Source organism: Amblyomma mixtum, chromosome 3 (genome assembly GCF_055824585.1).
Source record: "Amblyomma mixtum isolate Tamu chromosome 3, ASM5582458v1, whole genome shotgun sequence".
In the NCBI taxonomy this organism is placed as follows: domain Eukaryota; kingdom Metazoa; phylum Arthropoda; class Arachnida; order Ixodida; family Ixodidae; genus Amblyomma; species Amblyomma mixtum.
This window is the reverse complement of record NC_143014.1, coordinates 351282701-351354789: the sequence shown is the minus strand read 5'-3', so window position 1 is coordinate 351354789 and position 72089 is coordinate 351282701. Positions and strand designations below refer to the sequence as shown.

The window sequence follows — 72089 nt, the reverse complement described above, 5'->3', positions numbered from 1 at the left end:
TTGAATATTGCTAGTACCGTCATTGACCTGAATAGACATCCCTGTAATTTTGTTTTTCTCCCCAAATTTGAATATTGCTAGTACCGTCATTGACCTGAATAGACATCCCTGTAATTTTGTTTTTCTTTTCATACGTTTTGTTTCCCTACTGCTGTTTTATGGTTGTAAGCCAAAATATTTACCCACTAGCGTTTGTACTCTAGGCATGTATCTGCAGTGCAGGACGGCTGTGTTGCGACGATGGTCGTTTTCAATTTGACTCTTTGAATTGTGTACTGTTTATACTTCTGGCTGTGTGACTTTAGTTACATATGCATCTGTTTCCACCCTGTAACGGCCTGACGGCTGACAGTATCAATAAATAGATAAATAAATAAGTAACGAGGCCAGGTGGCGTGAGGCCTTATGCCGAGATCGCTGAATTCGACGAGACCAAACATGGCCGAGTAGCCTAAGGCGTCTCTAAACGGAGCTTCTATGTTTCTCCGGCACTGGTACGAATCTAACTCGGAGTATGCATACTCTTTTAGTTGTCTTTTTACGGCGTTAGCAGTATAGCTTCCTTTCCCAAAAATGACCGAGCTGTGTGTGTGTGTGTGTGCGTGCGTGCGTGCGTGCGCGCGCGCGCGTGTGTGTGTGTGCGTGTGTGCGTGCGCGTGCGTGTTTGCGGGCGGTGCCGCAGCCTCCACCCTTAATGCAAACTCCGGTGGGCGTACATGCGGGCACTCATTGGTAAAAATGAATCTTCAACAACCTTCACCCGGCCCCCATCAGCCACCTGCACCCGATGTAGCCGAGGCGGATTCTTTTCAATGCTCAACGTATGCCGTTGCCCATGCGTTCGACAAAAAAACGCCAACAAGCGTAAGCCTATCGTCTCAGGCACCAAGAACCGGAAGTATGAAAGCGCGAAGCTGATGTAAGCCACCATACAGGGAATTCAAGATCCAGCAGTCCGAGAACAGCGTGATGAAGGGGCCCGCCAGGGACTGGCATCATTTTTTTTACAAGCAGAACAATTCAGAGAATTGGCGTAAAGAAATCATTTCATATCAGTTACATTTCATTGCAGTAGCATCTTTCTGTGCGTAATCACTATCACATGGCAGCAAACGCATGCATTTTGGCATTGCCCCTTTCTATAATCGGTATGAAAGTTTTTCTTGTATCTCCGCCGCTTTCAGGAACTCGCCTTTCCTTGTTTCGGTGCTTTTGGGATTGCGCGCGGGGACCGGGACCGGATGGACTGACGACTGCGAGAGCGACGTGACTGCGTCAAATAGATAAGCTCTTGTTTTAATATTTTGAAAGTAAGGTGTGTTTAGATTTAGGGTAATTAGGTGAAATGCAGGCTAGACAGCAGAATTTAGGGTAGTGACCTAACGGCCGCGTTTATTTGCCGGCAGCAAAGATTTTCAGCGCTCGTACACTGTAAAAAAATTTGCTCAAGTTTACGTAGAAACCTGGAGGCAATGCGTTGCCGAGCACTTTCCGCAATTCATAAACTGACACTTTTAGAAACACGGAAAGTCCTTAAGAAGGACTCAGTGCTCTTAATCCCGGATATTACGTAGTTTAGTACGTACACCAACCGTAAAAAATGGTTTACGTCTTCCTACGTTTAACCACTTTCGGACACTTCTCTGTGTACTCGTACGTAAGCCAACCGTATAAAAATTGCTTACGTATTCTTACGTTTAAGCTCTCTTGGACCCTTTTCTGTGTACTCAAGTGATGCGGCTTGTCGCCAATGGCTTGAACAAAATTTTAAAGCCAGACGACCATACTGGCAAGCCCTCTGAAGTCATACTGTCACTGCTGATGCATGGTGCGGCCAGAAAGATGGCGTGGAGTGTTAAGTTGAATATAAGCTGTCAACCGCATCCAGATTCTTAATTTGTGCGACTGATCAACGTGTCTTGACTCACGTTCAATCATGTACAATAGCAGTCCATGTGCAGAAGAAATGAAGTACTATTACACACAAGCTCTTCCTTTATGCATGTTGTGCATTGCGTACATACAAAGCATGTGGCTTAGAATGAGAGAAGAGTGTTTGGGTGAGTAAAGGCACATACGTTTTATTTTCATGAGAAATTGCATACATTGTACTTCTGCATATTGCTGTCAGAGTCATCTGAAAAGCATAAGAAAGACCTCAGTTAGCAAACACAATCAAACTATTCACTATTGACCAACTGGCTTTTGTAGGGTCTTGAAAAAATATTTAATGAGAACCAAACCATGTTTGGGTGAGTAAAGGCACATACGTTTTATTTTCATGACAAATTGCATACATTGTACTTCTGCATATTGTTGTCAGATTCATCTGAAAGGCATAGGAAAGACCTCACTTAGCAAACACAATCAAACTATTCACTATTGACCAACTGGCTTTTGTAGGGTCTTGCACAAATATTTAATGAGAACCAAACCATTACGTTTCATTGACCAAATTCATTTTTTCTTTACAGGAAAGAAAGTAAAATCCACAGGACCAGGAAAAAACACACAATGCACTTACCTGGACAACACTGTGTGCATGAATGCCCTGAGCTGCCGAAAAGGTAGCTCAGGATGGGTGCCAAAAACAATTCAATGCAGATACCTTCTTGCTTCTCGATAGTACTCACTGCAAATCTTAGTGAGCAACATCTGGTATGGCATGGTGTTGCATCTGGTATGGTATGGCAACATCTTAGTATGGCCGACAACTTGCCCACAAGCAATGTGCAAGTGCACTTTCCCAAATCTTATGCTCGCTCACAGCTTCAATTATCTCAGCACGGGCAAGATAATGTACAGATCTCTGATTTCGAATGAAAATGCAGTCATAGATACCGGTCACTGCCCATTGAGGTATTCCAGTAAGTCTGCAGTACGCCTTACAAGGAGCGTATCCTCATGCTTTCAGAATGGGCTCTTTGCAGGAATCTAACCAAATGCCGTTGCCATGTGGACTTTATCGAAATGACCCAAAAAGTTGAAGTGTCCTCATGTGCCTGGTGCAAAAAAGGGCTAAAACATGAGTCTGCTTCTTCATCAACTGTGAAATGTTCTTTATTCCTGCTGCTTCGCACAGCCTCACAGTCTCTTTTTGTCTTTTTGCAAAACCGTTCTATATCAGCAAAACATCTCCCTCACAAACATTTCCGCACCCATGAAGAAGCAGCAATACCCACGTCGTAGGTATTTTTTCACAAAATACATAAGGAAGGCTCGCCTTTCTGGGCCATTATTTCGAAAAGGTCCACTTGGCAACAAGCTTTGGGACATTTTCTGCAAAGAGCACTATAAGTTCTGAAGCCTGAGAATTCATTCCTCAAGAGATGCCTGTTGACATGACAGGATACCTCAATGATCTGTTACTGGGGCCTGTGAGTGCACTGGCACTAAAATCAAGGATGTGTACCTTTCCTCACCACGTGCTGCAACAATGTATGTTGTGAGCAAAAGCATTAAGGTATCGAAGGACTGTGCATCCAGCTTGCTTGCGGAGGGAAGCGCAAGAGTCTGGCCATGCTCAGCTGTAACCTTTGCTGCTTGTTCATTGAGTTCTGCAGTGAGTACTAGGGACAGAAAGAAGGCACCTGCATCAGCTAGTCTTTGACACCTATCCTGCGTGACCTTCTTCTCGTGCAACATAGCAGGCAACTCGATAAGGTCCTTCATGCACATGATGTCATTCGAGTCAGTATGTTGCATCAGCTATTTCTTCCTGGTCGTGTGGTTTGTGCTATTTTCTAGAAATTCTTTAAGAAATTACTCCCTCATCCTCCACTTCCTGAAGACAAAGTGCTAGACAGGGCTGTTCCACACGTTGTGCAGCAACCTGGCTTTTTTCTCATACGTCAGAGGCACTCAGCTATCAGGCAATGCTTACTGTATTCAGCAGTGGAGTGTACAGCCGCCCTGATTTTTAATAATATAGCGCGAGCGTCGACCGAACTGCTGGTCAGCGCCTTATAACGGCGATAAGCGTGCAACAAGGCGAGAGTTCGCGCACGCGCACGAAGGCAGAGCGTCGTCTGCTGCGCTGTTCCGAGCATGAGGACACACGCCCTGCCACAATATCAGTTTGCAAGATCCCGCCTAGCCGTAGAGCGCATGCGCATGATTAATATGTGCGACTGCATGACACGTGATTTCTTTCTCTCTCTCTTTTTTTGCCTATTACGGGAGTCCAGCCTGGCGATGCAAAGTTATAAGATAAAATAAAAGAAAAGAAATATAGCAGCACATTGAAACCATTGCCTGGATTGCGATCAACTGGGTTCCAACAACTCTTTAATCAGCCTTGCAGTGTCTCGACGGTTTAAAAAGGCATCGGTTGGAACCCAGTTTATCGCGATCCAGGCAACGGTTTCAATGTGCTGCTGTATTTCTTTGCTTTTATTTTTTCTAATCATAACTTTGCATCGCCAGGCTGGCCTCTCGTAATAGTCAAAACAAGAGAGAGAGAAAGAAATCACGTCTCATGCAGTCTCACATATTAATCATGCGCATGCGCTCTACGGCTTGGCGGGATGTTGCAAACTGATATTGTGGCGGGGCGTGTGTCCTCGTGCTCGGAACAGCGTAGCAGACGACGCTGTGCGTTCGTGCGCGTGCGCGAACTCTTGCCTTGTTGCACGCTTATCGTCGTTATAAGGCGCTGGCCAGCAGTTCGGTCGACGCTCGCGCTATATTATTAAAAATCAGGGTGGCTGTACATGCGAGATATCATTATGTTCAAGTTCTCGCAGTGGCATCTCATGCAAGAATATCGAAATTCTCCTCAATTTGTGCTGATATTTTCAAGGATACGCACTCTTATTAGGTGAAAAACAAAAGCTGGTCACATACGAAACAGCAGAAGCAGAGCACCAAGGTACTCACCAATTGCTTGAAGAGCTGTCTGCCAGTTCTCGTGCCATCCCAAATATGGGTACTTTTGAGTGCACTCCTGTCAATGTCTTCATCACGTCAAGCCACTCCAGCATTTCGGTCGAAAGATTTCCCTCTAAAAAAAAGGAGTTTGTTTTGTTAGACTGGTCATATTTAATTTTTGCACTAGGTACTGCATGTCATTTTACTGCCCTAGACTAAACAATACCAATGATGAATCACCTTTTGAATTTTGTCATATATGATCACAAAATTTGGTAATGTGATACACTCTTCTAAGTTCTGATCAAAATAAAGCTTACATAGTTAAGTATCATTTCTAGAAATGTGGTATCAAGGAAGGAGGTTAACCAGATAACCTGCATGAATGTTTTTTAGATGGATGCAAGAGTCGGCACTCTAGTATTCAAAATGTAAAGGGTCATCCACTCTTACTCCGAACACATGGCCGCTCTTTTCAGAGGGCCACTGCAAGTGAAGCAGCTGCTCATCGCAGCAGTGTGGCGCTGGAGAAGGAGCTGAATGTGGTGTTTCGCCTCATCTGGCAATTCGCTTCGATGGCCTTCCAATGTGCCTTTCAAAGAGCACAGCCATGCGCTCGCGTGTTCGCACTAAGAGTGAACGACCCTGTACAATATGGCAGGTTTCATCTTCTAACATGTAACTTCATGCTCCAATCACGATCTAATTATGCAAAAAAATTTACAACTTTCCATTCTGCATAAAGGAAAAATTCCTATGGGCTCTGTTCACCAGCCTCTGCAAGTACACGCGAACTGTGCACGTGTTACATTCAGTTTTGATAGCTTTGCTCTCTGTATGACGTCTTGTAGTATAAAACAAAAAAAAATGAAATTAATTTTTCATATTGCCTGAGCTACTGAGGAGGTACAGAATATAAATGCAAAATGCCTTTTGTCCCTGCATAAAATTGTTAATACAGATACAGCTGTGCTTAACTGAAAGAACTATTGTGCAGAAATGGGCTATTTGGTATTCGCTGAAGCCAGAAAATGTGTGTAAAATATGGAAAGTCCTAGTTCTTTCTCGTTCTTGTGTTCATTTTTTGCTACTCGTTTGAACAAACCAAGGCTGAAAAAGCATTAAAAGAGGGACATGCAAAATAGTATAAGTGCAGCAACTCATACGCCTTTATAATGTGGCCATATATCATTATGACATGTTATAGCCAGAGTACCATATCTATTTACCATGACGGAGCACTGAAAAAAGGTGAAAGAAGTACTAAACTAAGGTTTGCTAATCCCCTAAGCACGTCGCAGAATACATGAGGCTGGGTGTGATGTCTCACCTCTGTAGAAATCCAAGTCATGACATTTGCTTCGCCCATGATGAAGGCTCAGCACATAATAAGGCGAAAGGAGGTTTGTAATTTCCAAGAAAAGGTCATGGATCCATAAATACTGCTTCCTGCTCATAAGACAGTGCGGCACTCATTGGACATTCTACCTGCAACGCAAAAAGCAAAGTTTGTTTGAGTGGACGAAACTAGAAAAAAAGCATAAAATATCTATGGCCAAATGTCTGAACTAAAAGAAATTGAGGGTATTGTAATAGTGAATATGTTAATATATCGCATGCAAGATATGCATGATATTCAACTCAGCTACCATTGGCTTAGCTACTATCTTGCACATTATTATCACAAAAATACTGATATAGTACTATCAGCATTAGTAGTAGCAGTGAAGATTTCATGGAAATAAAGGAAGGGACATAGTGTTGGCTGTCATTTTCACAGCAGGCACCTGACCAATAGCCAGTGCAAAGGAAACGGGAGAAATGGCCGAAGAGAGGACCAGGAGGAAGGAAGATAGCATAGGATGACATAGGATACAATAGGACGGCAAGGCTTGCATAAAGCAAAATTAAGACATTAGTAAAGATGTACAACACCAACGACATCACTGTACAGAGTGGAAGACTTTCATTCACCATATTTAGCTCACAATGTGCTCTCATATATCCTTGTAGTAAAATTGGTAATTATTAATACCATAACTCAAGGAGCGAAACCAATACAGGGGTGAAGGGCAGTGAATTAGCCATGGGCGTGATGCTTGTGCCTTCCAAGCAGGAGACAGATTGATGATTCAGTTCAATATCAGGTCTCAGATACTAATAGTTCAATATTAGCAGCTGCACATTGTTTCATGCACCCTTCTAAACGCACCTTCTAGTGTACAGTCAGGCTGGAATGAAATATGAGCCACGCGGATCAACAAAACAAATTATTTTCCCTGAGCGCTTTCAACTGCAATATACAGCTAGTCTAATTTATGTTTCAGGGTAAAGAATCTACCGATGTACTAATTTACAAGCCTTTTCTAAATGAATATCTCGCTGTAAAGTAGAAAAGTATGACATATGTGTGTTTGCATATCAGTCCGCCCTGACTGTACATGCAGAACATGTCTGTAATGAGTATTATTATCAGTGATGGCTGTTACTTCGAACACTAAGCAGATAAGTGAAACCTCCAAGCCCTCCTTGAAGGCAAGAGTCTATGCAGACAAGATGCTAAACACGCTTTGAAGTATGCAGATTTGATATTCAGCACGGCAAATACTGCTACATTAATAGCGAGCACTTCAGGTCAATACACGTTGCCTTTGAAACTTCTTGCCTAAAATTTGCTCGCGAAAATGCAAAACACATGCAAAAGTGCAATCTATAGGCACAACAATTCTTGCTGTGCAAGCAAGAAGACAAAAAATGAAGGCAATGCTGTGATACTCTTTCAGTCATTCAAGAGTAAAAATGATAATGCATGCTAGCTGATGTTGCTACTTTACCAATGAAAAATAGCGGCTACTGCTCACTTACAACAAACGCTTTCTCTGAGCAAACAATAAAATAAGCAATGCCAGTCATGCAGCCTCTCGTCATTCCTTTTACGAAGACAGCTTTAATGCTGGAATGCAAGCCTCCCCGCCAGTGCAGCGACACAAATACACGGAGGTTCGAATGCCAACGATATAAGAGTTAATTTACCACGTCGTGATTATAACGTAAACGATTCACACGCGCTCTGCACCAGGCCGCCAGTACTGCCTTGATGCGGTACATGATAGGTTGCACCGAGTGTGCGACACTACCAAAAAACACGAGCAAGCAGTGTATCCAAGTGAGCGCAAAGCAGATGTAGCCAAGCACATGCAGCAGCCGATGAGCAACCTAGATTATGAAAACGGGCGCACTAAGGCGCGCGTGAAACGGAAAGGAGCGCGAAAGGCGCGCACGCCAAAGGTCCCTCCTGAAAACAATACAGCACGGCGATAATCGAGGCGACGATGGCTGAAGCAGGCAGAAGCTTGAGCTGGCACGCTAAGATGCGCGCGGAGCACAGCACGGACAAAATCCGACGACGCAGAAGAGTGCGCTGAGAACATGTCGAGAAGAGAGAAGAAGAAGAACCGCGGCAGAGGCATGGCGAGGGAGGCGAGCGCTTCGAGAGACGTACCGTCATGGCCGACGTTGTGTCGGGCAGCCGCACACCCGGCAGGAAGAAGGGCCACTCGGGCCACTAAGGAGCTGCGGTGAAACGTTGTCGGCGTAAGACGCGCGCAAAAACAGTTGAGGGTTACTCTGGTTGCGCGTGGAACGAAGTCTGGAACGACGGAAGTGGCACAATGGTTGGCGTACGTCGGCGTGGACCACAACGCCCGAAAACAACCACCGTGCACCGCCAGCCAAACATATACAGTGCTTCGCTTAGCTTGGCTTGTTCAACGAACACGAGAGTCGACAATAGAGGAAGTCGCATGGTACGGTCAACCTTGGAATGCAGGGGAAGGTTTCCTAGAAAGAAAGGAAAAAAAACAGACCGCGGACATTCACGCCGAGGTTGAGAGGAGGATGCCCCCTCCCGAACGGCACGTATGGCGTGCTCTCTGGATGGAAAGGTTCCTTTTCACAATGGGCCCATTCCTCCCTTCTCAACAGCCTCTACCCCTGCGAAAAAGAAAGCTTTACCCAAGGAGAAGCAGAAAGGAACTGGACGCCCACCCTCCAAGTAGTTACATGCTACTTACTGCGAGACGCCTCAAAGAGCAGTTGTAGTGAGCAATTCTCTGCGTACTGCTTTCTTGTTTTCCAATTCGCTAATTAAATCAGTTTGTTAAAGTTTAGACATATTTATAATTGACCTAAAGCGAACGAAACATCTTTGCTTTACGAACAAAACAGGTCGTTTTTCGAAGGTTGCTGGAAGCGGCTGCAAAATAAAGTTGTTTCTCTCTCTCCGGAAGCTGCTGCGCTCTGCTCGGTAATCTACGCGACGCATAGGGCATTCCGTAGTAAGCACTAAATGAACGCGAGATTCTTGTGGGCTAGTGAGAACGCTTTTGCATACCTGGGACCTGGAATGTCGTTTACGCAGGAACACCGATCTGTGCACGCTTGAGACAGCACCTGTCTTCGCAGCGAAAGGTGAAATTCGACTCCGGAACTACAAATCGTTTGATGCAGAGCAGTGAAATTACACTTACCTTCCACACATCGGTCTTCCGTGCGTCAAAGCGTACTTGCGCCACTGCGTCTACAAGAACGCAAATTGTCGTTGAAAAGAGAAGCAAAGTGGAGCCGCCACCACAGCAGCGCACTCAGTGGCGTAGGGGTATAAAGGTGACCCCAAGGCACCGACCGAGTTCAAAGCAAGTATCTCTAAAATTTTGCGGGAGGAGGGGGGAGTGAGATGATGGGTGTATGAGCACCAGCACAACTTGCTTGGCTGCGCACATGCCGCTGGCCTTCCCCCTTTCGTTCCCAGAGATCGCAAGTGTAGCAGACATGCAATTTTTTTGCTGCACCAATTTTGCAAAGAAAGGGTGCTACGTAAGCCCATTTTCACATCTGCTGTCAGACCGTAACGCTTGGCACCCCCTGGAAATGCGGCACCGTGCAAAAAAAAGGCTGTCAGTTAACAAAAATGTTTCAAGTTATAATTATAGATTTCAGAGGCAATATTGCATTTGCAAAATAGAATTGAAATTGAATTGAATGTGTTGTAACCCAAACACCACTTTTCAAAAGTCTTAGTAGGTGCTACGGCCTGGAGTATTTCGGCTCAGTGGGCAGCCCTGAACCGAAGCGAATATTAAAAAAGCGCGCCAGTGACTTCTCTCCGCTCATTTGCAGCGTTTGACAAATGCTATAAAAAGAATTTATCAGCGATGTCATTAACGTTTGACCAAAACAAAAACGTAACGCTGCTGTGATGGTTCCCGTATTAGCTGGGACGGCTCAGGGGCCCACCGAAACAGTGAGACAGATAATGCCCCCTTTCCAATAACAAATTATTATTGATCATGCAGGTATGAAAGTAAGCAGCGGCGTCAAATCATGACAACCTTTGCTCTGTTTCTATGGTCGTTAATTAAGTTATTAATGCGTTTGGCGGTAACACAATGCCGAAGGAGTCAACCGCTGTGTGGTGTTATGCTTTGCTGCCTAACAGAATGTTCAAGTTTTCTTCCCTGCAACGTCTACGGGTGAATAATGACGATTCCCCCGTTATTGAACTGAAGTACGGTCTCCTCCTCCGTGTTTTCTAAAAATGCAAATGGCCCTTTTTTCACGTAGTAAGTTTCCGTAAAGTCACGGACTTTTTTTGCAGTGTATGTGAGTTAACTATTGTAGAATGGTAGTTATTCTTTTTCTAGGTGATCCGCATTTGCGGTGGGCAGAATTTTATTTGTGCACGCGTTTGTAAGTGTTTTTTTTGTTTTGAGCCTGTAGGTAACCTAGCATTTTGTAGTAGCAATAATCGAGTGCTGATAGATGGTCAAGGCTCTGCAGGTTAAATGCAAGGAGTGTGAGGCGTCGGTGAATTTGAAAGAAACGAGCTTCGAAACGGTGGAGGAAGCCGAAGGTGCAGATTTTATGTTCAAATGTTGCGTATTAGGTGCACGCCTGGACAGTGCTGACCAAGCGAACACAAAACTAGTGTTACGTATTTATGCCCTAGAAAGAGAGCTCCAAGAGGGCAGAGAAGCTCAAACTTCAAGAACAGCTTGGTCAGTTGGAGGCAAAAATGACTGATACCACCATGAGAAGCCAATTGGCGGACATTCCAGCGCCAGCCACTTGGATGGGGCCTGCACTGGCATGAAGAACGATAAGAAAGTCGGTCATGGAGGTTCAGACCGGAACAGCTACGCAGAGGCGGCAGCTAGGAAGTCTAGAGGCGGTAGAGAGAAGGGGACAAGTTAAACCCAAGGAATGAGGTCACAGTCACTGATAAGAGGCAGCAAGATCCCGAAGTTAGGAGGGAGGGGCAGAGTACACTGTGCTTATCGCTGGTGACTCAAACATGAGGCGCTGCAAAAGAGCTATACTAGAGCGTGTGAAGGGGGATAGGCAGGTAGCAGTCGGGGTATTCCCAGGAAGGGCAATGGACGAGGTACTGAGAGAGAAAAAAGTGAACTTTCCGAGAATGTTGCAAGGCGTAACTTGGTAGTGGTAGCGGCGGGGCTAAATGATGTCCTGAATGGTGAAGCTGTACAAGTAGTGAAAATATTAGCTGAGGGAGTTGACGGTATAAGGGCGATAGCACAGCAAGCGCAGATCGTGGTGTGCACAGTGCCGGAGGTACAAGGAAGGAATGGAATGGTTGCTGACAACGTTGTGAATCTTAATCGAGAGATAAGGACGTTAAGCCTCGAGAAAGGCTTTGAGGTGGTAGACATAAACAGGGAAGTGCACAGAGCAGGCTTGGGCAGAGGCTTTACACGAGATAGCATACAATTTAGTGGAAGGGTAGGAGCAGAGCTTGGCTAGCACCTGGCAGGCCGGGCAGTGGCTTTATTAGGGGATCCACGGCGGCTGACGGCGTAGTATTAGGTAGAAGCGAATTAGAAAGTGCAAAAGTGGAGGCTGAGCCCAACAAAATGACCACTAGGAGGTCCAGGAAGAAAACTACTGAAAAGAAATTTAACACTAGTTTCAGTGACATAAACAAGTAGATGTGTACGCTCTATGCGAGACACATCTCAGGGATTTAGAAGATCCACTGTTTATTGATGGCTACGTGTGGGAAGGGTGCAACAGAACAACAACGGAGAAGAAGGGAGGAGGGGTAGGGACGCTGCATACAGCAGGGAAAAATTGGCAAAGAATAAAATCAACTCGCAAAGAGCATGTCTGGGTATCAGGTACTATTGCCGGTAAAATGACATGGCTAGGGATGGTTTATTTACGGACAGGGGACAAACGCAGGCAAGAAAACAAGTATCTAGTTGAGTATCTCAAGGACGATGTAACGCAGTTTGGAGACAGTGCCGATATTATTTTGCTGGGTAACATGAATGACCACACCGAGAATCTGGATGCGTACACAGATTGTAACGGGAAGGTAATGCTGGACTTCTGTGAGTGGCACAACCTAGTTATTGTAAATAGAGAAACTAAATGTGAGGGACAAATAACTGGAATTTCGTAACAGGCAGACGGCCATTGACTGTTGCCTAATGTCGCAGGGGATCTATAACAAGCTCGGAATAATGGAAATAGACGAAGTGGGGATGTAAAGCCTGGGAAGTGACCATAAGCGTATTAGTCTACAGTTGGAAGCCCTGATGAAAAGAGAAATGCAGGGAAGTCAAAAATAGAACGCAAAATAAATGACGAACAAATAGCGCTAACAGCCGGCATAGAGGAAGACAGAGAAACTCCCTATGGAAAAGTCATATTGTAATAAGTTAGAACTACTCATCAGTACAAAAATTAAACAAGTAAAATGAGTAAATCGCTGCAGAGCAAAGAGGAAGCCGGAAGCTGGTGGAATAAGGCAATTAAGGAGGCCATCGAACAGCGACGGGCGGCTTCAAAAAAACACAGAGAAGCAAAGAGGGCGCAGTTATCTGAAGAGGGAATAAGCCAAAAATGGGAATCTTATCGACAAAAGAAATAGCAAGTGTAGGTCCTTATGCAGGCTCAAAAAAAAAGCAGTCCTCTGATCGCTGACTGGGTGAAGTTCGCGATAAACGCGGGAAAGAAAATTCTGGAATCATATAAGCTAGCTGGGTAAAAGGAATCAAAGAAAGCTGAAACATATTCAAGATGCTGAAGCAAAATGTTTAGAGGGAGACGACGTTCTGAACTACATTACATCAGTTATAGCTGATTAACTTAGGAGCGGTCGATAGGGTAATCTCTCCAGATGAGGGAGCAATACAGGACAGCACAATAGAAAACAGCACAGAACTGACCAGTCTTAACTGGAAAAAGGCGGAAGCAAATATTCCTAAATGCACATCACCACGAATAAGCGAAATTACAATCAAGCAACTTGGTCCAAGAAGCAAGGAAACGCTGATAAAAGCATTGAAGACTATCATAACAAATAAGAAACTTTAGAACAGCTGAAGGCAAAATGAACTGAATTTGATTTTTAAAGGGAAAAAGATTAACATAAACCCCTTATGACTGATTACGATAACACCTTTTATACACAGGCTGGGAATCCAGGCGTTGATTTAAAAATGCAGTCGATCATGGACAGAAAATAATAGGATACTCGGAGAACATCAAAACGAGTTCAGAAGGGGTGGGCACTTAGATGGCAGCCTGTTCTTGCTGACCGAATAGAAATAGCTGAGGCGGAAAACAGAGCTCTGTATTTAGCCTTCCTGCACATAAACAGTGCGTACGGCAACGTGAACAGGGAACTCCTGTGGAACATATTAAAAGATGAAAGCATCGGTGATGAGGTAAACGGTTTTTTACAGGACAGGATATATACAAAGATATTAAAGTTGAAATGACGTGAGAAGGGATAAAAAGTACAACTGTCGAGGTAGACAAAAAATTAAGACAAGGTTTTCCTCTATCACTGCTGCGGTTGATGCTTTATGGGTAAATATGGAAAGGAGGCTACAAGGAAATAATCTAGATTCTAAATGTCTCGTACAGATTAGGCGGAATGGTCGTTGAGCAACAGCTCCAGGGCTTAATGTATGTGAACGATATTGTACTGTTAGCCGATAGCCAGGAAGATTCGCAAACTCTTAATAATTGCTGTGTAGACAAAGGAGACGCTCTATATAGGGAAAACGAAAAGGAGAACGATGGAAGTGGTTGGCGCTACTTTGTGACGTGGCATAGTGGCGCCGGCATGCGGCGGCCACCTGGAAATCCCCGTGATCTGATGTACGCCGCTGCCCCAGAAGACGGCGCGCGAGCAGTATGAAGTTGTTTTAGTGTACAACCTGCATCTGGATGGAACGCTTCTTTGTGGCCATGTTATTCTGTGGGCAGTGCAGTCAGTACTAATCAATGTGCGTGTATACAGAAGTAACATTGTGCGCGTAAACCGCAGTCTAGAAGAGTTCAAGGACAAAGAATGTGGAAACTACACTGGGATAAATATGTGACGTGTGTGAAGAAAAACCACTCAAGGGCACCATTAAGCCTATAGCTTCTTACCCTTGAAGGCGGAGCTTAAGTGTACAAGTAATTCTACACTTAAACGTCTAAACAAGATGAGGCCAAATGCCCATTTTCAGAGCATTTCACCCCAAGGAGCCCAGCAACTGGCCAGAGGAAAGCTTGTAGCCGTTGCATCATCGATAGTCACCCGGCAGCACTGTGGATCGAACCTCACACCTCCCGCATACGAGGCGGATGATCGCATGATCGTTAGGCATCAGAGTCTACGAACTGAACTTAACACGGAAAGACTTCCAGAGTTTGGCCGAAGAGTGTCTCCGAGCGTACGGAGAGCGCTGTCACGTGGTATTTTTAAACTCCGCGGGCTTTCGTTTTTCTCGAATAAAAACGGCCACTCTAAGTCTATCTCGTTCGAAGTACCTTGGTTGGACAGTATTTGTGGAGCTCCACAACGATCCCATTCACGCCTGAATGTTTCAAGCTATATTTAAAAAGTTAATTTATTTATCTCAACTAATTATTCAAACAGGACGCGCGAAAAAATGCCAGTGCAACTTTAGATAAACTCTAACAACATTCACGAGCTTTCAGTTCCGAAGAACGCTTAGGTTTTTTCAAAATCTTGGTCCAAGTTAGCTGGGACACCCTGTATATTGCCACCTAGCATTGCCAGGTGGCGCATAGCTGACGACGACGAAGAAGGGCTCGCGCCGTGTGGAATCGGTCGCTTTTGCTGCCCCTGCTTGCGTGGCCTTGTCTGTCTTCGCACTTGTTATTAAAGCCCCCTTCGTGAACAAGTACATTACAGTCTGGTGGAGGTGCGGGGTACCCGTGATCCCATGCAAGAGACCCCTCCAGGCAGCCGACGCGCAGCCCTGTACCGCTCGACACCCCGGTACATCGCTTCAGTCGGAGGAACCAGGGACTGCCTTCGGAGGTAGGACTAGTACAGAGCGGCGCCATGGAGACAGCCGCTCCTCCTCCTCTGCAAACCGACGCTGCCGTGCCATCCCACTACACCTTGCAGACTGCGCGGATTCCCAAGACGTTCCGTGGGGAACTTTTTGAGGATGTGGAGGACTGGCTTCTTCACTTTGAACGCGTAGCTGCGTTTAACCAATGGGACGACGCAGCCAAACTCCGGAACGTTTACTTCAGCCTCGAGGATGGTGCTCGCACCTGATTTGAAAACCGAGAGGACGTTTTAATCTCGTGGCATGAGTTCCGTCGTCAGGTGCTGGAGGCCTGCCTACACAAGCGTGGATCGTCGCGAACGAGCTGAGCGTGCTCTCAAATCTCGCATCCAGCTGCCGAACGAAAGTGTTCAGATGTACGTCGAGGACATGACGCGTCTCTTCAGAAGAGCTGACCCGGCCATGCCCGAAGAAAAGAAACTCCGGCAATTGATGCGTGGCGTCAAAGAGCAGCTTTTCGCAGGCCTCGTGCGCAGCCCACCATGGACCGTTGCTGCATTCCTTACAGAGTCTACAACGATTGAAAAGGTGCTGCAACAACGTTCTGCAACCTACGACCGGCCCGTGCATGCTGCTGCTGTCACCGCATCGCTTGCTACCTACGGGAGCCACCCTGACGATCTGCGCGAACTGATTCGCACCATCGTGCGGGAAGACGTACTGAAATTTTGCAGCCCTTCGCAGCCTGCGCTAGGATCGATTTCTGCTCTTGTTCGCGAGGAGGTGCAACAGGCGTTCAGGGGTCCTACCGTCGAAACACCACCTCTGCCGGGAGACTTCCACCGTCCCACTTATGCTGAAATTACGAGGCGCCCGGTTGCGGTTTCTCCACCACCGTTTCCGGTAATGCCTCCTGAGCCGCGGTCCTCAGTGTCACCAGTGCAGTATTTCGACGATCGCCGAGCGCCCTTGCGGAAGGCCGATGTCTGGCGCACACCTGACAACCGGCCACTCTGCTTTCACGGCGGAGAACCCGGTCATCTCTACCGTCATTGCTCTTATCGGCGCCTCGGTCTGCAGGGCTTTCGAGCCGATTTGCCCAGACCCCGGTATGGCCATCGGCTCCCTGCCATTGAAGACTTCCTAGCGGAACAGCGAATTTCAGCCCGCGCGCCGCATCAGCCGCGCTCATCGTCTCCGAGGCGCTCTTTCCCGAACCCGCACAGCTCCTCGCGGGCAGCACAGGGTCGCTCGCCCAGCCCTCGCCGGGAAAACTGAGACCAACGACCTTCGGGGGCGAGGTCGCTGGGAGTCGCTGCGCTGAAGACCTCCCGTCGCCGCCGCTACGCGCCGACCGTGAACAGATGGCACCGTCATCCGACCTAGACAGCCCCGTTTCTTTGGACATACCTGTTCTTCTCGATGGTCAGAGTCAGTGCATTAGTGGACACCGGGGCTGACTATTCAATTATGAGTGCTAAATTTTCTGAAAAAAGTGCTTACGCCCTGTTCTGTGGTGCATCTTCGTACAGCCGGTGGTCATTTCGTTACCCCAAAGGGTATTTGCCCGGCTCGCGTTCAGATTCACGGATCTACGTTTGTCGTCAGTTGTGTAGTTCTGTGCAATTGCTCCCGCGATCTCATTATCGGCATTGACTTTCTGCGGGAGTATGGTGCTGTCATCGACCTCCGCCAACGAATCATCACCTTTTCGACCAATAAAGACGCCCACCTTGCCGACTCTTGCCACCGCAGTGCCGCCCTTCGTGTTTCTGCTGCCAGTGTCACGTTGCCGCCACGGAGTAGTGTTTTGGTTGATGTCACCTGCAACGACTTGCATGACGCAGAAGCAGTCGCCGAGGCTACCCGTTCACTCCTGCTTACTCAAGGCATCTGTGCTGCTCGCAGTCTACTGACGCTTCGTGGTGGCCGGTCTGCGGTCCTGGTCACAAATTTTTCTAATAAATACCGGCACCTTTTTGCAGGAACTGCTATCGCTTCTGCCGAACCTGCTATCGATATTCCTGTTTGTTTTGCGTCCGCAGCAGCCGACACTGATGAACCCTCCCTTGAAAACGTCGACATGAACTGCCACCTGCCTCGGGAGCAACGACTGGCTTTGGAGCAGCTGCTGAAAGAATACAAGCCGTGCTTGGCATCCTCCTCGAAGGTTCGTCAAACACCCATCACGCAGCACCGCATCATCACCTATGAAGGCGCTCGCCCTATACGACAGCAGCCTTACCGTGTTTCTGCTAAAGAACGGGCGGTAATTCAAACTCAAGTTCAGGAAATGCTTGATGATGACATCGTTCAACCTTCCCAAAGCCCGTGGTCTTCGCCTGTCGTCCTCCTTAGGAAGAAAGACGGCACTCTCCGTTTTTGTGTCGACTATCGCAAACTGAACAGAGTGACCAAAAAGGACGTCTACCCGTTGCCGCGCATTGACGACTCGCTGGATAGATTACGGCGCGCTAAGTCGTTCTCATCTATTTACTTGAAGAGCGGCTATTGGCACATCGAAGTAGACGAACGGGACCGCGAAAAAACCGCTTTTGTGACTCCAGATGGCCTCTATGAAGTCAAAGTGCTTCCTTTCGGTTTGTGCTCCGCCCCGGCTACGTTTCAAAGGATGATGGACACCGTCCTCACAGGCCTCAAGTGGCAAAGCTGTCTTGTTTACTTGGACGACGTCGTCGTTTTTTCGGAAACGTTTGATCAACATCTCCAGTGCCTGCGGGCTGTCCTCGAAGCTCTCCGCTCGGCTTACCTTACCCTGAAGCCCCAGAAGTGTCATTTCGGTTACAAAGAGCTGAAATTTCTTGGTCACGTTGTGAGCGCTGAGGGAGTGCGGCCGGACACCGAAAAGACTGCCGCCGTCGCGCGTTTTCCCGTTCCAACCGACAAGAAAGCTGTCCAGCGCTTACTGGGTCTCTGTGCGTATTATCGGTGCTTTATTGGGGACTTTTCCACGATTGCTGAGCCGTTGACGCGCCTCACCAGGAATACCACCTCTTTTGTCTGGACCACTGAGCAACAGACCGCTTTCTCTACGCTCCGCCAGCGCCTTCAAACACCTCCCGTTCTTGCGCACTTCGACGAAGATGCCGATACCGAGGTCCACATCGACGCCAGTAACATCGGTCTTGGCGCTGTCCTTGTTCAACACCAAGAGCGCCTTGAGAGGGTTATCGCCTACGCTAGCCGTACTCTCTCCCGCGCCGAGAGCAATTACTCCACTTCTGAAAAAGAATGTCTTGCGGTCGTGTGGGCCACCATGACGTTTCGCCCTTATCTATACGGCCGCCCATTCAAAGTCGTAAGCGATCACCACTGCCTATGCTGGCTGGCAAATTTGCGAGACCCATCTGGATGCCTGGTACGCTGGAGCTTACGGCTCCAGGAATTTGACATTACTATTGTCTACAAATCCGGCCGCACACACGAAGACGCCGACACACTGTCACGTGCGCCAGTTGATTCTGGCGATGCAGCACCCGATGACGACAGCGGCTTCCTTGGTACTCTCACCGCCTCCGACCTACTGACTCGGCAGAGGGCGGACTCGGACCTTCGCCCTCTCATTGACGCCCTTGAAGGTAGTAATACGGCTATACCTCGCCACTTATCTCGACGTCTTCGCTCCTTCTTTTTGCGGCAAGGTCTCTTGTACAAGAAGAACTCGAGAGGCAACGATAGACCTTACCTTCTCGTCATTCGAGCCGACCTCCGAGCTGACGTTCTATTCGCCTGCCATGATGAGCCCACGTCTGGCCACTGGGGCTTGTCACGTACGCTCGCCAGAGTGTTGAACATGTACTACTGGCCTCGACTTTCTGCTGATGTCAAACGCTACGTTAAAAGCTGCCGAGAATGCCAGCGCCGGAAAACGCCACCACTTAAGCCGGCGGGTTTTCTCAAGCCCGTTACTGCCCCTCGCGCTCCGTTCGACCAGATCGGCATGGACCTCCTCGGCCCTTTCCCCTTGTCGCAGGGCGGCAACAAGTGGATCATAGTTGCTACCGACTATTTGACTCGCTACGCCGAGACCAAGGCGATCCCTCGTGGCACAGCTTCCGAAGTCGCAGAGTTTTTCATGCACAACATCGTCCTGCGACATGGTGCCCCTTCGCACGTGATTAGAGACATAGGGACGGCGTTTACCGCGCAGCTAATCGACCACATCTTTCGGCTGAGCTGCACAACGCACTGCAAGACCACGGCCTACCATCCGCAGAGCAATGGCTTGACCAAACGAATGAACAGGACCCTTGCGGACATGTTGTCCATGTACGTAGATGTACAACACAAAACAAAAGAGTGAGGAAAGGTACATAAGCGAAGACTTCAATTTGTTTTGAAAGCAATGAAAATATTCAGCAAATCTGTCAGCATCTGAACATGAAGGGGACAAATTCAGGTCAGGATCTCCTCACAGCAAAACCGTACTTGCATTAGGCTATGCTAGCAAACATGCATCCAGAAGCTTGGCTGCTGTTTTCCAAATGTGTGCTTAACTCAGTGAAATATGATGACTCGCTGTATTCTGAAGGTTGCTTTACAACTTTCCTGCATATACTACAGCATCAATACCAATAGTCATTGCCATTTTTCTTATGCAGTCTCTGATAATGAAGTTTCATTCTCAGGAATATTTTTAGGGTCCAATGAAAGCTGTTGAAGAATGGGAGACAATATAAACAAGTGTGGCATAAATTTGTGAATACTACTTACATGCCAACACTGCATACAGCACTACAAACATGTTAAAGAGAAACTAATTTAAATCAAAGTCATTAAGTACACTGGACCAGTAAGAATACCGCAGCCACTCAAAGCCCAAGGCAGTTTCCCTCAGTGAAAACATGCTTCAGTATACGTTTGTTTTGCCTAATCCTGCATGAATATTGAAAACAGTAAAAAGCAGGGGTGAAATGAGTCTTCAGGTACAAGTGCATCATGAGTACATTAAAGATCACTTACAGGAATAGTCTATAATGCGAGGTTAATAATGCTTCCCACAATGTTCACCCGGGCATTAAACAGATCAATATCACTGAAAGCAGCATCTTCATATAAGATTGACACTTTCTCCACGTGTAAATAAATTTCAACCAGGGATTGCATAAGCTGGCAAGTCTTCGGCTTTTTTCTAAAATTTGAATGCCCGCTTTTGAAATTTTTCGTTCTTTACTACGGCTTCCACATTGTATACTACTATGCACTATTTCTTTCTCCTCTGCATTCCGTTTGTTCAGCCACCACTTTAACCTGAATGCAACCTTCCCGTCGTACCCCCACTTATTTCATGCTTCCAGGCCTTTCAGGGCCAAATAAATGATATTAAATACCTTTAAAAAGCCACGTCCTATGAATATCTGTTTATGTAATAAATACATTTTGATGACTGGCCCATAATAAAGAAACAAAAAATACTGGGAACTGGAGTCTTTTTTCAAGCCCTAGACTACCCCAATCTAACATTTCCAATAATCATTAATTTGTCTTAAACTAGAATATGTCGTCGCAATATAGAATCCAGTTTATTGTACATTGTTCGAATGTATAGAAGCAGTTCAATATCAATAGTGGACTTTCACAAAATTAAACCTGTACCAGAGTGTTTCCTTCAGTTTAAACCCGGTCAGTCGAACTTGCACCTTCAAAGAGATCTTTTTGTTCACACTACAAATCAAAAATCACACACCAGTCAAAAATCAGAAACACGCAGTAGCATAGTGCCACACTTCAGGAAGGATATCTTTTTTTGGAGAGATGTCAGCACTCCTATCTCTCCAAAAAAGGGATATTGTTCCTGAAGTGTAGCACTACTGCTCTGCGTGTGTGTTTTACACCCTTAGAAGATTTATAAGCCATGTCTTTGTTCAATAAAAGGCAGTTGTAGGCTAGTGTCTGTCGTGTGTGTATATGTTACACTCTTCTTTTTGGCGAAACAAGCACTAACAAATATGGTTGTGAATGATTTCCAACTAGCGCAAATTTCCGCTTTTTTAGGTACATAAAGCACTGTCCACCTCCAAACTCTATAATATTCTGTGCTCAAACAAAAAGCAGACACTGCCAAGTCCACCAAAAAACTAGTTTAAATGAACACAAACAACATTATTAATAATGCACACTTGGGAAAGCAAAAAAAGTCCAAAAGGAAACCAACGAAAATGAGACCATTTATATAGCTCTCTCATGAGAAAAAAACACTGAATTCATAAAAACAAAGGAGGTATATTGTGTCAAATAAAATGAAGTATTTGGTATAATGACGCGTGTCCAGAAGAAAATTTTCACCACAGAAAATTTCCAAATGTGCGAACAAAATCATGCACAAAAATTCAGTCTAGAGCATATTTTAAAGCGTTTTTGAAAATCTCAGACCATAAAACAAAAGTGCAGGCTCTTGACCGTTCTTCACAGACTGCGTTTCTGCACTAAACTGCTCATCTAGGGAAACTATTTCCCTACCAATCCTATAGAGTACAACAAACACGTTGAGTGGGCTATCTATATCAACACTCCACAAGGAATTCAAATGTGTTCTTGCCTTTTATAAGACTGGCTTTATTCTCATTAATAAAGGTTCTCAAATTGTGGCCATATGAATCAAAGCAGGTATTCTGAAAAGCCAAACTCTGCAATTCAGTACCATGATTTAGAAAATTTTGTCCTTTCTTGAAAATGAGGGAGTCTCTTCATAGTCATGTATTACATAAATGTGTGAAAAGTTAGGGCATTATCTGAATTATGATTTTCCTAATTAGGCATACATTTTCCATCTCCAGCATTACCATTTAATATTATACAAGAAAACAAAACTTTGCAGAAGTACACAGCAGTTCTGCAAAGTACGACCAGACCTGAACATCTGATTTAAAATACAGAAGTGGTTCAAATTCTCCCTTTTCACTCACAATCCAATCTTCCGCTCTATAATCAATATGAAGACAAAGTAGACAGTGCTCAAAAGTGAGTGGGAGAAACATTTAAAAGCCTACCAATGCACTGGAAGTGATAGGCAATCTGAGGTGAGAACCATGAATCTGGGCCATGAGTGAAATAGGTAAGGAGAGTACGGCTTAACAACCCAGTTTGCACAAGGGCTATGAGAGATGACACAGTGGAGACCTCTGGATTGATTGAATGTGGACCAATATTTGCAAACAACATAGGCGTTTTTGCACTGTGTCTGCATTAAGCAGCAGCTGCTGAGGTCGACATTTCATTCCCTGGTCTTGGGCTCACCTGCCGAGTTCTAATGTCACTAAACTACCACAGTGGGCGAGAGGAAATATGGAACTAAATAAACACTCAAAGCAGAACAGTAAGACTAAGAAAAAGTATGAAGAAAGCTAATGTTCAACAGTCTGGAAAGAGACAGTTTATAATACAGGCAGCGAAAGAGCAAAATAGGTTGGAGAATAAGGACGTGGCAGAGAACATTCAGCACATACTTCTATGTCATGAACAGCAGCTTGCCAGAATCCCTTCTGAGGAAAGTATGCAATAGTTGTATTTTGCCAGTAGTAACTTATGGGTCCAAAACTTCGAGGCTAACAAAAAGGCACCAAATTAAACTGAGGGCAGTGCATCGATCTATGGAGAAGAAAATGATAGGTGTAGTATCAAGAAAAATGGAGAGAGCACAGTGCAATAGAAAACAAAGAAGAGTTAATGACACCCTAACTGAAATCAAGAGAAGGAAACCGACATGGGCAGAGAAAATATGCATGGAACGCATAACCAGTAGTCCCTTAGGGTAATAAAGTAGACTCCAAAAGGAGGTAAATGCCAAATGGGGCACCAGAAAGTCAGGCTGCTGGCGAGTTGAGAAGTTTTCACAGATAGGGAGGCTGCAACTGGTGCAGGACAGGGTTAACTAGAGATCAATGGGAAAGACCTTTGCCCATGCAGCAGTAGACATGGCTGGGCTGATTACGATGATTCTCCTGAGCCTCCGCACACAATATCGATAACCTATCCTCCAGTCCATGCAGCTGTGTATATGTGAGTGTGCACTCAAGCTAGTGGTCGCAATTTTGGTATCCATGCATCACGGTGAAGGGCTACGACGCATGTCTAATCAGCTCATCTCCCCTCCACTTGTCTGCACCGCTGAAGCTGGGTGCTGGACACCAAAAAGGCACCCGTGATGTCACGTGAATATTATATTTTTACGTGGTCCTGAGGGCAATGTACTCCAATAAAGACACTGCATGAAATTACCATTGAATGCTCATTATTTGAGCATAGCTAAGGCCTACAAAAATTTAAAATTAAAATGCTTGGCCAAAAATCACAAGCTTAGACGTTAAACACATTAATAAGTGACTTTCAGCTATTTCAAAGCCAAGGCACTTCTATAACTTTTCTCTCACTGTGGTGCTATCCAAAGGCATTTTCTATGCAGAACACTTGCTTACGTTTCCTCCAAAGTGTCCGAGCTTTGGTTTTATTCTTGCCATCAGAGCTTAGTCCTTAGCTACCAAGTTCTACCAAGTTGGACTAAAACATCTGTGTGTGTCGTCCTGGCTGACAAGTGTGTGCCAGAATGCAGTCAGAAGTAATGCACACATCACCACCTACAACTATGTGATGGCTTTTCACACTGCTGACTAGGCTTTCTCTTCATTACAAACAAAGCAACAAATTGTTTCGTTCATTTATTAAGGAATATAAGGATACCAAGATTTGGTGTTGTGTTCTTTCTTTAGAAGGACATGCTGGATGTCAGCAAATCTGAACTGCCACATGGCACTTGTGAACGGCTGCTAAGTCATTTGTCATTGATTGATTTTCTCAGGTTTCAGTTTATACAGTTAAACTATAACCTACTCGAGGTCTTCAGGTGATGTGAGCCTGGCAACAGCGGTTCAACTGCTGTTTCATCAACAGCACTCCTGCATGAGCCAGAATCCCAACGAATGAAAAATCAATAACATTCTAGTTTTTCTGCATGCCTCATGTTGCCTCAAGCCCTCAGGCCCTGTTCTTGTCAGAAAATTGGTGCCCAGCGACCGTGGCTGCAGCTGAAGCATGAGCGCAACCGATTGGCAGTGCTTGCCACAGCCGAGACGATGCGGAAAGAAGAGACAAGACCGCTTCGGTTTTTACAGATATCACTATCAGCCAAGCCTCGGCAGCGATTCCTCGCCTGCAGCGCTCGAGGTAACTGCAAGCGCAGCCAGTATGTGCTTGCCGTTGAGCAACTCTCCCGTTCCACGGCCACAGTAGCAATATATATATATATATATATATAGGCTAAAACCTTATCCTCTCATCTGACAAAGACTACGCACCATTGGCATCTTCAGCTGATGAAATTGAACAAGAAAAAGGTTCAAGTATCAATCATTTCTTTGGCATCAGAGAAATCCCGATACCTGACATATGCTCTCAAGTGGATTTTACCGCATGTACTGTATTTATCTGTTCGGGTCATAAAACATTCTCCTGCACAAAGTACTGACCTGTTCAAGCTCAAGCACAAACCACAGGGTAGCTTATGATACTCTCTTTTAATACGTAATCTCACATCGGAACTTGCAGGAATGTCCGGGATCAGTGAACAAGTGCAGTCGTCTCCGCACAGAATTTTTGTAAAGCCGAGCGGAGCAGCACATTTGACAGGCTGCTGCCGCATCTGGGGTACTGCAATACCTACCGCTGCCACCCCAGCTCTGAGCAAAGACATTGGTTTCTTCGCAGCTCACCAGATCGTGCAACCCTTCTAATCTAAATTTCAACTAGCCTCGACAAAAAAAATTTAACCTGGGTTTAACCCCAGTTAAACCGATGTGTGATGTGTGAAAGCGTGGTGACTTAAATAGTGACGCCACAAGTGACACTAGGGCAAATCTCGAAACTGTGAACCATCTTTTCAGGGGTTCCCAGACCAAATTTTCGGAAATGAGCCGGGAAAAATTTGGAGGTTGCAATCATGCCGGGCATGCTGAATTATGGTTGGACATCGATCTTGGTCCAAATGGTCCAAGATGAAATTTCAGAGGTTTGCCGCTTGGCATCATCGTTGCTATGGCAATGCACAAAGGTCATTAGACGCGAAATGTCCTAGACCCCAAAAGCGAGCACCGCTTATTCTTTTGAAAAAAATTGGCCTAGTTGGTGATAATGTGAATGAAAATTCAGTAATGCATTTTTCTCGCAAAAAATGTTTTGCTAAAGCGAGCACTCTTGAGTTTCCACGAAGCTAAGGTTGGTTTTGAGTAAAAAATTTTAAAATGAAATGTGAAGTTGGGTATAATTAAGAATTCTATTTTAGAATATTGCACTTGTTTTGTTCTTTAATCTGACTTCATTAATAAAGCCACGCAAGAATTTTTCTCATCCTTTTGATTCAGAAAAGCAGAAAATGTGGCAGTTTAGGAATTTTTTACATAAACCTCATTAAAGGTTCAGCCACGACAACTTTTTCTACTTTTCCCTGTCTGTTTAGCTTACGGTAAAAATACATTTAAATTGTTGGAGAGAGCATTTTTTAGGAAAATTAGTTAGAAACCTCGCAAAAAGTTACTTTTTTCTGAGATTCAGACCAAAATTAAGGATCAAGGTCCTCCAGATAAAAATACATGAGATAGCTCATATTACAAACCAGCTTCGTTGCTTTTAATCTAGGAATTTTAATTCGAGTAAATTTAGTTTGAGGCAAGAACAAAATTTTGAAATCTGCAACCAGCCACCTCGGTAGATTATGCCAAACTGTACCTTCTCTGCAGAACATGCACTATTGTCTTCGCTATTAACTGAAACACACAAAATGTGACAGGAACTCTGTTCTCAAAGCAGTGCAAACACAATGGTGCTAGAAATTGTTGGAGCTATAGCTGACAGTGCAAACAGTAAAGTAAACTGAATGTTTGTGCTAGTCACGTGCTTTTTGACATCGAGCAATGACTAATGGTAAAACGGAAACCCCAGTTTGTTCCCATTGGACACGCTGCAAGCTACACATTTTGAGTGCAACAGTACGTACCACCTATTTTAATGGAACCATTATGCAGTGTGGCTTTCTAACAAGTGAGTATGTGCTGTCACATCTTGTGTGTTGCATTTCGTATTGAGCAGAATAGAATGTGTACTGCAGTGAAAACACAGTTCAGCAGTATCTGCCGAGGAGGCTGATTGCAGATTTAAAAAAAAATTTCTCGCCTCAAACAAAATTTACTCGAATTAAAATTTTTAGATTGCAAGCATCTTAGTTTGTGTGTATTATGAGCTATCTCATGCTTTTTTATGTAGAGGGCCTTGACTAATTTAAGTCTGAATCTCAGAAAAAAGGCACATTTTACTTTGGAAGTAATCTTACAAAAAAATGCTGTGTTGAACATGTTCGATACATTTTTAGCGTAAACTGTAGCAACCGGTGAAAGCAGAAGAAAATATCTTGGGTGAAACGATGAGTGATACGTTAAAAAGTTCTTTAACCCATTAGGGACCAAGAAAAATCTAGCAGAGGGATTTTCTTCATTTTTAGCACATAATACTCTCATATGAAGAAAAACAGATTGCTGAAATTTCGTCACGATTGCTTTATTCCTTCCAGAGGTTACACAGGTGTACTTTTTATAGTGCACTGGGTCTTCCCCATAGCACATGTGGCTACTTCACTGCATTCCCATTGGTGGCGTGAATTTTGTTATCATGTCTGCGATTTTTACGCAGGGTGATATAACACTTCTTGCAGGCCCTCATGAATATTTTCTGGCTATACTGGCACCGCAGTTATCCTACTTTGCACGGAAAGCTTTCTCCTTTTCAAAGAAGCATCAGATACGATTGAGCCAGACTGTCTGCGAACCGCTGGTTACTGCATGTCAAGGTGTAGATAATAATGAGTAACGTTCTTACCAAAGCAAAAGTCAGCAGGCTCGTCTCTAGCAATTTGGTAGATTGTTCAGGCTTTCACAATTGCAAAGTTGAGCTTTGGTGTCAACAACCACTATCACTTTTTGTCCCTGATGCTGATATACTGGCAGTAGACGGTTTGATGCGAAAGGTCAACACCTGCCATACCACTGTTGTAAAAGGAAAGGAGTTTTGGCTTTAAAAAAATCTGCTGTAGGCAACCACCACTCTACAAAACACGTAGGCTCACTGCTGTTATAGTTGCAAGCCATAGTTACTATACTGTTGATCGTAGACTTCAATAAAGGCATGTAACCTATACTACTGAAGCAAGAATCGATGTTTCATGGCTGCTTCTATTTCATCGCTTTCTTTGGCCCGAGTGGACACTTCCTAAACCTGTTTTGGCGAACGGTTCCTCTAGCCCTAAATTCCTCCCAGTGGAGCGTTACAAGAATGTCTTGAGAGGTAAAAAAATTTAAAAAAAATATGAAATGGTCACTAAGGGTTTAATTCACCTCAGGTGACGACAGGACAACACGCACTTCCAAAATTTTTATTTCTGAACTCAAGTACTTTGCGCAGACGGTGTGAATGGCATAACAGTAACTGTCTGCTCGGCAGAACCTTCAGTTCTTATAACCAAACTTTATTACAACCAATTAAAATCATACCATCATCAAACTCAAGACCGCTAGCTGCAAGTACAGCAGCCTCCGAGGCCTTGCTGAGTAGACAAAGTGATTTTTTCCGAAAAATTGGAAGTGACTATAAGATCCATGAACTGGATTAAATAGGCGCCGTTCTGCACACAGGAAGACCCAGTGTACTATAGAAAGTACACCAGTATATAAATCATCACAGAGCAAAAAACGCCAAAGGTGCGGGACATTCAAAGCATCCGTTGTTTACTTTCGTCTTTCGTGCTGCTCTATACTTGAAACCAGCGTAATATGGGCATGAATGCGGCCGTGAGAAAATTATAAGCAAGCAACTCCCGGTGCACTTCGTCGGAAACAAACATCCTGAAGTTTCACCACGGAAAGCTAACATAGCAGAGGAAGTGCGCCAAATTAGTTAAGGCTGGTTGGCCAATCCCCTGTTGACAAAAGCATGCCCTACTTGAAAAGAAAATTGCAGTCTTTGGTGGTGAAATTATAAAAAAATTAAGTGTACTTTTAAAAGTACGCTGGGCGCTAATAAGTTAAAGATATTTTTGGCTTTTTCACTCAACAAAGAAAATACGAAAAATTTATGCATGGATTCATTACTGAAGTCAGATAAGAGAATGAAGCAGGTGAAATTATTTAAAATAGAATTTGTGATTATAACTTGCCTCACATTTCACCAAATTTTTACTCCAGCCAACTTTTGCTTATTTGCGGAAACTTTCAAAGAGCGCTGAAGTGAGCAAAAGTTTTTTTTCGAGATCAATACTTCACTGAAACTCCATCCGCATAACGGCCCAATTTTCTTGCAGTGATCGCTTTCGCAGTCTGGGACATTTGGTGTGGAATGGGAAGATGCGCAAGCAAGATTTTTCCTCGGCTCTGACGATCGTATGAGCTTTGACACTAAAATTCTGCACGTAGGATTGCAGGTAAACCAGGCAAGTTCCGATGTTAAGTTATTTATCGAAGAACGCAGACTAACATAAGCTGGTTGGTTGGATTAAGACCAAATACATTCTCTTCAGAGCAAAAGGTGTAAAAGCTCCTGACAACCTAAACTTAAACTTTGAAAACACTCAGCTGAAACAGTGCTCGCAAATTCGTTTTCTAGGTGGTCTGTTTCAAGAAAATCTCTCTTGGAATTCGCATGTTGATCAGCTTCGAAGTGATCTTTGTAGGGCGGTTGGCATTTTAAACAAATTGGGATATTATCTCCCGGCGTCCATAAAGCGGCAAATATACTATTCATTAATACATTCCCGTTTAAGCTACTGTTCCCTAGTATGGTTAACGACGACACAAACAAATCGAGATTCCCTCTTTGCAATTCAAAAGCGGGCATTACGAGCTATTGGGAAAATACAGTTACTGCACAGCTGCCGGCCTTTGTTTAGGTCTTATGGAATAATAGAAATAAGTAAACTGCACACATACAAACTATGTATGGAAATATTACGCCAGTACAAACTAGACAAAATAACCTTCGAAACCACGTATCACACTAAACTTAGCACATACGAACTTCGGAAACAATGTATGGAAACACCTCGTGTACGCACAAATTACGGTTTTCAGAGGTTAGGATGGCAAATTCCTGACTTAATTAATCAATAGCCTATTATTCTGGATACTGTACGCAGCACTCCCTCTATACGTAAATACAAAATGCTAATTAAAGCAATGCTCATAAATGAACCTTAAAGGTGAAAACTGAACGTATACCTATCACTAGTGTATGTTTTGTAAATACTGCTATGGTCGAATTGTGTTTTGAAGTATGCTGTTTGTTTTTCCGCCGAAAGCCTGTGTTTTGTAAGGATGTCTTATGTATTGTGTAAAAAATATTGAATGTGTGTTCTATTATGTAATGCCCTTCTTGATTTCTGTAGCCAGTGGTGCCGCCTGTCATCCGGGTGGCGTGGCCTCGTCAGGCAAAGTATGCCTTTTGCCACGTCACCCTGGACAACCTTTTCGTTGTCTTAAATAAATTCTGAATGAATGAGACGCGCACTTTCTAGCATAGGCGCCACAAAGCATCACCACACTTATGGCACGCTGCACAGTACCCGCCGGCACCTCAGAAAAAAGTCAGTCATGTCGGCGACAGAGATAACCACATGGCCAAAAAAAGGGTTGTCCGCGACTGACTCGGACATTCATTTACGAAAAATTCGATACTTACCGGCTCCGTCATTACTATCTGAACAATACGGTTGTCCGAGGACTCCATTTTGAACGACATGCTCCGTGGTTGACACTGCGGTAGAGCAAAAAAAAACGAATAAGTAATACGTACGATTGTAAAGAACGGAGCAAACGGGGGACACAAATGCCAAGCAAAGGCACCTCAAAGCGCGCCTGCAGCTCAGTGCATAGAAATGCAAAAGAATAAAGGGTACCTCCACAACCCAGCCGATCAGGCGTACGGTCTTGCCCTGATTTTGGCTGAGCTGCTGGGCGTTAACCTGCTTCGCCTCCATCTGGAAGTTACAACAACCGGTAGCACAATTAGCCCACCTTTAACATAAACCCCAACACAATGGCACAGTGCAACAACTGTTTCACCTCAATTACTGCCAAACACCGGCTTTTCCAAGAATAATCAATGACGATGCGCTAACAAGCTAGTGCACTCTAGGTAACTCTAGATCTATAACAGAAACGAACTCGTGGGGCGCCACCATCGGACACTCGCGGCTGCTAGCGACCTCGCAAATGAAGAGATCGAAAAGTCGAAAATACGTGCTCTCTGATAAACGAGCACCTTATCAGTCACCTGGTGCAGAACTGGGTGTTTGAAGCAGGAAATATTTTAGCCAGAAAATGAAGCAGGAAAACAGGAAACGACCTCATACCCCCTCAAAGTTAATAGAAAAAGAACACCGAAAAACGATAGCATCGTGCTCACCCCCATTGGGACCTGGAATCAAATGGTTAATGGGCTCGCTCGCTTTCACGTGAAAAGTTCACGGGAGGTTGAGCGTTTTCCTCGCAGAGCTCCTCAACATTTCTCCTGCCTAGCAGCTGGTGCTGACAGTTAGAACGGCGCCGAGGTTGTGCTCAACGCTAACGCTGGTCGTGCTTGTATGGTTACTAGAGCGGCGTTTACCTGACGGGTTTGAGTTGAGGTAGGAGTTGAGTTGATACCAGTTACTGGGTTCATGTAAACACCGCAGAGTCGGGTCCGGGAGTCGAGGGAGCGAGTCCAGTCAACTTCACTGCAGGGGTTGGGTCGACTCAACTCAAATTGACGTGTCGGGTTAGTGGGAGAGGTGATAAAGGCAAACCTGTTTTTCGCTTGCGCCGTCGCGGCTCCGAGACAGCGGAGGCATGCCGCAATATCGGAGGCTACCACTGCCCTCTCCCATTGCCCTGCTCAACTATTTATGTCGTTGTAGTCGAACCGGTCTCGGCTCGGTAAAACCGACTTCATGCAAACACGCAGCTATCGAGTTGGGTTCACCTTGCTCAACTCGATCCCCTGACTCGACCCGCCGCTGTCGAGTTCATGTAAACAAGGCTTGATTCAGCAACGTCTCGACTGGTACGCGTGCTGCTCGCGTTACTGGGTTCATGTAAACACCGCAGAGACGGGTAGGGGAATCGAGGAAGCCAGTCCAGTCAACTCCGCTGCAGGGTGTTGGTTGACTCGCTCGACCCCAATGGCACATGGCATGTAAACCGGATCGAGTCGAAAGGTCAGGTTGTCGGAGGGGAGATGATAATCGGCCGTAACCTGCTCTTCGCTTGAGCCGTCGCGCCTCCGAGACAGCGGTGCCGTGCCGCGATCTAAGAGGCTGCACTGCCCTCACCCGTTGCGCTGATCGACGCTTGGTGTCGGTGCAATTGAACCGGTCTCGACTCGCTGAAACCGAGTTCAAGTAAACACGCAGTCGTCGAGTTGAGCTCACCTTGCTCAACTCGATCTCCTCCCTGACTCGACCCGCCGTTGTCGGGTTCACGTAAACGGGGCTTAGGATGCATCGATGGGCGCGCCCCCCTCCGCCACTCCGCAGAGGGTGGGAACATCCTTTGAAAGTGTTTCCAGGAAAGGGTTGTAGCGCCTGTGTGGTGTCTGTTTCGGCGCTACAACCCTTTTCTGGAAACATGCACCAATTACGCCCCCAACAAGTATTACTCAGTTACCTTTGAAAGTGTCACTGCCGCCTTGGTGAGGGCTCGCCATACACACGGAAACGCACTTAGGTAAGTATGTTTCTCTATGCGCCATATTTGTGCACACTGCCTGTCCCGCCTGCGTCATTTGCACGTGCGGCGGCCTGTTTTCCGTTGATTGAAATTTTTCTTGGTCGCACGACGGGGAAGACATGACGGGGTGTTCCGAGCCTGTGTGCACAAATCACTCCGGAAATGGCCGGAGAGTGTTTGAATTTCCTAGAGATCCGAAAGGAATGCTCTTGTGGACTCTAAAGGTGAAACGTGACAATTAGCGGCGGGCCAACCCAGCAAGCAACATACTTCCCCATGTGCACCCAAAAAGGATGGAATGTCCCAGTACAACATTTATCAAACGTTTTCAGACCGTAGAGGCAAGACATAGAAACACAAGCAAAAAGGCAGTGCGCCCAGTAAAAGCCTAGAAACCTTTCTTCGGGAGTATTAAGCAGCGAGGAAAACGAATCAAAGCATTTTGGTCACAGAAAGGTAACTGGGTGTAATGCTTCAGGACCAATGATTTTCAAGAAGAAATAAAAATCGACTGCTCACCACTCTCTTTCATCTCGCCCTCGCGCCACAGGCTGCTGGGAGAGAAGGTTTTGCTCTTGCACTCGTCGTTTAGAGGGATCAAACAGCAGTTTCCTTCGCATAGCCGAAGGAAGCGGTTAACCCCGCCTCTCTCTCGGCGCATGCGTTTCTGTCACGTGGGCCGTCGGCTCCATGCCGCAGACAGGCGACGGCGGTCTGCATTTTCATCGCGCCGCCGGAAACGGCGGTCACCAGCTTTGCCGTCTTCTGGCGTTTTCCCTGCTGCCGCACAACTTCGACATTGTGTGGTGGTCCCTACAGGCATCTCCGACTATCGGCAGCCCTCGCTGTATCGCTGTCCAGCAGAAGTGCAGTAACGGCCTCCCGTCGCTCGCCCGGCTTCCTCGCTGTGCGGAAGCCATTTTGCGCGCTCTTATTCGCGCTGCCTCAGCCGTTCGAGCACAAGCTCCAGCGCGGGGCAGTTCTTGCTCTCATCCCTGCGCCAACTGGGCTGTCGTGGACTACGTAGGTGCGGATTCCCGGTAGCTTTCCCGCGCACTTCAGCGTGCCTACACCATTTCTGATGCCGCTTTTCTTGGGGGCGTTCGCGGCAGCGGAGTTCGTGGCAATAGGCAACTCCTCGCACGCACCCTGCACTTTTCAACAGTTCTCTACCCAAGGCCTCACGCCGCTTCATGGTCTCACAGAGGTCATCGATAGGTTGACACGTACACAAGGAGCTCATAGTGCCCGCTTAATGCAGGTCGAAACGCGCATACAGCTCTTAGAGCAACGCTTCAACCAACATGGCTCGCAGTAACACTTCCACCCGACTCACCCTCTGGCAGTGGAACGTCGGGGGTTCACCCGTAGACGAGCTCTCCTCCAACAGCTTCTGCAACACAGAGATCTCCCAAAGTGTAAACACTGCAATATCCCTGCAGACCACCTTCATATGGTCTGGACTTGCCACGACCACACATGCCAACACCCATACACCATACCTGGGAGGCTTGTCTACATAGCTCTACCCTCAACGACCAACGAGCGCTCATCGGTCTCGCTCTAGAGGCTGTCAGATTCCAAGGAGTCTTGGCCGACCCCTAGATCTAGGCCTTCGGCCCCTTCACTGTTTTAATAAATGTTTACCAACCAACCTGCATTCCTCAGCGCCTCCGACGACTGCAGCGCGTTGTTGGAAGCGTAACCGTCTACTACGGTCATATTTTGGAAGGACATTCGGAGAGCCACCACTCTCTTTCTGCGAGTGCCTATGGATTAAGCATACTTGAAAGTTGGGCTAGTAGGTGTTCATAATAAAAATGTGGGCGCAAACAAAACGGAGACGAAGGCGCTCGTGCTGCTGTCTTCTTTCTCTGTCTTCGTTTTGTTCGCGCCCCCATTTTCATCATGCCTATGGAATAGCCTGCGCATGCGCTACCTACTTCGCCACCGCCCAGCCATCCTGTCGCAGCGGTATAGTTTGTGCAGTGTTCGCGTGGCTATAATGACTTTCCCCCACCGGATTAATCGTGCCTTGGCCTAGCCTACCACGCCGGATATTGCCGCATGCGCGGTCTGCTGCACCATGGGTGCGGCGCGCCACCGCACCTACCTCAAGACGTGTCCCCTCCCGCCTGGCTCTAAGCAGTCTTATCCCCACACTTAGTCACAAAAAAATAAAACTCTCATAATGGTTACGAGGGTTTAACGCGTATGTTTGAGCGTTCGCTGTGTTCTGAGAAGGCGCAGGACAGAAGGCTGCGTTTAAGTGATGATTTCAGCAGTTGCAGCCTTCTATTTAAACCCTGCAGGTTTCCGTAGGCAACGTCGTCAAGGTATGTTGGTTTACGCACAGTTCTTGTTTATTTTCGCCGAGTACATTTTTTTTTTTTGATAAGACGTCGCTAAAGCTTGCTCTGAGTCTGTAAGCGTGAGGGGGGTTTCAACTTGAACAAAATCGGTGACCTGAAACTATACCTGCACCGTACACCCACCTAGTCTTTTTTTTTGTCACCCAAGTTGCGCTTTACATACGTTTGCTTCTGCGTGTGCATATATTCTTTTGTAGAACATAGAATACTTCTTAAAGGCGCATCAACTTTCAGCCTGTATTCTGTTTTCTTCCTTCATTTTTCAGGTTTCCCACAGGTAGAGAAAAAAGTACCCATCATTATATGCATGATGCTGTAGTGCTACGTACATTGTGTATTGAGGAGACACTGAGGAGAAATTGAAGTTGGCTTGTATCGATAAATTACCCGCTCCTGATTACAAAACGTCACTCATACTGACAACAAAGCTCCTGTAACGTAGAAAAGAGCAAGAACCAAAATATAGGTATCGCTGCCACACGCCAAACTCACAAGTACAAGCGTGATGACGTCATAGGACAAGGCAGTGTTGCTAGAACTGGACACGAGAAGCCACGAATCACTGAGGCTGACAAACGAAGGTTCCGCGGTTGAATACTGAAGTAAGTTTTGTTTTCAAACCAATAGTGCACTTTTTCACACAAGACCGACAAAAGACAACCTGAATGTTGTAAGCGAAGAAAATCAATACTTAGCGGCGCCACAGGTGGCCAGATGAGTTTCTGTATATCATGGCGCTTCGCGTCTGTTGCGTGGGCGTTCCCGTGTTGTCGTGCCGGGAGGCCGTGAGAAAGAAAAAGAGAGCCAGGCGACCACACAGATTCACGACCGAGGGCCTTGGTGCGGCCGATGCCCTGATGTCCTTCATGCAGAAGCGTCAAGACTGCTGGCCTCAATGCTGCGGGGATCAAGAAGCGAGTGCCTTTGAGGAGAAGACCATCACAAACAGAAAGTTCATCCTTCACTGATTCATACTTTGAGACGTGAAGAGGTATCTTCGACTTCTTTGGCCAGCAGTGCTGGCAGAAAGAGATGAGCGTGGTGCATTCTCCATCACAACTTTGGGCATACCTGATATCCTGCATGTTCAGAGGGAAGACATCTGGAGCAGAAGCCACGACTTCGGTAGCAAAAAGTTCCACTGTGTCTACTGGATGCACTTTGGGAGGGATGCGAGACAATGCATCCGCTGTAGCCAACAGTTTTCCGGGCACGTACATGATCTGGAACTGGTAAGGCATTGTCTTAAGCCTGAGTCTTTGTACCCTCGGAGGAAGCACGTCAAGTTCCATTTTGCGAAACAATGACACGAGAGGAAGGTCATCAGTTTCTACGGTAAAGGTGATGCCCCTGATGAACTCGTCGAACTTCTGGATGGCCCACGCTGTAGCCAAGGCCTCTTTTTCGGTTTGACTGTACCTTTGTTCTGTAGTCGTCATTGCCCTTGACGCAAAGTCTACAGGCCTCCGCTCGCCAGTTGGTTGTGCTTGTAGCAGGACTACTCCGAGTCCAAAAGAGCTGGAGTCGGCAGAGACTGTTGTGGCATATGATGGGTGTTACTTGGCCAGGCAGCGTTCGGATGTCAGAAGTTCCTTGACTTTTTGGAATGCAGCTTCCTGTTCATGCTGCCAAGTCCAACTAGCATTCTTATTGAGAAGGGTGCGTATCGGAGCAGTGATTTCCGAAATATGAGGCAAGAACCTGGCAAGATTATTTACCATCCCGAGTAAACGTCTGATACCTGCAACGTCTGTGGGAGGTGGCAATGCATACACTGCATCGATCTTGCCTGGGTCTGGCTTGATGCCTTGTGCTGAGACGACGACACCTAGGAAGGAGACCTCTGAGACCCCAAAACAAGACTTGTCTTTGTTCAAGGTGACGCCTGCAGTTGCAAGACGAGTCAACACTTGCTCAAGTCTTGCATCGTGTTCCTGCTTGGTACGTCCAAAAACAAGAATATCGTCAATCATGTTGACAACACCCTCCTGACCTTCAAAGATTCTGGCCATTTGCTTTTGAAAATACTCCGGGTCGGAAGTGATGCCGAAGGGCAGACGGCAAAAACAATAGCGACCGAAAGGTGTGATGAAAGTTATCAATTCTTGCGAGTCTGCTGACAACTTGACTTGGTGGAAGTCTGCAGTTGCATCGAGCTTCGAAAAAACGGCTGCGTCACCGATGAGCCCAAGAACTTGTTGAACAGTAGGCAAAATGTGTCTTTCCCTGTGAACCACTTTGTTTAGTCGAGTCAGATCCACACACAAACGATACTTTCCATCCTTTTTTGGTACTACCACCAGTCCGGCGCACCACGGAGTTGGTTTATCAATACGGCGAATGACGCCGCCGCTTTCGAGTTTTCCAGTTCTTGGCGAACATCTTCACGCAGCGGGATTGGTATCCGTCGAGGTGCTCTGAGTGAGAACGGCACAACATCTTGTTTCAAGCGAATGGTGTACCCATCTCTGAGCGTGCCGAGGCCACGGAACAGTTCCGCCTGAAGCGTTGGCTGAGGACTGTTGACAGTACCCAAAAATTTCACAACTTCAAGAGCTTGGGTCGCTGGTAGACAAAGTAAAGGTACTGAAAGTGCTTCAATGACGTAAAGACGCTGGGAGCTGGTCTTCCCTTGCCAAGATTGCTGTGCCAAATACGAACCCCGCGTACCCGCAGAGGTTGGCCACCGGGCCCTGTCAAAATAGCGTCTACCTTGGCGAGCTCAGCCGGGACTCCGGGGAAGTCACTTGGAACTGCGGAAACTTCGGCACCTGAGTCTACTTTGAACTGAGTTGTGTAGTTGTCGACAGTGATATCCACATACTAGGCTTTAGCTGGCGTCTCGAGAGCATGTATTTGGATAGCACTGAGTTTGGCCTGCCTCGACTTCCTGGAGCGGCGAACTTCAGCAAAATGGCCTTTCTTACCGCAGCTGTTGCAGATAGAGCTCTTTGCCGGGCACTCTGAGCGTGCATGATATGCGCGGCCGTAGAAGAAACAGACCGGAATGTCACGATAGCGTTCCGAATTATCGTCCATTGAGCGTGTTCTGTCGTCGAGCGGCCGTCGCGAAAACTTCTGAGTCGCAGCATCAATATTGACCATGCTTTGCGAGGTGGCCTGTGCGAGTGAACGTTCCTTGTCCGCGTCCTCGGACTGACGAGCTTGCGTCCAAGCTTCTTTTAGAGTTAGCATCGGGGAGCAGCAAACCTTATCGGAGAGACGCGTGTCGAACAATCCAACGACAAGCCTGTCCCGGACCAAGCGTTCTTCCACCGCCGGTGACGGGTAGTTGCAACGTTTGACTAACTTGAACAGTTCGGCCTAAAATGCGTCGACACTCTCGCCAGGTTGTTGAACGCGCTTGTGAAAGCGAGACGACTCATACAGCTCATTACAGGGATGCACGAAGTGCTCCGTGAAGCGTTTGACAACTGCGTCGTAGGAGGCTAACTCGGCAGCGTCGAGTGAAAAGGTGTCTAGCAGCGAGCGAGCTTCCGGGCCCATACAGTACAGAAGCGTGCGTACTTGCACGTCTTGCGGAGCGTTCCGTAGTCCGGAGACAGCGGCATAGTCATCGAAGCGAGACTTCCATGAAGACCAACTTGCAGGGTTGCAGAAGTCGAACACGTCTGGCGGCTGCAGAGTGAGGCCTAGCCATTGGGCCTGCTGGGCGCTTTCCGGGAGCACCTTTTCGCCGTTGACGGTCATTGAGAGCTACTTTTAAGACTGGTTTTTCATGCTGCTGTCAATTCTGACACCATGTTGCGTGGGCGTTCCCGTGCTGTCGTGCCGGGCATAACAGCATAACAGCATATCAGCGGAGATAACCTCCCTCGTGACGAGCTGTGAAAGGTGCGCCCTTACTGGAGTGAATTCAGCGGAACCACTCCTTCCTACAAATCTCCCTGGTCGTCCCTGGGAAGTTCTGGGCATGGACCTCTTTCACCACAATTCTCAAACCTTCTTGATGGTAGTGGACTACTACTCCCGGTTCCCAGAGGTGGTGACACTGAAAAGTACAACAGCTCCGGTGCTCATTGAGGCGCTGAAAAGCCTGTTCGCCCGTCATAAGATACCGCAACAGGTTAAGTCAGACAACGGTCCGCCATTTTCTTCACGTGAATTTACCGTATTCGCCGCATCTTATTTATTTATTTATTTATTTATTTATTTATTTATTTATTTATTTATTTATTTATTTATTTATTTATTGTACCCTCAGGGCCAAAGGCATTACAGGGGGGAGTGGGTTAATTAGGATAAAGAACAATGAATATAATACAGTGAAAACAGGTAGTACAAAATAAATTTTCTCCAGATAAACAACATTCAAAAAGCGTAAATAACATAAAATCAATGTACATAACACAGTGGAAACCGATATAACACATGATCAACTTCTTTCAGAATAAACAATGTTAGTTAATGCGTCGTGAAAGGTTTTGTTATCTGCAATGGCTGCAATATCGGGGGGGGGGGGGGGGGGAGGCGGTTCCATTCCACAGATGTGCAAGGAAGATATGCCTGCAAAGATGATTTGGTGTGGCATGTTGGGATGCCAACCTTGTGGCGGTGATCGATGCGACGTGAAATGTATTCTGGGGGTGATATTAAATAATCGTGAAGCGTAACGTGATGATATAGCTTGTGAAATAGTGTTAGGCGACCAATTTTACGGCGAGATTGTAACGGTGGGAGTGACACGTTAGATTTCATGGCTGTGATGCTTGCCGTACGGTTGTAATTTGAAAGAATGAAGCGAACGGAATTATTTTGGACTAGTTCCAAGGAATATGCAAGGTTATCATGTGTAGGGTCCCATATTGATGCTGCGGATTCTAGTTTAGGACGTATAAGTGTTTTATAGAGTATAAGCTGAAGAGATGAGGGAGCGGCTGAGAAATTGCGACGTAAGTACCCTAACATGCGGTTAGCGTTATTAATAACGTAGTCAATATGAATAGACCATGTTAAATATTTAGTGATATGAATACCTAGGTACTTGTATGTTTTTACCCAATCAAGAGGAGTGCCGTTAAGATAATATGAAGGAAGAGCGTTAGGTGCACGGGAAACACGGAAAGCTTTACATTTATTAATGTTTAATTCAATTTTCCATGTAGTGCACCAGTCTGACACCAAATTGAGGTCTGACTGGAGAGTGTCAGTATCGTTAAAGTTATTTATTTCCCGAAATATCACACAATCGTCAGCAAAAAGGTGAATTTTGGAAGATATGGCAGAAGGAAGGTCATTAATATAGATTAAGAATAGGAAATGGTTTCGACCACATCACCAATAGCCCCCATTACCCACAGTCTAACGGAGAGACAGAGCGAATGATCAGGACTGTGAAAGATACCTTCCGCAAGGCAACAGATCCTCACTTGGTCCTTTTCAGCTATAGGGATACACCAGGAGTGAGTGGCTTCAGCCCGGCTCAGCTCCTAATGGGAAGGCAACTGAGAACTCGAGTCCCAAAGCCGGATGAAAAGCTTCGTCCATACTGGCCCGAAAGGGAGGAGGAAGCCCTCAGAGATGATTCTTACAAGAAAAGGACTGTAAAGGACTTCAACCGACATCATCGCGTCAGGGATCTGCCATCACTTCAGTCTGGCGAGCAGGTCTGGGTTCGACCTGGCCAGGTGCGTGCTACAGTTTTGAGCAAGGCACAGCGTCCAAGGTCCTTCGTCGTCGAAACGGAGCGAGGAAAGATTCTGCAGCGGAATCGTCGACACCTTGTTCCCTTTGTGCTGAGGGCAGCAGATCCAGCACTTCTCCAGCCTCACCCCCTAACTAAAGAGGCAGCAGCACCTGACGTGCCGCCTGTTACAGCGGGACCTTCACGTTCTGGTGATGATGTTGTGTTTACCCGTAGCGGCCGCCGTGTAGTACCACCGGACCGCTTGAACTTGTGACTGAGGGGGGGGGGGAGATGTTGGGGCCACCACCTGTGAACTTAATAGTGGCGTCCTCTAAGCTGAAGCGCAGCTAGGGGGTTTGTAATAAATCACTTTGTGTTTGGTCCTGGAGCGGAGTGGTCGCCTGGCTCTCTTTTTCTTTCTCACGGCCTCCCGGCACGACGGCACGGGAACGCCCACGCAACAGCGTCTATGCGCTCTGCATGCCCACGTGGTTTTGACGCGCCTCGATTTATAAGCGCGGAACAGCAGAAGAACTCCAAGTGCCGCTCCAAATGCTAGTTAACTTTTGAAGGAGTCTGTTAAGGTTGGTCAGATGATCGCCACGGTCGATGAAAGACTATAATGGCACGATTTTCGGTTATTGTACAAGGCAGTTTGTAGTGTAAAGAGGACCTTGAGTCTTCGTACGCTCGCCCGGCGAAACGTTCCCGGTTGTGCCAGTCAACTTCCAACTACTTGATGCTCTGTGGGGCTGAGGTCACTGAAGTGCAGGCCGAAGTTATTAGACACTTTTAGCATACCGTGTACCGTGTTCCCGTTACCGGTACCTGAGTTCCGGGAGCCCGCGCGCAGCCAATGCATGCGCAAATCTCCTTGACGTCGCTAGATGGCGCCACGTGCCCGGTAGCTACGCGCGCTAGCAGCATCGGGACCAATCAGCATCTGCTCACCGGCGGTAGGCTTGCTCCCGGTACTCCGCTAACGGTAACAAAGTACACGGTATGCTAAAAGGGTCTATTTGCGAGAACTTCGTTGACGACTTCGAGAACTGGATCCATCGTAACTCTGGCAAAACGCCGGTGCAAACGTAAACGAATCGACGGTAGCGACGGCCGCAACAGCCAATAGATGCCTTCAACGTGCGGCCGGCGATAGCATTCATTTTCGGCTGCTGCTAGGCCGCACCGCTAGCCGCCAGAAATCACGGAGTGTCCGCCATGTCATGTGCACGTCATGTTTCACGTCACTTATTGACGAGACCGGACTAAGGTCTCGTCAAAAGAGAGTCCCAAGTTTGAATCAGCGGCGGGAAAACCTTTTTCAACTTCCAATCCAATTTCTTACAAATAAATGCATCTTTGGTTGCCGGCCAAGTGGCAGCAAAGCCATGAAATGCCGAACTACTGGATTCGGTTATAAAAAAAATATTAATACAGCTCTCCTCACTGCCCCTTTAAATGGTGCATACGTTTGCGTACGCTGTTTGTATTCATTCAAATCTGCGCCGTTGAACGTAAGTTTTGTTCGGCAAGTACTTCCAATTTGGTCTGTATTGTTTTTCTTTGACGGAAACATCACTGCATTTCGATTGTGTTGTGTTGGTTCGTCGCTATGGACGACAGGCTACAAGTCGTGCAAAGAGCATCGCTAGGAAACTGAAACGACTTCTTTATGGCGCTGCTATTTGCTCTTATATGGGCAGGGCCGGGTGACTTTTTGTATTCATATTTCTTCTGTACAAAATGCTGGGACATTTCACGTAAACGAATAAACGCAGAACGGCCGAGCCAGCAAGTTCACACGAGTGGAGAGGTGTATACACCTCCTGTAACGTAGGTATGTGCCTGAAATTTGGCACATATGTGCGCTTGAATGCCCGCAGGCTGCACGGAAAAGGAGGAATAATTTTATTGAACCATAGCCAAGAAATCGAGCATTAACCTTTTGGGGCTTTCCATGGGACGCACAACTTTTTGAACATTGATAATTGTGGTGACGTTTTTTCGATGTGTTCGGGAAAAATGAGCATCTCATGCGGACATTCCAAATGTCCCGATGGGTTATTTTTTGAAGATTTTGAGGTTTTGTTTTTGCTGGGCGTATGTTTGAGCGTTCGCTGTGCTGTGATAAGGTGCAGGACAGAAGGCTGCGTTTAATTCATGGTTTCTGGGGCGCGATTACGAGTTTTTGTCTCAATTTTGAGACTTTGACGTCAAAATGACGACACCGCGAGATGCGAACCGCGGAGTCAACCAATCAGCGGTGGCCAGTGAAGTCCCTAGGTGAGATTACCTAGGGGCTTTAGCGGCTAGTAGCAGCGCTAGCAGGGCTCCACCCAGGAAGCATTTAGTTGCGAAATAAGGGACCGCATGCTAAAGTTTTGCTGTAAACACGCCGTTAATAAAATGAACAATGTTTTATTTTCCTAACAAACTATGTTTCAAACTTAACAACATGAAGCAAAACAAGAAGCGTCCTCAGTTTTGCAATTAAGTTTGCTCTTCAGTCTCTTATGCTGCCGCGAGGGTGCACTGACGCTGGAAAAGCGTCGGCTAGGTGGCGTGAGCTGCAGCCCGATTCAAAGGTTTCAGCCTTATCCCTCCACCCACATATTCACCCATCGTAAACATGGCAGCCAGAAAAAAATCAGCTCATTCGACGGCTGTCCTTTCTTTTTACACATTACGTAGAATCAAGGCACTATGCGAACGTCTCAAGTGCGCGGAAAAATCTATTTAAAGGCAGTGATTGCTACGGGTCTGCCGAGATCAATTTGCAAGGAGCGCTTGGCTCGAAAACCGGCGAAGGCAGCTTTAAGGCAAGTTCACACTGCCGAGTTGCAAACGTCGCGCTAGTATTCTAGGCGACATTAGTTACAGTTTCCGAAGCATATGTAAAGCGGGGAGGGAGCGTAACAAATCGATTTAAGCCTATCGCGCGACCTCTGCGGCTCGCCAGTGTGAACTCACCTAGCCTGCTATCGATGGCAAATGTGCTCCAAGGGCTATGCTTGGTTCTATTTATTTTTGTTCAGAAAATATCAGGCGACCATGAATAATCACACAGCAGACCGGTGCAGCTGCTGGGAGCTTGCAATCTCACTGCAGGAATTAAGAGCCGGCACGCCCTGTCACTGCCGCAACAAGCACTCTTCCGCCTCTTAACAAACTCATGCCGCCCGCTTCGGGTTAAGCACTTGATATTCGTGTTGGTGTTGCCGTTCCGTTCGGATGATGCTCGGATGACGCCGCCGGGGATACTGCGGTGGCGAAAGTTTATGCGAAGGAAGTCCTCCTTCGCCACCGCCTTGTCTTGGGTGTCTCGCCGGAAAGCTCGCACCTTCTGCGACTTAACTTTGACTGTGGTCTCCTCAACTCACCGCAAACACTTGCTCACAGTCAGTTGGGCTATACCGACGTTTACTTTATTTCCTACGGTGTCTTGAAACCCACCGGCGGCGAAGGCGCGCACAGCACTTGCCGCTCCACTGACCGCGCACTCACCCGCACACCTCCAAGTTCAACGGCGAGTTTCTCGCACAGCCATTGTGCTCCTTCCTATGTCAAAACGTCGAAACAACTCGTCCGGCACGTCAAAGCCGCCTTCATGCACCCTCTTACACCGTTGCTCGCGCGGCCACCGGTGATGTAAACAACCGCCATTTCCTGTCTCAAACGATTTGAGACCACTCGTTCGAGTCCCGAAAAATCGTCTCAGTCGGCTCGCATAATTCGGTAAGCAACGTCAACACTTTTGCACGTTTATGACGTCGGACGGTGACGCAAAAAATCAATATTGCCCCTGGTCACGGCCGACCAATAGGAACGAGGCAAATGAGACACTTTTTAAGATACTTTCCGATTGAAACGATTCTGAGCGACTCGTAATCGCGCCCCAGCTGTTGCACCCTCCTATTTCATCTCTGGATTTCCGTACGCAACGTCGTGAAGGTATGTTGGTTTACACACATTTCTTTTTTTTTTCGCCTAGTAGAACTCATTTTTCCCCCGTTTTGATAACACGTCACCGAAGCTTGCGCCGAGGCTCGTGCGAGCCTCTAAGCAAGAGTGAGGTTTCAACTTGAAGGAAATACGTGACCTGAAACTGTATCTGCAGTTTACGCCCATTGTAGTCTTTTCTTTTGTCACCCAAGTTGCGCTCTGCATACGTTTGCTTTTGTGTGTGCATATCTGCTTTTGTAGCCCTTAGAATACCTGTTTAAGGTGCATCAACTTTCAGCCTGTATTCTGTTTCTCTTGCTTTATTTTGCAGATTTCTCAGAGCTAGAGAAAAAAGTGGCCATCATTATATGCATGATGCCATAGTGCTACATACATTGTGTATTAAATGGTGCATACGTTTGCGTCTGCTGTTTGTATTCATTCAGATTTGCGCCGTTGAACGTAAGTTTTGTTCGGCACGGAATTCTAATTCGGTCTGTGTTGTTTTTCTTCGACTGAAACATGACTGCATTTTGATTGTGGGGTGTATGGTGCCATCGCTGGTTTGTACAGTCGCGAGCAAAAAAATATTAGCACAGATCACTGGCAATCAGAATTGGGATATCTCACCACGCGGCGCTGCGGTTCGCATACCTGTCTATCGGGCCGTTTCAATTTTTGCAGCCTAGGCGGGGGGGGGGGGGCGATAGGGGGAGGGGGACGGCAGGAAGTAAGCTTTATCAAGCGTGCACCGCCCGAGCGTCGAAGTGCCAATCCCATGTGAATGCACATGTGGCATTTATTTTGGCTCGGTTATCATGAGCTAAGATGACTTCTTCTTATTACTGTTTTTTTTATGTCCGCGCTGGTTTGCCAAAAGGAGCACGCGGGAACAATAGATGATAGCGCTGTTTTAGCCGGTAATTTTACTGGTCCGTGACAGTCCGCTGAACCCCCGTAATACTGTAGAATGGGAACGGCCCGGCACTCTCGTTATCAGCCTCTTCGCCACCCGCAGCGCCACGCGTTGCCATTCCGGCGCTCCGGTGTTCCGCCATGTGTGCTAATCTTTTTTACTCGCGACTTTATGACAGGCAAGTCGTGCAAAGAGCACAGCTAGTAAACTCAAATGACTTCTGTATGGCGCTGCTATTTGCTCTTATATGGGCTGGACCGGGTGACTTTTTGAAATATTTCTTGTGTGCAAAATATGCTAGGACATTCTACACAAACGGATAAGTGAAGTACGGCCTAGCCAGCACGTGTTCACACGAGTGGACCGGTGTATTACACTACCTGTAACATAAGTATGTGCCTGAAATATGGCACGTATGTGCGCTTAGATGCCTGAAGGCAGCATAAAAAGGAGGAGTAATTTTATTTAATCAGAGCCGAGAAATGGAGCACTAACCTTTTAGGGCTTTCCCTGGGACGCACATCTCTTTGGGCACTGCTAGTTGTGGGGACGCTTTTTGGATGTGTTCGGGAAAAATGAGCATCTCCTGGGGAGATTCCAAATGTCCCGATGGGTTGTGTTTGGGAGATGCTGAGGAGGTTTTGTGTTTGTTGGGACACTGCATGCCTATGCATATAAGTACTATATTCCTTGTTTAGTTTCCTTCCTGCTTGCCCCAGTTACGTGTTCAGATTTAAATTAATACCTAAGGTGTGTACTAAGAACGGAGTTAGGGTTTTTGTAGGCATTCATTTCTATTTCGCGCATGATACTGGGTATGATCGTTTATTACTGCGAAAGCACTTCTAGACTCAGTCGGCGCAGTTGTGCCACCAAAACGTGTCCGCAGCAGCTGTGACGTCCTCAGAAGAGGTAACCTCAAAGGAATAGTTGTGATAGGTAGAGGGCGGTGTGAGGATGATGCGCAAACAAAAAATTGTCACTAATATGATTAGGTAATTCATTACAGCCAATAATTAGAGAGAAAATGTCGAAATTGAATGTCGAAATAGCGCGGACAGCAAGCAATAGCAGGGAATTGTACAAAATGAGTGAATAAATAGAAGTTCGAAATGAACTGAAACGTGTTTGGTGAATTAAATTCAAAGTAATCGATTAAAAACACTTAATTGATTTGAAGTAATTAGAAGCAAAAGGGATAGAGGGTTGAATGGTTTGGACGGGTATATAGTAAGTGGACGGAAAAGCAATTAAGGCGTCGAATTCGAGCAACGAAATCGGTAATCAATCATCGATCTATAAGGTTAAAAAATCGATAATTAGTTAATTGATTAGAAGCAAAAGCAATGCAGTGTTGAACGGTTTGGACGGGCATATACCAGGTGTCCCAGCTAAATGTAACCAAGCTTTCAAAAAACATGGGATGTTCTAGCCGTCTGAAACCAAATGAGGGTTGTTTAGAGTCGCGTGACCTAGTCTGGAGTATTTTTTCGTTCTTCAAGGTTGACTAATTAGTTAAGCTTAATTAACTAACTTTTTAATTGTTGACTTGAGGAACAAAGTGTCAATGGAAAAGTTGTAGATCGTTTTGAGAAACAGCTTACTGAGACATTTTCAGCAAAGTAAAATGTACGTAAAGTAGTTTTTTTTACCGGCCTTTAAACATAACCTGTACAATAAGAAAAAGATTCCACATGACAACTGTGCCACTTCAACGTCCCAAGACGCGCCTTAAAGAATAAAATCCGTTTTTCATGAAGTTCTCATCTAGATAAGACTTTGGGTGCACATTGGGGCAAAGAAGTGAGCGAGCAGCTGGTCACGTAATAACTTTATTTTAAGGCCAACAAATGAAGCTACGTAAATCGTAACTGGACGGAAACAGCACTACTAGCGGTTTTTTGAGGCGATCTAAAACTTTTTCATTTACACTTTCTTCCTGAAGTCAAAAATTAAAAAGTTAGCTAATTAAACTTAACTAATTCATCAACTTTGAAGAGCGAAAAAATACTCAAGACCAGGCCACGCGACTATGAACAACCCTCAGTTGGTTTCACTGGACTAGGGCACTTCGCCTTTTTTTAAAAGTTTGGTTACATTTAGCTGGGACACCCGGTATACAGGGTGTCCATGCTAACTTTAGCCAAGGGTTATAAATAAAATATTTGAGGTAGGTCAGGGAAACCGCGTACGTACATCTACCTACCGGCTTGCGAATCATAGGCAATTTTTCGTTTTGCAATTAATTAATTAGCAATTAGGATAATTTTTTAAACACATAAATATTGACTTTAGACAGCAACTGTGAATAGCAAAGTTGGAGAGCACCTTCAGAAACCCCTATTCCATTTATTTGCGGTACAGAAAGCCTCCCATGTATCTTTTTTCAGAGCTCCAAAGAAAGCCCGCGAAATACAAAAAAAGTCACGTGACTAGCGCATTCGCGCGCCACGATTGTGCTGCTCTGAACCGTGCCTTGAATGAAGGAAATCAGCTACTGGCAAGGCGCGACGACCTCAATGTGCCGGCAGGCCGATATGTCAACGGTGGTTGCGGCGCCCGCGCGAGCCAGTCTACAAGCGTGACGGTGCAAGGTGCAGCGAACGCGCCGGGCATTGTGAGCTATGAAATGGCCAAAGGTGACAAACACAAGTGCGACGAGTTTTATTCGGCATTGAGAGGCAAAAGAAGATAAGAAAAATACTTGCCTATCTTGTTTTGCCTCTCAATGGAGAATAAAACTCGTCGCACTTGTGTTTGTCACCTTTGGCCATTTCATAGCTCACAATGCCCGGCGCGTCCGCTGCAACTTGCGCCAAGCTTGCAGAGTGGCTCGCGCGGACACCGCAACCACCGTTGACATATTGGCCTACCGGCACATTAAGGTCGTCACGCCTTGCCAGCAGCTGATTTCGTTCATTCAAGCCACGGTTGAAAGCAGCACAATCGTGGCGCGCGACTGCGCTAGTCACGTGACTTTTTTGTATTTCGCGGGCTCTTTGGAGCTCTGAAAAAAGATACACGGGAGGCTTTCTGTACCGCAAATAAATGGAATGCGGATTTCTGAAGGTGCTCTCCAAATTTGCTATTCATATTTTCTGCCTAAAGTCAATATTTACGGGTTAGAAAAATTATTTTAATTGCCAATTAATTAATTGCGAAACAAAAAATTGCCTATGATGCGCAAGCCGGTTGGTAGATGTATGTAAGTGGTCTCCCTCGCCTACCTCAAATATTTTATTTTTAACCCTTGCCTAAAGTTAGCGTGGATACCCTGTATATAGTAAGTGGACGGAAGAGCAGTTGTGGCGTCGAATTTGAACAACTCAATGGGTAATCATCCATCGACCGATTGGTTAAAAATCGATAATAATCAATTTATTGATAAATAATCAATTGACCTATAATGAATCAGGTCGATAATCAATCAGTTAACCAAGAGATAATAATTTGACCGATAATTAATCAATTAATCAATAAATAATCAGTTGTTCGATAATAACTGATTGGTAGTTAATCAATTCGTATATAATTAATCAGTAAAGAGAGGCGACGAGTGCCGAGGAGGTGTCAGTGCTTTCGCATTCTCCCAGGGCGGGTCGCCGCAGTGATCTCTATTTTTTTTAGTCTTCAAGACACGGAGAAGCACTATGAAACTGTCTGTACTCTGAAGCTGGCCATCAATGCTTTTCAAGGCATGAATATGGGCAGCACCTCTCAGCGGAAGCCATCACAGGCGGAACTTGTAATCACCACTACTGCTCTGCTTCAACTCCAAGACTTTCTTCCTCGCCGTCCCAGGCAATGGCGGATGACCCGCCGCCTCTGCTGCCTTCTGTGGTTAGCAGTGTGAACCGCACAGATCAACCTGGATGCAGTATGGATCTCCCCTCAGAGCTCCCGGGGTCGTCTAGTTTCTCCGACTCGGATGGCATGGAATTCGACGGTGGCTACACCGAGATTGTGAGTCGGCGCCTGAAGAGGAAGCTTTCCAAAACACCGACTGAGTGTGGGCCCAGTGTGCGTACGAAGCGGGCTAACAAGTCCATTGTGACCACGAAGATGCCTAACCAACACAGTGTGAGCAAGAAGACTGCTAACGAGGCCAATGTAAGTGAGCAATCTCTCACTTACACAATTTCATACATGCCTGTTGAGGATTTAGAGAATCTCAGCTCCATCAACAGGCAGACTTTGACCCTTCTTCTTGAACGACTGGTTCCGGGCCAAGTCAAAGAAGTGCGTATTAATGCAAGAAGGAATATCCTCTCTGTTGATGTCTCTAGCCAGGCCACCCTGGAGAAGTTGAAGACCGTGTCTGTCCTTGGCAACATACGAGTCCGCTCGTTCTTCGCTCATGGACTTAACACTACTGCTGGTGTGATTTCTGATGTGGACATAGAGATCAAGGATATGGACTTGGTGCAACTGCTATCAAGTTCTGTTCGCATAACTGACATCCACCGTTTCGGCCAATCACGGTGTGTCAAACTAGTGTTTGAGGGTACTACTTTACCATCCCATGTGAAAGTGGGTTTTGTGAGGCACCCAGTGCGTCCTTATGTGCCCCGACGGGTGCAGTGCCGAAAATGCCAGAAGATTGGACATGTAAGTGCTGCGTGTACGAGCACTAAAGCATGTCCGCGTTGTGGTGGCGTGCACGAGGGACCTACATGTGCAATTGAGCCTCCAGTTTGTGCCAACTGCAAAGGTCCTCATCAGGCAACGTCTAGGGAATGTCCGAAGGTGAAAACAGAGATGAAGATCTTGAAAAAAATGGTGAGAGACCATTCTACTCACCGAGAAGCAGCAATCGCGGTACGTCGCTCCAGGAGGAGGACACGAAACCGGCAGAAGAAATTGAGCTCAGTAAATGACGTGTCAATACATCAGGAGGACCGAGACCACTCTGCCGCGCAGAAGCCACCGCCTCCAGCTCCGCAAGAGCCAAGACTGTCAACCACCCAGGAGGACTCCGCAGAGTGGCCACCTCTACCATCGCGTACTGTAAGCTCTGTGACACGTCCGCCTGTGCGTCCGCCGGATGTGTCTACAACAGATGATCAAATCAGGGCGATGCTGAAACAGCTGATAGGCACCTTACGGCTGATAATTGCTGGAGTGGACACGCCAATTGCTAAGGCTGCTGTCCAAATTTTAGACGCTATTGAACCGGTGCTTGCCACCCTTTAATAGCAGTCAAAAATTATGGCTCTACCGTCGTCAGCACCCTCACTACAGGAGAGAATCTCTCGATCGGCAATATTACAATGGAATGCTCGAGGTCTGCGAGGCCGCCTAGCAGATTTTAGGCAGAGGATTTTCAAGTACCGATTTCCAGTGCTTGTAATATGTGAGCCTAATATCACATCTCCTTTTCGACTGTCTGGTTATGAAAGTTTCCTCTCTGAAGCGGCTGGGCATTTGAGCAAGGTACTACTATGCGTCCGTCGTGACCTCACTTACATTCGACATCAAATTCCTGGGGGCAGTAGCAACGAGTATGTTGCAATCACTGTGACTCTGAATGGGCGCACAATATCTATTATAGGTGGCTACATACCACCAAGGGGTCGATTTGATGCCCTACGACTACAATCGCTACTCGACAGCGTTTCGGAGCCCCATATAATAGTAGGAGATTTCAATGCGCATCACCACGGCTGGGGAAGCGCCATTACGAACGTTCGAGGACGGGATATCGCCACGTTCATGGACAATGCAGGTCTTGTTTTGCTCAATGATGGCGCGCCGACATTTCTACGAGGGACTACCTACAGCAGCTACCTGGACCTTGCATTTGTATCCAGGCGCCTCTCATCGTTCGCAACGTGGTGTGCTGATATTGAAACATATGGAAGTGACCACATACCAACGTATGTGCAGCTACGGTGGTTTCACCGTCTTCCAAATGCCAAAATACGTTGCACCGACAGGAGTGCTTTCCGCATTGCTCTAGAAGAAACCTGTGGTAACCTCGCTGATCCAACAGATGTGGAACAGCATATTATTTTGGCCATGCAAGATACAACGCGCAACATCTCAGCGCCCAATTCCACACCTCCAGTGGATGTGATCTACGCGCAGCTTCGGGCGATTCGTCGGCGCGCAGAAAGAAAATACCGGAGGACAAAGGATGTCTCGGATCTGCGGCCCTCTCGACGTGCCCAGAAGCAAATACAGCGCTATTTGGAGAACCTAGGCAAACAACGGTGGCGGTCATTTTGCAGCAGATTGGATCCCCGCAAACCACTCTCCAAAATCTGGCACGTCGTTCGAGCACTGCCGACATTTCCCCAGCAGAAACACCCTTTCCGTGCATTGGCACTTTATGAAAGACGGCAAGAACTAGAGGTGGCAGAGGATTTCTGTTCGAGAATTGCCGGAAGCGCTTCTTCACCTCGGCAGCATCGATGTGCTCCCCCCACGATGGACGATCGACTGGACATCCCCTTCACAATTCAAGAACTGAAAGCGGCTCTTTCTGCTTGTACGCATCCTTCGTCCCCAGGACCTGATGGAATAACATACAATGCGCTTCGTCATCTAGGCCCACAGGTAATGGAAGCCCTCTCAACATTGTTCAACCACTCTTGGGCCTCTGCCACTGTTCCACAGCAGTGGAAAAGAAGCCGCATTGTGGCCTTGCTCAAACCAGGGAAATCGCCACTCGACTTAGCATCTTACAGACCAGTAGCTCTGGCAAGTTGTATTGGCAAGACGATGGAGTGTATGGTGCTAACCCGTCTAGAATGGTTCCTTGAAAAACGTGAACTGTACCCTTCCACAATGACGGGTTTCCGCAAAGGCCGGTCTGCCATCGACAGTGTAATTGATCTCGTGTCAACGGTAGAACATGAAAAACGCCGTCACAGGTTGACTGTTGCTCTTTTCCTCGACATCAAGGGCGCATTCGATAATGTTCAGCATGATGCAGTACTAAATGCACTCGATGAATGTGGCATAGGCGGACGTCTACATAATTGGATTGCAAGCTATTTGACAAACCGGACAGTCTACATGGAGACTCTTGAAGGAGACACAGCAGATCATGATGTTGCTTGTGGTGTTCCTCAGGGAGGAGTGCTTAGTCCAACGTTATTCAATCTCGTGCTCATTGGCCTTTTCAAACAACTGCCGAAGACTGTTTCGATATCCGCCTACGCAGACGATATTTGCATATGGACATCAAGTGTCACGCGTCCCCAAGTGCAAGCAAGATTGCAGCGTTCGGTTTCCATTACGTCTGCGTACTTGCGCCGTCAGGGGCTTGAACCTTCGCCAACTAAAAGCGTAGCATTGGATTTCACACGCAAGTTAATGGCGTGGTATCCGGTCACAATCGACGGGCAAATTGTTCCATACGTAACACATCACAAATTCTTAGGTGTTACGATAGACCGTGACCTGTCCTGGACGAAGCACATTTCTGTGCTCAAGAAAAAGCTCGACAGCTTTGTAAGCATTGTGCGGTGTATGGCAGGAAAATGTTGGGGTCCCTCTGAGCGATCTTTACTACATGTGTATCAGGCGCTGGTAGTCGGTCTTCTCAGATACAGTGCACCCGTTCTCTCGGGAGTCAGACTATCAGGCCTCCATGTGCTTGAAAGCGCGCAGGCTCGTGTTTTAAGAGTATGCTTGGGTTTGCCATGTAAAACATCTACATGGGGCACATTTTATGAGGCCCGAGCCTGCCCAGCACGAATTTATTTTCAACAGGAGCCACTTCGTGTGCATTTGCGGCATCTGACCAGGCATCGTCATCACCCCCTGACCAACATTAGTGCGGCGCGTCCAGATGCAGCTTTTTCCAGAGCCCTTAAGATGCAGCGCAATGCGGTGCCTTCGAACTACGCGCCACACCAGATTGCGGAGGTGCCACTTTGGGCAGTACCAAAACCATCTATACGGACAACAATCCCAGGGATAACAAAGAAGACGCACATTCCAACAGTCGGACTGAAACAGCTGGCGCTGTCATACATTACATCTATGTATACTAACACCCAGCATGTTTTCGTGGACGGATCCGTGACGCCCACTTCTTCAGCTGCAGCGGTGATAGTGCCAGGAAATGCCTCATGTCACCGTTTCAGGCTCATGCACAAAACGTCCTCTACGGCAACCGAATTGGCAGCCATACGAGAAGCCGTCCTTTATATTGGTCACCAGCCAGCGCAGCAATGGACTATATTCTGCGACTCGAGATCGGCATTGCAGGTCGTACAAACTTATCTAAAACCAAGGGCATGCGAGCAGCTGGTTCAACAAATTGTGGTTTTGTTAGCCGAAGCTTTCAACCGCGGCCATATCATAAAGTTTCAATGGATACCGAGCCATTGCGGCATAGCGGGAAACGAGCGTGCTGACGCCGAGGCTCGGATGGCACATAGTGATGGTGCTTTCATTGAGATAGCCTTTTCTAGATCAGACATTGGAGCCTTGCTGGCGCATTTGATGCAAGCGGCAATGCAGTCGCACTGGCATGATTCGAGTCATCAACAGGACCGCGTCTGTAAGCTTGACGCTGGCTCACGATTACATTTGCCATCTATGGTGGTGCGACGTCATGGGACTTTACTCCACCGGCTACGGCTTGGCGTTGCCTACACCAAACACTATCTTCACAAGATCGGCATCGAAAATAATCCAAATTGCGCACAGTGCCACACTCCAGAGACTATTGGACACCTTCTTTGCGAGTGCCCGAACTATACTGCTGAAAGAACAACATTGGAGGCGACCGTGAAACGACTGGACTCTCGCCCTCTCTCTGAGGAAACTCTTCTGGGCGCCAGGACGAGACGTTCTGATTGGTGCCGTGTGACAAAGGCCCTGCTCACCTTTTTGTGTGAAACAGGCCTGGATACTCGTCTGTGACCGCCTGTGCACAACCTACATGGTTAATGACATGTGTCGGTGTTTGTATTGCTGACACCAGTTTTATGAGTTTTATGTGCGTCTACTCACCGCGATGCGAGTGCCAGCCAGTGTGGTGTGTGTGGTGTGTGTGTGTGTGTAGACATCACCCGAGAAACTCATTGTATTATGCCATCATCAGCCTTCATTCGCACTTTCTTTTTCCTCCTCTTCCCTTTCCCCTGTGTGGAGTAGCAGGCCAGGGCCATGTTACCACCGGCCGACCTCTCCACCTTTCCCTCATTAAAATTCCTTTCTCTCTCTCTCTCTCTCCAAGACTTTCTTCTGAGCTCTGAAGATTACACTTTCTTTCTCCCTGCTGTAATACTGCCGGAAAAACTTTTCTCTGTGGTTCGCCTGAGGAAGCCGGTTCCAGATGCTTTGGACATGAAATGTGCTCTAAAACTTGTGTGCATTAACTAATTTTCGCATATGCTGAAGACAACCAGCTATGCTGCCGATGATTCGGAGTATCTGGTCGATCTTCTAACACACGGCAAGCACGAACTAGCTGAGCCAGACCCATATGAAATTGAAGACTCCGAGATACTCTTCATTGAAGACCTGACATCTTCAGAATGTAACATCCAGTTTCGTATTGACGGATTCCTAGGTAAACGTGTCATCAAAGCGATAAACAGCTGCTAGCAGTGCAAAGCTACTCTGCTAGTTTTAGCGTTAGCATTCATAATTCATACAGGACGAAGAATTTAGGGACCCGCGGGCTCTCGGAGCTGGGACTCTTGTTTCTCTGCTTGCGGCCTGTGCCTAGCCCTTCTGTTCCCGGTTCTATTTGTGACATTTGTGGTGGAGTCAACAGGAAAATGGCGCAAAAGACGTGGACAAAAGAGACAAACACGACAGGACCTCTCGCTGGTCCTGTCGTGTTTGTCTCTTTTGTCCACGTCTTTTGCGCCATTTTCCTGTTGAATCATGAACCAACTAGCCCAAACTAGAGTTCTTCTTGTGGTGGAGTGCCCTGGGTAAATCGCCCTGGAATATCTCGCACACCCCTCCTAACACCGTGGACCCCAGACCTCTCCCTGTCGACACGGCAGTGCATCGGGTCAGTCACCAAAATCTAGGACTGTCCCCTGAGCATGGGCTATTGGAGACTACCTCGGCGCCTGGCCGGCTGCCTCCTGAGCTTAGGCCATTTGACTACCTCGGTGCCTGCCCCTCGACCAGTCATGCAAGGCGCCGCGTACTACACCGTCCAGAATCCACGGCTACCAAAGTCCTTTCACGGAACTCAGCTGGAGGACGTGGAAGATTGGCTCCTTCAGTTAGAACGTGTCGCCGCGTTTAATCAATGGGAAGACGCCGCCAAGCTGAGGAACGTTTTCTTCAGCTTGGAGGACGGTGCTCGTACGTGGTACGAGAACCGTGAGGACACTCTTTTATCATGGCATGAGTTCCGACGCCAACTACCCGCCGCGTACGTCAGCGCTGATCGTCCGGAGCGAGCTGAACGCGCCCTGCAGTCCCGCATCCAAATGTCCAAGGAAACGGTTACGATGTACGCCTAAGACATGATGCGTCTCTTCCGACGGGCTGACCTAGCCATGTCGGAAGCCAAAAAGCTGCGCCACCTAATGCGTGGTGTTAAAGAAGAGCTTTTCGCAGGCCTCGTGCGGAGCCCCCCCCAAGCACTGTTGCCGAGTTTCTAGCAGAGGCTGTCACGATGGAGCAGGTCCTCCGTCAGCGTTCCACCGCGTAGGACCGGCCAGTCCTTGCTGCTTCTGTTACGTAGTCTCCCCCGGCGTTAAAAGCAATACCGACTTCCTCCGTGACGTGATCCGCGCTGTCGTCCGTGAAGAGCTAGCAAAGATCTGTGGTACGTCGCAGCCAACGGCCAGCTCCGTTATGGGCGTTATCCGCGAAGAGGTGCAGCAAGCTATCAGGCCTCCATTACTACGCGGCGAACCACAGCCCATCCAGACCGACTACTACCGCCCGACGTACGCTGAAGCTCTGCGACGCACTGCTCCAAATCCAGCGGCATTTCCACAACCCACCCAGACAGACTACTGCCGCCCGACATATGCTGACGCTCTACGACGCCCTGCCCCAAATCCAGCGGCATTTGTTCAAACCCCGCACGACGTCCCGCTACCCTGCGTGCAGCCAGTGCAGCACATTCCGAGTAATGATCGACGATCCCTGCGGAGCAGATGTCTGGCGTGGCCCTGACCGGCGGCGTTTGTGTTTCCACTGTGGGGAGCCCGGTCACCTGTTCCGCCGGTGTGCATGCTGTTCTTCCTTCTTAACTCACCGTTGTTTTTATTCTCCTTCAGCTCCTTGACCTCACCCTGAGACATGTTCAGGCTTGATATGACATGTGCAATAGATAATGCACGTGTATGTGCATGCTATGATAATAACTTCCATGCCCGTTAAAGAACCACAGGTGGTCGAAATTTCTGGAGCCCTTCACTACGGCGTCCCTCATAGCCTTAGTCGCTTTGGGACGTTAAACCCCAATAAACCAAACCAATAACACGCTGCGCACTTGTCGCTTTTGTAACTGCGTCGAAAACCTCGAACTATGTAGAAATCAGCCATGCACAATGGGAGGAAAGGTTGGCCCACACAGGCCTCTCCCCGTGAGCGTAGAAAGAGAAGTTTATTTTGTTCTATGAAAACAAAAAAAAACTTCTCTACTTAATGGTTTGAACATTCGAGCGCATGCGCAGTGCCGCAGCACTGAGCACGTCAGTAGGGCAGTAATGAGGCCGAAACTCGACCGCCGCGCAGGGCGATGAAGTACGTCGACCACTTGCGCAAAAACTCAGCTCGCTCATTGACAGTGCCTCCACGCATGCTTGCTAAAAGAGGCGCGTGCGGAGGCGCTGCCACATCGGAAACATCGTGAGCGAGCCGAGCCTCGAGATCCGTATGCGACGCTCGTTTCTCGGATTTGGGCCAACCACCCGACTAAATGTCAAGGACTACATAAAAACTTTTCTTTTTGTGACAGCGCCGAGTTTTGTTCACCAGTGCCGGTATCATGACGTGCAACTCTCGAGATTTTTTTTTACGTGCTGTCGACTTCACAGCTAAAATAAACGAGGACTCTGAAACTGAAAACGTTTGGCATTGTACGCGACGCTGCTTCGTACAAGCAGCCATCCAATTTGTGGTAAGAAGTGATAGCCTACGATTAATAAAACTAGACTTCATATCGTTGGCAGATTTGAGTCATATAACAATCATCAATGAACGAAAATGGTATATTTCAGTGTTTCAGTTGGTTGCAGCGCTATTCGGGCACTCCACGAGAGCAACAGCATTTGGGACGACAAGACACAATTTCTACATGATGTGCTCAAATAGTTTTCCGTCCATTGCGACGCACAGACCAAAGCGTTTTTTCATGGAGTTCATAACAGATAAAAGCATCTGCCTGACAGCGTTCTCGAGAGATATTCTTACACGTTGCTTCATGTCCTCGAGGTTGGCTGGTTCCGTCTTCAAAATCTGGTTTTTAACATATCCCCAAAAGTAGTCCAAACGTGACAAATCGGGCGACCTAGGAGGCCAGGCTGTAGTCCACAAGACCCAATTTATTGGTTGGGAAAGAACTCGACGATGATTTGCGAAACCGGTGGAAAGAAATACGGCCGGGCTGTCATGCTGGAATCAGATTTTTTTTTTATACAGCGGCACCTCGGAAGCAAACTCGGTGACGACGCCCTTTAAATTGCGCTCTGTGAACTTGTTTCCAGTAAGGTTGTCCTCGATGAAGTAAGGACCAACAATGCGGTCGTTATGAATTCCACACCAAACGTTGGCAAACCACCCTGCTTGGTGCTCATGCTCACAGAGCCAGTGGGGCTTCTGATTGCACTAATAATGCGCGTTGTGCAAATTCAGAATCAGAATCAGAAAAGTATTTATTTGAAGTGTTTCATACACTTCAGGAAGGAGGCCAAAATGCGTGGTGCCTGACGTGGGCCTTCCTCTCTGGGGGTAAGCAAACTGCATTCGGCAAATACACACACAAAATATACAAATACAATAAATGTAGCGGTCGCCATTACACTTGCTGGCATGTTAAAAGAAAAAAAACAAAGAAAAAACTGTACAACAGTGTTAAGATATCTTCAAAGGTGTTAAGATGCGTGCTGTTGGGTTACAGGGAATTATAAAAAGGAAAAAAATATATATACAATCATGTTAACTGTTATCAATTTACAATATGTCACAGGATGTACCGATTAGTCATGTAGTCAACATGTGCAATCACTTTTCTCTTGTATATTTTTTGGGTTCTGCATTGATGGAGGAGGTCATGAAAATTTCTGTTTTCATTCAAAAAGGTAGTCATCTGATATCTAATCGTTTGGAATCCGTAATTTGTTCTTGATTTTGGTGCTCTTATTGTCATGTGTCGAAGGGGATATGGGTTTTGTGGCAGTTCTGGTGTTGCAAAAAAATTAGTTTCATGATGAAATCTGTCATATGTTTCAAGTGCTAGCCGAAGAGTTTTTAATTGAAAAATTGTCAGTGACCCCAAGCTGTTCCACCACAAGTTAGTGCTATCCAAGTAGCCTAGATTAGCAATTGCTCGTATGGCCTTTTTCTGCAGTAAAAACAAAGCATTTAAATTAGTCTGTACTTTGTCTATAAATTGACTTTCGAATCCCTGAAAAATTGAGCCTCCTCGGTCCAAAGAACTTTGTTAAGAAATTCGGGATCTTCGTCGTATTAAATGACACACCAGTAGCAAAAATCGAGCCATTTTTGAAAGTCATTTTGTCTTATTTTTGGATGCAGGTACACATGATATGGGCGGTAGCTGAGTCTTGAAAGTGACCTCCGATCTGATGCCGGTCTCGCTCCACATGCGCTCGCATTTTCCCTGATGCTTGCTTCCGGCCTGACAGTGACGTATGCCAACACATTGATGTCAGAATCATCGGTTGCACTAGCTGGCCGCTTCCTTTTCTGAGCATGAACTGATCCTGTGGCCCTAAATTGATTAAATATAATGATATGAATGTGGGGCGAGTTGGCACACGACGGCACACAACGGCCAGGATGTTACGCAGCATACAGTCTCGATGCCAGCGCCGATTCCATTTGCGTGCTCACATAAGCCTGCCCAATATCCACTTTCTCAGCAACAGAGCAGAGGACCTTCGCTGGCGCGGTCATTTCCACAGTGTTCCCGCTGCGGCGTTGAAATCTTCTCACATGGAGGAGCTGACACCCGTGGTTTTGCAGTGGCTATGTCGAATGCGCACCTCCAAAACAAGCAATTCAAATGCAAATGTCAATGCGCTAATAAAATTGGCGCTACAAGTCGCAAGAAAAGTTGTGTAAGAGAATGCAGCCATTGCCGTGAAAGCCTGGCGTGGTCTGCAGACCAACCTGACACGCGTCCTATCAGGCAGCGATTATAAACGAACGGCAGCTGAACCGAACGAATAAATGAACGGACGGTGACGCCTCACATCTGGCACGTCCGGTAGCGACGTCAGAAGTGGCGGAGGTAAAGAAAAAACAACAAAATGGCCGGAAACTGCTATCAAGGCTCTGAAGATGGGCGGCCGCCTGTATGACGATGACTAGCCTTTTTCCTGCGTCCAGCGGTGAAGAATAAAATAACGCCGGCCGCGGTCTAAGCTGAGCGTTGAGCCTCCCTAGGGGGGAAATCACCGCAGGCAGTTTAAAGGGACACTGAGGAGAGCACTATTAATATTTTTTTTATAGTAAAATCCGATAGTTCGGCATGTCATGGCTTTGTTGCCACTTGGCCGGCAGCGAAAGATGCATTTATTTCTAATGGTGTCTTCGACTGGTCGTTTCAGATCGCTCTAGAGCGCTCTCAGATGCAGCCGCACGTTCGGCTGGTCGAAATCAAGCGCTCTGACTACATTCGGCTGGTTCTTTCAGAGCGCCCGCCTCCAGCTCAGAGCGCTCTGAGGCGCTCCGAGAAAAAAGTCGGAGCGGCCCCGAGATGTGCTCACGTGACAGAGCCACTTCCGCCGTTTCGCGGAGACGGATGCGAAGCCAGGGTAGCCAGGGCACATCACGACCGGTCTGGCGAGGCATTCTTACGCATCCGTAGAAGCAAGTTTTGGCGCTTTAGGTATTAGAAACGTCCCTGCTGTGTGGCTCTGTGAGGGGAAATGTCGAAAAGCAGACGAATGATTAAGCTGGGTACGCCGTCTGTGTTGCTGTCACATCTGGGGGCTGCCGCGGCATATCCAGAGTGGTACAACGGGACACTAATTTTTTATTTTATTTTTTTCGACGCGAGCCGGAGACGAAGAACTGCTGGGGCAGCGATACAGGTTCAGCGGCGACGGCGGCGTGGGCGGTGCAGACTGTGTGATTGCTGTCGTTGAGACCAGCCGCAGCGGCAGCGCCACTGCGGTGTGGCGATTCCGGAAGTTAGGTCCTTTGCCTCCTTCTTGCGCTTTCGCTCTGAAAACTTGCTGACCATTCGGCTTGACCGGTCTCGCTGTGCGCTCGGAGCTAGAGCGGCTCTCACGTTGCCAAATCCGAACCGGATCGTGGGAGCGACCAGTCGAAGACACCATAAGAAACTTGAATTCGAAGTTGAAAAAGTTTTTCCCGCCGCTCTGATTCAAACTTGGGATTCTCCAATGACGACACAGGACTAAGCGACGTGAAACATGACGTGAACATGACGTGACGCAGACTACGCGATTGCTGGCCGCCAGCAGTGCGGCCTAGCAGCAGCCGAAAAGAAAGCTACCGCCGGCCGCACGTTGAAGGCATCTATCGGCTATTGCGGCCGTCGATACAGTCGCTTCGATTACGTTTGCACTGGCGTTTTGCCAGCGTTACGATGGATCTCGTTCTCGAAGTCGTCAACGAAGTTCTCGCAAATAGACACCTTTAGCATACCGTTACAGTGTACTAGAATAGGGGCAGTGTGTTCAGGAGCGCTTGCCGCTGAGGCGCTTCATGCAGAAAGCACGAGATGGCGCTACAGGAGCATGGGCTGTACGGAACCAACGGCGCAGCGCTGGCGCTGCGCGTTTTTAGAAGTGTTGTAATCATCCTCCGCCTCGAACAGACGTGCAAATGCTCGGAGGATGTGGAGATGCATGCTTGGAACTGACGTTCACATAAGAGATTAATTATATGTGTACTTTAGCGCATCACAACGCTCATTAGACGGATTTATTAACAAACCTGACAGCAAAGGGTTTGGAGACACCGAAATAGTGGGGTAAAGCCGTTAAATCTGTTGAGCCACGCTACAACGTAACCAGAAGTTATTCGAACGTAAAAAAAACATTGATTAATGGGTTTAATATCCGCAAGCAACACTCGCGCTTCACGTAGCACCGTAGTAAAGGGCTTCGATTGAGTTGAAGCAACTCGGATTCCAGGTGCATTTTCTTGCGCAGTTCGCACTCATAAAAATGCAGCCGCTGTTGTAGAAAACACAAAACTGTACACGGCCCAAAGCCAAAGGCCTTCCCTGCTTGGTATTTAGCTTCTTTCGCGGTAAACATGGTAAACATTTGTCCCTCGTTCTATCCTCCGGTTTCGCGAATTACCCGCAATGACTGGATTTGCACAGTGTATTCGTGACTTTTATTTAGGTTTGGTTTATGGGGTTTAACGTCCCAAAGCGACTAAGGCTATGAGAGACGCCGTAGTGGAGGGCTCCGGAAATTTCGACCACCTGGGGTTCTTTAACGTGCACTGACATCGCACAGTACACGTGCCTCTAGAATTTCTCCTCCAAAGAAATTCTAGCCGCCGCGGCCGGGATCGAACCCGCGTATTTTGGGTCAGCAGCCGAGCACCATATGACTTTTATTTACGTCATGAAGAGCTCCCCAACGTCAGGCTCATGTACGAGTCTGAGACACACCAACATCACACATTTGAATGAAAGGAATAAAACAGGTAGGAAAGAGGCCAAGTAAAAGGGATTAAACACAGAAAAAGAGCGAGTACATTCCAATCCAAACAACGGAGACCTACAGCGGAATTAATGTGCTTAAATGAATTCCTTAATTCATTTTTGAATTATATTTACAAAATTGGCTTTGGAATGCACAAAAAAAAGCCGTGTATTTAGATAAAAAAAACGCAAAGGAGCGTCAGCATATGTGTTGCACAAGCCTGCTAAGAACAACGGCTAACTTTCAAGTGCAATTTCCTTTTTAGTCGTGCTTCTCTTGACTGATTAAGACCTTTAACGTAAAAGTGCAGCCTTGTTAAGACATAAAAGCGCACAACTGCTGATGTGAAATCATCAGCATGCAATTTGCACCCTATGGCATAGCCAAACTTGGCTTTCACTAGAATCATGACATCGACTATGCTGTCGCTGCAGAGCTCCTCTTGGCTGAAGAAGATTGTAAATATCCCCTCAAGTTTCTTTACTGCTTCAAAAAGCAACTTGGAGGGATACAGCAAGCCTCCCCTATCACAAATTTCTGTGAATTTTGAGACTCTGCTGCTGACATTTGAGTTCTGCAAAAGAAGAGAGCGGCAGTGCTCACATTTGTTGCGAGTAAGAAATTTCCGCGCAGCATACCCTGCCATGTAATACCCTACCCTGCCATGTAATACCCTGCCATACCCTGCCATGTAATAACATACCCTGCCATGCAACATACCCTGCCATGTCGATAAATAGCCCGGCGTGTTTGGTAGGAGCGTAGGTACGGCATCCGGCAGCAACTCTGGCTTTCCTCGCGGAATGCGTACCTCTTTCCCCTCTATAATGTGGACGTAATCCCGTAGGATACAAGAAGGATCGAAATGACGCTCGCAGACCGAGCAACTTTCATCAAGGACCTTATCTTTTCGATGCAGGTTTCGTTCCCAAACCTTTCTTTTTCCTTCATCTTTCGGCACGGCGAAGAGGGAAGGCTGCTCGCCTTGGGCCCACTTGTAGCCGGTGTCGCACCCCGGCGCAAAGCAATGACGTTGCCGTCGGCGATTAGGCATTGGCTCTCACTCGCGAACACCGCAGCAAAACATCACACTGCTAGCACTGCCCGTGCGGCCGAAACACCCCGTTTCTTCACAAGCAAGGTGGAGCTCAAGAAGCACGCTGCAACCCGCCGCAACACACGGAGAACGCGTCCGTACAGCCGGTGCGACTGCAGCGCCACCACATACATCCGGGACCTGTCTACGCTGCCGGCTTCACGACGGTGCGTGGCGCGCTCCGCCGCCTGAACACACTGCCCCTATTCTAGTACACTGTAATACCGTGTACCTTGTTACCGCTAGCGGAATACCGGGAGCCCGCCTACCGCCGGAAAACAGGCGCTGATTTGTCCCGATGCTTCAGGAGCGCGCGTAGCAGCCGGGCACGTGGCGCCATCTGGCGACGTCAAGGAGATTTGCGCAAGCATTGGCTGCGCCTCAGTGATGCATGGTTTCTCGGTTCCTGGTGTTGCTAGAACCATTCGTTCAAGCAACACTGTTTTGTTCTATGATCTCATCACGCTTGTACTTGCGAGTTTGGCCTGTGGCGGCGATACCTGTATTGTGGTTCTTGCTCTTTTCTACGTTACAAGAGCTTTGTTGTCAGTATGAGTGGCGTTTTTGTAATCAGGAGCTGGTATTCTGTCGATACAAGCCAACTTCAATTTCTCCTCAGTGTCCCTTTAAATTGGGCGGCGCAGTCATTGCAACACGTCATCAGCGGACATTGTGTCTGTAGTCTATTTTCGGCGCACAAGGTGCGCCGAGTTTCGGTTTCATGCGAAAAAGAACACCGTATTTTTGTGAGCTCCAGGGCTTTAGAGAATACCTTCTTGTTTGCTTCAAAACTAATACGCATTGACATCTCCGCGGCTACAAACTCGCCATTGATAAAAACCGCCGAACCTCGCTAAATAGTAAATTTTAATTAAGCAGTCACTAATTAGCGCGTCTTTCACACATACTGACGCCCGCCGCAACTAACAGTTTTCTCCTGAGGAGTTTTCCTTTTTTTTCTGAAATAGCCTATCTTTAAGAATTTTCGAAACTGTTGGCTGAAACACCCGGTATAAGTCAAAAGCACTGCTGTAAAACTATCTGACAATCACGCCAGCCATTTATGAAGCTTTTTAGTGATTTGCAGTGCTGGTTCCCGTCATTCCCAAGAGAAATAGCGAATTCGCTGTTTGCTGATCTAAGGAGGTTGAGGTTGGTGGCCTTTCACCGTTGGCGTCTCCCCCTCCGTTCTGCACGCGGAGTATTATCTGAATGGGATTTTGAGAACATTAGGCAGGCCAAGAACAGGTGCTTGACGCAAATAGGAGCTTTATGCAAGTCTACTCTACAGCAGACCTCATATTTGCGATTTATAATTAGTGGGTATTTTCTTTTTCACTCCCTTTACAGCGGACACATGCAGTTGAATTTATTAGCGTTGACAGCTCAGATCCCCACATCTTCATGTCCGTTCACAGGCTTATTACTGAAGACAAGTCATCTTATACTGTGTTTATTGTCACAGTAGTATTGACATTAACAGCCCTGAAACAACATTCCTTTCAAAAACACTCCACAGGAACGTTCTATCGAGAGCAGCCTTCCGAAATTCTGTGAAAGTGCACCAGAACTCCAGCTTCCAATAATTTCCACTGAGTGCATGTAAAAATGAGCTTCACTAAATCACTACAAATTCAGAAAGTTACTGTTATCATGTTGTGTCCTAATCAGCATTTTTGCAATGCGAATTCAGTCATGCCTCATTAATATGGTCACTTTGGTACGCGGGCAATGTTGTCTACAAAGCAAATCACCCAAATGAATGAGTTATGGCAAAAACAAGAAAGCTTCAGAAAAAGATCGTTAGTTCTGAAAATATTGTAGTGGGCATATTGATGCACTATAAATTGAAAGCAAACAGAATTTCTAGCCCTCAAAGTCCGTGATTTTAGTCGCCATTAAATAATGTGCTGTAGTAACAAATGCGTGTACCCCGCCGCGATGGCTCAGTGATTACAGCACTTGGCTGCTGGCCCGAAAGGCGCGGGTTCAATCCCGGCCGCAGCGGTCGAATTTCGGAGGAGGCAAAATTCCAGAGGCCCGTTTACTGTACGATGTCAGTGTACGTTAAAGAACCCTGGGCGGTTCTTGATAGTGATAAACAGTGATAGTGATAAACTATCTCTATCACATGCAATTGCACACGCGCCCGAGCGGGGAGTCGCTTAAAAAAAAGCACTTTTTCGTGATAGTTTATAATCCTTTGAGGACTATGCATAGGACGAAAAAAAAAAATAGGCGTACGTGGAAAGGTATGTTTCATTTGGCGAGCTGTGCCTACATTTAAAGCGAGTGCCATATGTCATGTGAGAAGAGTGGCCCTTTTCTGTAATAACTTCCGCTTCCTAAAAGAGCCGCGACTACGTACAGGGGTAGTCAAAAAATCCCAGGCCGCTCCGAACAGCCCCGGAGCGGCTGCTCTCCGCTATCGGGGCGCTGTTATCGCACGCGTGTCTCGCCGCGCTCGGGTTGCGAGGGTGTGCGCTGAGAGGAGGTGACGCTCCCTCTCTCTCTCGCTCTCCATGATAACAAAGCACTGAAAAAGACGGTGAGGCGCGTGCCTTCACGCCTTCGCTGTTCGAGATTTCAGCACTCGGCTGCGGTGCAGCGCGTCGCGGAGCAGACGACCATTTGCGGTAAGTGACGCGCTCTGGCGGCCGTATTTAAATGGATTTCGTCTGCTTCTCCCAACTTCTCGGCTTCCTGGCATACAATATAATGCATTTACCTTCACCTAAGCTCTGTTGCGGCTCTCTGAACACTCACTCTGAGTTGTGACGTGCTATATTTATAGCATTCTTGTTCAATTTTCTGGAAATTTAGTACACTCGAATACGATTTCAGGACGCATTCTCTGCCTGAAATTCTCAAGGGTTTTTATTGCTCCGTTATTGCCATGTCGCCATCTCGAGTCTTGTATTGATGAGTAGGTTTAATGCTTTCGCGCAGGTAAAGCAGGTAGAGTCGGTCGTGTGTTGGGGAGTCAGCACGTGTTGCTGAAGCTTTGGCGAGTATTTCATGCATTGCTATGCAGTATGCTCCAGCTAAGAGGTTTACGTTTCCGGCACTTGCGCTCCTCCCTCGGCGCTCGCGAATTCGTAGCGATAATGAGTATTTTGTCACAATGTCAGAATATAAGCGCCCAACGCGTGGGTTTCACGACATGCCGTTATATATGGGCAATCAAAATTGTTTGAGATTCAGCGAGATATTCTTGCACCGTTCCTTCGATTTCAGGCACCGCGCTGCTCTTAGACGCGCCAATATACTCGTCAACTCTGGATAGGCGTAAAGTCGGCATCTGTGATTATCTGCTTGTACTCGGATGTGTTTGTGGTTGGCTCGCCGGACGATGGCTGCGGATGGAGTATAGCTACACAGATTTCATGAGCAATTTAGTTCCACTACAGCTGGGCACGCAAGGCTAGATACTGACGTCAACGGCGGAGACAGTCGGCTTATATAGTACGAGCTCCACGACAGATACAGCGGGAGTCCGCTGTTGAAGAATAAAAAACTGGAAGTTTGTCAAAGAAACAGCGTGTTTTCGTATATGATTTTCGGCTGAACATATTAAATTCCTACCATTTCTGCGCTACTGAATGAAACAGTGAGGACGCAGAAGCAAAAAAAGTTCCCTGACAGTGACACCGCGCGTATATAGTAGAGATGCGTAGAAGTGCCCAGACGCGAAATGATTCGCTCTTTTTCCGAAGCCGAACGCAACATCTTTGAACGCAAAGTGGACAGCAGTCCGGCAAGCCAACCACAAACACATCCGAGTACAGGCAGATAATCACAGATGCCTACTTTACGCCTATCCAGAGTTGAGGAGTATATTGGCGCGTCTAAGAGCAGCGCGGTGGCTGAAATCGAAGCAACGGTACAAGAATATCTGGCTGAATCTCTACAATTTTGATTGCCCATATATGACGGCATGTCGTGAAACCCACGCGTTGGGCGCTTATATTCTGACATTGTGACAAAATACTCATTCTCGCTACGAATTCGCGAGCGCCGAGGGAGGAGCGCAAGTGCCGGAAACGTAAACCTCTTAGCTGGAGCATACTGCATAGCAATGCATGAAATACTCGCCAAAGCTTCAGCAACACGTGCTGACTCCCCAACACACGACCGACTCTACCTGCTTTACCTGCGCGAAAGCATTAAACCTACTCATCAATACAAGACTCGAGATGGCGACATGGCAATAACGGAGCAATAAAAATCCTTGAGAATTTCAGGCAGAGAATGCGTCCGGAAATCGTATTCGAGTGTACTAAATTTCCAGAAAGTTGAACAAGAATGCTATAAATATAGCACGTCACAACTCAAAGTGAGTGCTCAGAGAGCCGCAACAGAGCTTAGGTGAAGGTAAATGCATTATATTGTATGCCAGGAAGCCGAGAAGTTGGGAGAAGCAGACGAAATCCATTTAAATACGGCCGCCAGCGCGCGTCACTTACCGCAAATGGTCGTCTGCTCCGCGACGCGCTGCACCGCAGCCGAGTGCGGAAATCTCGAACAGCGAAGGCGTGAAGGCGCGCGCCTCACCGTCTTTTTCACTGCTTTGTTATCATGGAGAGCGAGAGAGAGAGGGAGCGTCACCTCCTCTCAGCGCATACCCTCGCAACCCGAGCGCTACGAGATACGCGTGCGATAACAGCGCCCCGATAGCGGAGAGCAGCCGCTCCGCGGCTGTTCGGAGCGGCCTGGGATTTTTTGACTACCCCTGTACATCAACTTTTTAGCGAATAAACAGAAAACACAAATGAATCGGAACATTCTTGAAAAATTACTGAGATATAAAAATAAGGCCGCTGTTTGAAATTCAAAGCGGAAGTGTCGGGTGACGATAAAGCACGCTATTAAGAAGTGGTCGTGGCAATGCATAAAACTTCTGTGAGTTCCACTACAAGATGAGCATTACATGAAACCGTCTGCTCGCCTCCGTTACCATAAAATCGTACGGAGGGGGAAAGGGTGGGGTACGCTGCGCTCAAACAATTTCGGGGATTGTTCTGACGCCGAAACACCCCCCTGGCCACAACCCAGCTGGCACGATATTGAAATTGTGTTCCTGTGCGAACGTGGATGATAGCAGTGACGCAGTTGATCCTGTGTCCCATAAGGCCATCGTCTCTATGGATTTCATTTTCGTCGGCACACAGTTTTCCTCTGAGCGCGCAGTCCTTATGCTGTTGTTATTGTTGTTGTTGTTCACCTCATAGAATGGCGCATACTGTCAGTTGGTTCGTTTCTCCCGAGCCCCTTTTTCTTCCTTCCATCGTGCGCGAAAGGCGCGATTGTTGCGAACGGCCCAGCCGTCAACCAGTCGGACTTATAGGGAGGCTGGCTTCTCTAATTAAATTTGTCTTAACGGGCGAAAAAAACTAAAAAATGTTTCATCGAACGTAAAATTGCGCGACGGCTGAATAGACCTAGTCATGATTATAAAATAAACTAATACTAAGGTGTTTCACATTTACATTCGCCAAAGCATGTCTTTCCTATAAGAAGCCGCTCGCGCCGCAGTCGAAAATGGGACTGGGCCGTATTCTTTCCTGCCCCTCGCTCCATGCGAAAGAGCCTTAACCGTGAAGGTGTGGAAGGGGCGAAATACGCACACAGGGAAGACAGTAGTGCCCGCGGCAGAGCGCAGTTTCTAATACGCGAAAGAGTATCTAATACGCGAAAGGTAATGCCACACTCGCCTAACTTCCGATTTCAACCCTATACACGTCACCGCAAAACCTCGACATCATCGTGGGGCGGTCAAACACATGCCAGTTCAGCAAACTCGACTTTTCAGTTCTATGGCACCTATACGGTTTAAGAAAACTGTTCCCTAGGTTAGCTGCCAAATAAAGACTGGGCTGCATGTGCGCGAAAAACAGACCGACGCGACGAAGTAGCGCCGTCCGCTTTAACCCCACGCAAGCGGCGGTGCCAGGCGGTCCACGAGACCGTGCACCAGTTGAGATGCGCACGTCGCTAATTTACACGTATACTACTATTTGCTGAACACGGATTGTTAACTAAGGCAGTGCCTGCGCACTCACGCTTAATAAAACATTCTCGTAATCTGCCACCTCGACCTGTACGTAAGTGAGTAAAGTATGGGAGTGAACATCTGCGCCGCGAGTGATTCTGGAACTGCCCAAAATGTGCCGGTGTGGCCGCAGAGCTTCAAATTTAGTGAACGCGAACCTTTTTTCAACGAAGCTTTCCTTTTGCTTCGATGTTAGCTGAAACGTTTTGCACCTCGATGCGCATGTTTTCATTCTTTTCTGCTTCCATCGTACCCAATCCGCACACATTATGGTCCTCGGAATAGGCCGCAAAACAGCATCTAAGTCAGGTGGTCCCTTATGATGTCCTGAATGTATACCATGTATACGTAGCTTGGAAGACAGGAGGACATTTGTTGACCAAAACTATGCATCAAACACGGCATTGGGGCTCGTCAAACCTTCTTTTCCACCGCGGAAGAAATCGTTGCAAGCTTGACAAAACAGCTGCACTGGCACTGGGCAACAACTTTTGTTGGCAGTGAAGGAAAGACTGCCGGAGAGGAGCTAGTGCACACGAATTCCTCCGCGAAATAGTACGGAAATAGTACGGCAGTCTTCCTCGCAAGAAAGACGAGGCGCGCTCCATTCCCGCAGCCCTCCTCGCTGCTTGTGTGGAGCCCAATGGGGCGACCACCCTTACCAGATGCTGCTCAAATACCCGTAGTTGTTCCTTGCCGGAAAGCGCCTTCCCGTGTTACAACATGGGTATCTTCCCACACCTTTTATTTTTTTTTCCTGCGGTTACCCATGTCTCATCCATGTACATAGACCTGCAACGAAAATGGAACGCACGTTTGTACGTTTGATGTTACTGTTCAGTTTAGAGCGTACACGTAAGCGAGTCTCCCAATCCAGAAAAATCCTAGGTGTCCTTAGCTATCGCCTAAGAGACGCAAAGGCGAAAGCCGTATGACATCATTATCATTTTTGCTCTGTCATGCTCACGACTATGAACCCGGGGATGTGGCACTGATATCTTCCGCGAAGTGCTTGCTTGATGAAAGGGTGCATAACTGGCTCCCCGAGTCAGTGGACACCTCAATCGGGCTTTCAGGTAGGTTGCGGTGGCGTCCTCCTTTGGCGAGGGCTGTTGCTAACGCCGTCAGCGCCGCTTCGGCGGCCAGGCGCTTACGCAGTGGAAATTGGTTCAGGGATAGTTGCGGCCCTAAAATTTTTGACACCACCAGTGTGATGGACGCCGACGACGGCCGGTCGCATTCCACGACTCATGAGCAAGTTAAGGCTTTCGTCTTTCAAATTTGGCAGCGTCGCAAGCCGCAAACAGCAGACAATTCAAAGCAATAACAAGCTTTTTAGCGCTGCGCTAAAGGCGCCTCAAAACGCTGTCTTTCTAAGACACTACTGCAGCCCTGCCATATTACACAGAATGACGCGTAATAAACTAGCGTTTGGTGAAATACCTTCTTTGCTTCCGCATCTCCCGCATGACCCGCAGATACTTTCTGGGCCACACGACAATGTCCGTCCTTTCCAGGAGCGCACAGTTCCGTTTCCTGTATCTGAAAGCGAAGCCGATGTCGTTTAGCGGTCTGCGCACAGTCCTTTCACAACAACAGCCATCTGCATGTCGAGGTCAGTAGACATATCCTAAGTGAATTTCGCCGACGTAGGCACTTCGTTACGCGGGAAGTATTGATGCACCTTGCGTCTCAAGGCCCTAAGTGGGAAGCATTCACACAGCTGCATTCGTGTTCTCCTCTTCTCTCATAGCTTCTGCCCCGCTTGGAGCGAGGTCTTCTCCGCTCTGGAGTTAGCAGCGCGCATCGAAAGGCCTCTGCATTTATCCTCCTCTTAGCACGCACACTCAAGCCGGTCACCTGGTTCACTGTTTTGCGCACGGCGACGATGCTGAGCTCCGAATGGGCACATGTGGCTAGAGCATAAACGTTGTATACAATTTGCTTCGTCTGCTAAGACAGCCACTTGTTGGTGAAATTCATCGCAAGCTCCTGTGGTGTGTCGACGGGAGAGTCCAAAGGTGACGAACGCTCGCCTGAAGACGGAGACGCCATTTTTGCGTTTGAGTTGCACGTAAAAGGTGCTACGTTCTCAAGCGTACAAAAACACGAAATGACAAAGTATAAAGTAAACCAAATATAAACATCTTCCTCGTGCGTGCTGCGTCTCCTTCAAATAGCTTCTTGCTCAAAATGCAGCTATGTAGTTTTTTTTTAATTCTGAGAAAGAAAACACGGATGCAACTCAACTACATTATTCAGCGGTAGCACACGCGTACTTTGGCTCTCTAACATTCGCTCCATTGCCAAAAGGTGTCCGCGTTGCTGACCGCAGCGTCGCCTTGCTTGCTTAGAGAACATGCTTAGAGAAGTAGCACGTCGGGCATTTTGCAAAACTCATGGACAGGAATCGAACATTGAAGATGTGTTTTCATATACAGCCGTGAAATACTGCATTTGCATTGCATTCACAGCCTCCTTTGGTAAATGTGAAGGCAGATATCTGATAACACGCGATTCAATGTGGCTGCGACCCAAAACACCAGTATCGGGCTCATGCGACAGCTTACGTTGATGTCTCCCCCTTGCGGTCGAAACCGCAGCCCCATTGCATCCGAAAAGTACATTCCCGCACATAAAGCAGCATACGTCCTCTATATGTGCATATCTCCTGGCTTGACGACGCATATAGGTTACCGTGCTGCGCAAAGGTTACAGCGCAAAGGTTACATGGCAATTTTTTCATTGTAACCTTTGAAACGGTTGACTTTTGGCCGTTGTAACCTTTGGGCTCCACAAAAATAAAGAAAACGTAATGAAAACATCAAAAAACATCAATTCTAATCTTTGTGACAAAAATTACTCACGTCGAAAAGTTACGTTATAGGTTACTGTGTTTAGAGTGTATCTGCGAAGTTATTTCACTCCTGGAAGAAGCTCGACACAAAAAGGAGGGCGCTTATCTTCCACCTTTGGATGTCAAGAGTGCCTTCGACTCCCTCTCCATGACTCTGTACTAGATGCCGTCCGCTCCCTTGGTGTGGCGGGAAGACCTTTCCGCTGCATACAAGCCTTCCTAACCGACAGCTCCTTCCAAGTCAAGGCAGGTGATGCCCTCAGCACTCCTCGTGTTCCACAAGGCAGCGTTCTCAGCCCATCTCTCTTTAATATTGTCCTTGCTCAACTTCCGCAATGCATTCCGTTTCTCGCTCACTTCCGCGTCCGCGTTTTTATATACGTTGACGACAGGGTGTCGAACCGGGATTTCTTCGTGTTCG

At 47.2% G+C, this 72089-nt stretch overlaps 2 protein-coding genes and 1 pseudogene across 2 annotated transcripts; 2 read left to right on the top strand and 1 right to left on the bottom strand.

Moving 5' to 3' along the window:
* Positions 1–36634: 36634 nt before the first annotated feature.
* LOC149356361 (uncharacterized) lies at positions 36635–38052 on the bottom strand (annotated as a pseudogene).
* A 184-nt stretch (positions 38053–38236) lies between these two features.
* On the top strand, positions 38237–40262 carry LOC149356360 (uncharacterized). The gene is made up of 2 exons (XM_089576327.1): positions 38237–38489; positions 39622–40262. The coding sequence occupies exons 1-2, from the start codon at positions 38276–38278 to the stop codon at positions 40260–40262; spliced, it is 855 nt and encodes a 284-aa protein (XP_089432453.1). The 5' UTR covers positions 38237–38275.
* Positions 40263–48650: 8388 nt separating this feature from the next.
* On the top strand, positions 48651–50093 carry LOC149356359 (uncharacterized). Its single transcript, XM_089576326.1, has 2 exons — positions 48651–48896; positions 48966–50093. The coding sequence occupies exons 1-2, from the start codon at positions 48651–48653 to the stop codon at positions 50037–50039; spliced, it is 1320 nt and encodes a 439-aa protein (XP_089432452.1). The 3' UTR covers positions 50040–50093.
* The last annotated feature ends 21996 nt before the right edge of the window (positions 50094–72089 follow it).

Coding starts and splice junctions, on each gene's coding strand:
- LOC149356360 (XM_089576327.1), top strand. CDS start 38,276: ATGGACCTCTTTCACCACAATTCTCAAACCTTCTTGATGGTAGTGGAC. Junction 38,490..39,621: donor TACCGTATTCGCCGCATCTT/ATTTATTTATTT, acceptor TAAGAATAGGAA/ATGGTTTCGACCACATCACC.
- LOC149356359 (XM_089576326.1), top strand. CDS start 48,651: ATGGCGGATGACCCGCCGCCTCTGCTGCCTTCTGTGGTTAGCAGTGTG. Junction 48,897..48,965: donor AGCGGGCTAACAAGTCCATT/GTGACCACGAAG, acceptor AATGTAAGTGAG/CAATCTCTCACTTACACAAT.